Source organism: Salmo trutta, chromosome 21 (genome assembly GCF_901001165.1).
Source record: "Salmo trutta chromosome 21, fSalTru1.1, whole genome shotgun sequence".
Classification (NCBI taxonomy): Eukaryota; Metazoa; Chordata; class Actinopteri; order Salmoniformes; family Salmonidae; genus Salmo; species Salmo trutta.
In genome coordinates this window covers 37,511,400-37,583,488 of record NC_042977.1, presented here as the reverse complement: position 1 = coordinate 37,583,488, position 72,089 = coordinate 37,511,400, and the positions used below count along the sequence as shown (strand labels likewise).

General features: G+C 42.6%; 1 protein-coding gene across 1 annotated transcript; it reads right to left on the bottom strand.

The window, feature by feature from the left end:
- Positions 1-27,159: 27,159 nt before the first annotated feature.
- On the bottom strand, positions 27,160-47,466 carry LOC115157796 (carbonic anhydrase 4-like). The gene is made up of 8 exons (XM_029706222.1): positions 47,400-47,466; positions 47,282-47,308; positions 46,924-47,094; positions 43,589-43,737; positions 41,879-41,974; positions 41,688-41,766; positions 41,347-41,510; positions 27,160-27,498 (listed from the first exon to the last, which is right to left on the bottom strand). The coding sequence occupies exons 1-8, from the start codon at positions 47,464-47,466 to the stop codon at positions 27,292-27,294; spliced, it is 960 nt and encodes a 319-aa protein (XP_029562082.1). The 3' UTR covers positions 27,160-27,291.
- Between the last annotated feature and the right edge of the window lie 24,623 nt (positions 47,467-72,089).

The following is a 72,089-nucleotide window of genomic DNA, read 5'->3' as shown; positions in this document are numbered from 1 at the left end:
GCTGAAGCGCATAATGCCTAAAAATCGTCTGTCTTCAGTTGCAACACTCACTACAGAGTTCCAAACGGCCTCTGGAAGCAATGTCAGCACAATAGCAGTTCGTCGGGAGCTTCATGAAATGGGTTTCCAAGGCCGAGCAGCCGTTCAAAAGACTAAGATCACCACGTGCAATGCCAAGTGTCGGCTGGAGTGGTGTAAAGCTCGCCACCATTGGACTCTGGAGCAGTGGAAACGTGTTCTCTGGAGCGATGAATCACATTTCACCATCTGGCAGTCCCACTGATGAATCTGGGTTTGACACTACCTGCCCCAATGCATTGTGCCAACTGTAAAGTTTGGTGGAGGAGGAATAATGGTCTGAGACGGAGTAGGCCTCTTAGTTCTGGAGAAGGGAAATCTTAATGCTACAGAATACAATGACATTCTAGACAATTCTGTGCTTCCAACTTTGTGGCAACAGTTTGTTTCAGCATGACAATTAACCGCATGCACAAAGCAAGGTCCATACAGAAATGGTTTGTTGAGCTCAGTGTGGAAGAGCTTGATTGGCCTGCACAGAGCCCTGACTTCAACTCCATCCAACACCTTTGGGATGAATTGGAATGCTGACTGCGAGCCAGAACACATTGTAAATAAGAATTTGTTCTTAACTGGCTTGCCTAGTTAAATAAATAAAATAAAAAATGTATATACTGCTTACACAGACAAGTTATATTTGCATTATTTAGCTCATTCATTATTCATAATTAATTCATTAACGTTTGGTTAATGACTGACCAATACCTCACGAGGCTTCTTCTCTCCAAGCTGAGACCTTGAAACTGAGATATCCCTTTCCATTCTCCCAAAAACATTCTGGGGGTACTGCCAAATTGCAGATACTGATAGTGAGGATTCCTCTCAGGCACGTTCAGTCAGTCACTTGCATGACTAGAAAAGCAAACATAAAATGTTGCATCAAATGATCATGTGTTTGTATGTGGCTTCTATGAAAGCGAATTGTTTGCATTCGATCAGGAGTGTATTCATTCCGCCAATTCTGTTGAAAAACATTTCTTCAACGGAATACTTAGGCATTTGTGTTTATATGGATAATATGTTTAAAAAATATATAGATCAAATCTTAGCTTCTTAACCAACTTAAGTTGACTTTTTCTATAGAAACAGATCGTGGCTTTCTCTAAGCAGTAGGAAGCAGATTATTCAGTAAACCATTTATCAAATCAAATCAAATGTATTTATATAGCCCTTCGTACATCAGCTGATATCTCAAAGTGCTGTACAGAAACCCAGCCTAAAACCCCAAACAGCAAGCAATGCATGTGAAAGAAGCACAGTGGCTAGGAAAAACTCTCTAGGAAAAACTCCCTAGAAAGGCCAAAAACCTAGGAAGAAACCTAGAGAGGAACCAGGCTATGAGGGGTGCCCAGTCCTCTTCTGGCTGTGCCGGGTGGATATTATAACAGAACATGGTCAAGATGTTAAAATGTTCATAAATGACCAGCATGGTCAAATAATAATAATCATAGTAGTTGTCGAGGGTGCAACAAGTACGTCCGGTGAACAGGTCAGGGTTCCATAGCCGCAGGCAGAACAGTTGAAACTGGAGCAGCAGCACGACCAGGTGGACTGGGGACAGCAAGGAGTCATCATGCCAGGTAGTCCTGAGGCATGGTCCTAGGGCTCGGGTCCTCCGAGAGAAAGAAAGAAAGAGAGAAAGAGAGAATTAGAGAGAGCATATTTAAATTCACACAGGACACCGGATAAGACAAGAGAAATACTCCAGATGTAACAGACTGACCCTAGCCCCCCGACACATAAACTACTGCAGCATAAATACTGGAGGCTGAGACAGGAGGGATCAGAAGACATTGTGGCCCCATTCGATGATACCCCCGGACAGGGCCAAACAGGCAGGATATAACCCCACCCACTTTGCCAAAGCACAGCCCCCACACCACTAGAGGGATGTCTCCAACCACCAACTTACCGTCCTAAGACAAGGCCGAGTATAGCCCACAAAGATCTCCGCCACGGCACAACCCAAGGGGGGGGGGCAACCCAGACAGGAAGACCACATCGGTGACTCAACCCACTCAAGTGACGCACCCCTCCCATGGACGGCATGGAAGAACACCAGTAAGCCAGTGACTCAGCCCCTGTAATAGGGTTAGAGGCAGAGAATCCCAGTGGAGAGAGGGGAACCGGCAAGGCAGAGACAGCAAGGGCAGTTCGTTGCTCCAGCCTTTCCGTTCACCTTCACACTCCTAGGCCAGACTTTACTTAATCATAGGACCTACTGAAGAGATAAGTCTTCAGTAAAGACTTAAAGGTTGAGACTGAGTCTGCTTCTCTCACATGGGTAGGCAGACCATTCCATAAAAATGGAGCTCTATAGGAGAAAGCCCTACCTCCAGCCGTTTGCTTAGAAATTCTAGGAACAATTAGGAGGCCTGCGTCTTGTGACCGTAGCGTACGTGTAGGTATGTACGGCAGGGCCAAATCGCAAAGATAGGTAGGAGCAAGCCCATGTAACGCTTTGTAGGTTAGCAGTAAAACCTTGAAATCAGCCCTTGCCTTTACAGGAAGCCAGTGTAGGGAGGCTAGCACTGGAGTAATATGATCACATTTTTTGGTTCTAGTCAGGATTCTAGCAGCCGTATTTAGCACTAACTGAAGTTTGTTTAGTGCTTTATCCGGGTAGCCGGAAAGTAGAGCATTTCAGTAGTCCAGCCTAGAAGTAACAAAAGCATGGATTAATTTTTCTGCATCATTTTTGGACAGAAAGTTTCTGATTTTTGCAATGTTACGTAGATCGAAAAAAGCTGTCCTTGAAACAGTCTTGATATGTTCTTCAAAAGAGAGATCAGGGTCCAGAGTAACGCCGAGGTCCTTCACAGTTTTATTTGAGACGACTGTACAACCATCCAGATTAATTGTCAGATTCAACAGAAGATCTCTTTGTTTCTTGGGACCTAGAACAAGCATCTCTGTTTTGTCCGAGTTTAAAAGTAGAAAGTTTGCAGCCATCCACTTCTTTATGTCTGAAACACAGGCTTCTAGCGAGGGCAATTTTGGGGCTTCACCATGTTTCATTGAAATGTACAGCTGTGTGTCGTCCGCATAGCAGTGAAATTTAACATTATGTTTTCGAATGACATCCCCAAGAAGTAAAATATATAGTGAAAACAATAGTGGTCCTAAAACGGAACCTTGAGGAACACCGAAATTTACAATTGATTTGTCATTCACAGAGACAAACTGATATCTTTCCGACAGATAAGATCTAAACCAGGCCAGAACTTGTCCATGTAGACCAATTTGGGTTTCCAATCTCTCCAAAAGAATGTGGTGATCGATGGTATCAAAAGCAGCACTAAGATCTAGGAGCACGAGGACAGATGCAGAGCCTCGGTCTGACGTCATTAAAAGGTCATTTACCACCTTCACAAGTGCAGTCTCAGTGCTATGATGGGGTCTAAAACCAGACTGAAGTGTTTCGTATACATTGTTTGTCTTCAGGAAGGCAGTGAGTTGCTGCGCAACAGCTTTTTCTAAAATGTTTGAGAGGAATGGAAGATTCGATATAGGCCGATAGTTTTTTATAATTTCTGGGTCAAGATTCGGCTTTTTCAAGAGAGGCTTTATTACTGCCACTTTTAGTGAGCTTGGTACACATCCAGTGGATAGAGAGCCGTTTATTATGTTCAACATAGGAGGGCCAAGCACAGGAAGCAGCTCTTTCAGTAGTTTAGTTGGAATAGGGTCCAGTATGCAGCTTGAGGGTTTAGAGGCCATGATTATTTTCATCATTGTGTCAAGAGATATAGTACTAAAACACGTGAGTGTCTCCCTTGATCCTAGGTCCTGGCAGAGTTGTGCAGACTCAGGACAATGGAGCTTTGGAGGAATACCCAGATTTAAAGAGGAGTCCGTAATTTGCTTTCTAATGATCATGATCTTTTCCTCAAAGAAGTTCATAAATGTATTACTGCTGAAGTGAAAGCCATCCTCCATTTGCGAATGCTGCTTTTTAGTTAGCTTTGCGACAGTATCAAAAAGAAATTTCGGATTGTTCTTATTTTCCTCAATTAAGTTGGAAAAATAGGATGATCGAGCAGCAGTGAGGGCTCTTCGATACTGCACGGTACTGTCTTTCCAAGCTAGTCGGAAGACTTCCAGTTTGGTGTGGCGCCATTTCCGTTCCAATTTTCTCGAAGCTTGCTTCAGAGCTCGTGTATTTTCTGTATACCAGGGAGCTAGTTTCTTATGACAGATGTTTTTAGTTTTTAGGGGTGCAACGGCATCTAGGGTATTGCGTAAGATTAAATTGAGTTCCTCGGTTAGGTGGTTTACTGATTTTTGTCCTCTGACGTCCTTGGGTAGGCAGAGGGAGTCTGGAAGGGCATCAAGGAATCTTTGGGTTGTCTGAGAATTTATAGCACGACTTTTAATGCTCCTTGGTTGGGGTCTGAGCAGATTATTTCTTGCAATTGCAAACGCAATAAAATGGTGGTCCGATAATCCAGGATTATGAGGAAAAACATTAAGATCCACAACATTTATTCCATGGGACAAAACTAGGTCCAGAGTATAACTGTGGCAGTGAGTAGGTCCAGAGACATGTTGGACAAAACCCACTGAGTCGATGATGGCTCCGAAAGCCTTTTGGAGTGGGTCTGTGGTCTTTTCCATGTGAATGTTAAAGTCACCATAAATTTGAATATTATCTGCTATGACTACAAGATCCGATAGGAATTCAGGGAACTCAGTGAGGAACACTGCATATGGCCCAGGAGGCCTGTAAACAGTAGCTATAAAAAGTGATTGAGTCGGCTGCATAGATTTCATGACTAGAAGCTCAAAAGACGAAAACGTCAATTGTTTTTTTTTTTGTAAATTGAAATTTGCTATCATAAATGTTAGCAACACCTCCGCCTTTGCCGGATGCACGGGGGGTATGGTCACTAGTGTAACCAGGGGGTGAGGCCTCATTTAACACAATAAATTAATCAGGCTTAAGCCATGTTTCAGTCAGGCCAATCACATCAAGATTATGATCAGTGATTAGTTCATTGACTATAACTGCCTTGGAAGTGAGGGATCTAACATTAAGTAACCCAATTTTGAGATGTGAGGTATCACAATCTCTTTCAATAATGACAGGAATGGAGGAGGTCTTTATACTAGTGAGATTGCTAAAGCGAACACCAGCATCTTTAATTTTGCCCAACCTAGGTCGAGGCACAGACACGGTCTCAATGGGGAAAGCTGAGCTGACTACACTGACTGTGCTAGTGGCAGACTCCACTAAACTAGCAGGCTGGCTAACAGCCTGCTGCCTGGCCTGCACCCTATTTCATTGTGGAGCTAGAGGAGTTAGAGCCCTGTCTATGTTCGTAGATAAGATGAGAGCACCCCTCCAGCTAGGATGGAGTCCGTCACTCCTCAACAGGCCAGGCTTGGTCCTGTTTGTGGGTGAGTCCCAGAAAGAGGGCCAATTATCTACAAATTCTATCTTTTGGGAGGGGCAGAACACAGTTTTCAACCAGCGATTGAGTTGTGAGACTCTGCTGTAGAGCTCATCACTCCCCCTAACTGGGAGGGGTCCAGAGACAATTACTCGATGCCGACACATCTTTCTAGCTGATTTACACGCTGAAGCTATGTTGTGCTTGGTGACCTCTGACTGTTTCATCCTAACATCGTTGGTGCCGACGTGGATAACAATATCTCTGTACTCTCTACACTCGCCAGTTTTAGCTTTAGCCAGCCCCGTCTTTAATTTAGCCTTAACGTCGGTAGCCCTGCCCCCTGGTAAACAGTGTATGATCGCTGGATGATTCGTTTTAAGTCTAATACTGCGGGTAATGGAGTCGCCAATGACTAGGGTTTTCAATTTGTCAGAGCTAATGGCTGGAGCCTTCGGCGTCTCAGACCCCACAACGGGAGGAGTAGAGACCAGAGAAGTTTCGGCCTCCGACTCCGACTCGCTTAATGGGGAGAACCGGTTGAAAGTTTCTGTCGGCTGAATAAGCGACACTGGTTGAGCATTCCTACAGCATTTTCCTCCAGAAGCCATGAGAAAGTTGTCCGGCTGCGGGGACCGTGCGAGGGGGTTTATACTAACGTTACTATCTGTACTTACTGGTGGCACAGACGCTGTTTCATCCTTTCCTACACTGAAATTACCCTTGCCTAACGATTGCGTCTGAAGCTGGGCTTGCAGCACAGCTATCCTTGCCGTAAGGCGATCGTTCTCCTGTATGTTATAAGTACAACGACTGCAATTAGAAGGCATCATGTTAATGTTACTTAGCTTCGGCTGTTTGAAGTCCTGACGAACCATGTCCAGATAAAACCTCCGGGGTGAAAAAGTTAAATGAAAAAAGTTGAGTGAGGGAAAAACTAAAAATATACGGTAATGAAAAAGTAAAAACCGTGAGGTAGTCAGGTAGCAAAGTAAGATTGGCAACAAAACGCACAGCAGCACGTAAACATGTCTGTTCTTGATAATGGTGATATTATTTATCAAAGTGCAGCTGCTACTACTCTTAACACTTTGGATGCCATCTACCATAGTGACCTTCATTTTGTTACAGTTGACAGTTTTGATAATCACTGCATTCTGTATAAAAAGGTTATCTGGACTTCACTAAAGACCCATAGATATTTACATTACTCCCTTATTGTTTTCAATGCCCTACTTCATAAACTTCTGTCTTATCTAACTTTGCTGTTGAAGTATAGACACCTGAGTGGCCTAACCCTTTCACAGGATTGGTTAACTCTTGAGGTTCCTAGGGTCTCCACCAGCTAGGTAAGTCTGCTTTTAATTTTAATGCACCATATTAATGGAACTAAATTCTAAATTAATTTCATCTTGATGTTCGGGTGCCGCTCGGGCACTTTAAAGTATTGATTGGTAAATTATTTGTGGAAGAATGTGACTGTTTTCTTGGTGATTTGTGAGATTTTATTTGTTATTTATTTGTGCTTACCATGACTGTGTTTTGTATTAATATATATACACAGTATATACAAAAGTATGTGGACACCCCTTCAAATTAGGGCTATTTCAGCCACACCTGTTGCTGACAGGTGTATAAAATCAAGCACACAGCCGTGTAATCTCCATAGCCAAACACTGGCAGTAGAATGGCCTTACTGAAGAGCTCAGTGACTTTCAACGTGGCACTGTCATAAGATGCAACCTTTCCAACAAGTCAGTTCCTCAAATTTCTGCCCTGCTAGATCTGCCTCGGTCAAATGTAAGTGATTTTATTGCGAAGTGGAAACGTCTGAGAGCAACAACGGCTCAGCCGCAAAGTGGTAGGCCACACAAGCTCAGAGAATGGGACTGCCGACCGCTGAAGCGAGTAGCGCGTACAAATCGTCTGTCCTCGGTTGCAACACTCACTACTGTAGTCTACCTAAATACATATTCTTCCGGTTCTTCACGGCTGAGGCAATCTGACTGTGTTGCAGGATGCAACCCAGCATATTTTACGGCCTTCAGGTTTTCAATGGTGTTGATGCTTTGCCTCCAGTCATTGCTGACTTCTGCCAGGGAGTTCTGGATGTTCTTCACATCCCCCAGGGCATTGTGGAGCTGATGGAGGCCTAATGGACCCCATCTAACTCGGAGTGGATTGCTGCCTGGAGAGTGGGGACGGACAATTGTAAATGGTTTAGATAGGGCTTTAAATTAATCAAAGGGCAGTGCAGATTCATAGAATACAGCCAATGTCAAAGCTAAACAAATTATTTTCTACCTTCAGTCGTGCTTCCACTAAAACGCCATAGCTTGCTATTCTGTATGGATCCATACAGAATAAAGCAAGCTAGTTAGCTTAAAAATAGCTTGCAAAATAACTTGACTTGGCTAATCGATTTCGGTAGCTAGTATCTGACTATAATGTTAAAGTTATAAACACTTAATAACAATGACTTGGACAATAGCTTCCAATAACATATTACAAAGAAGAAAAAAGTTTGCTACCTAGCCATAAAATTAACACATTTAAACATACTAGCCATGACAGCTAACAGTTGGGGTTTGGTGGACATTGCACGTTCGGTCTCAGTGGTAACCTGGTAATGTTCATCGTGATTGACCAGTGGTTGTGCCAGACAACATGGACCGTGTGAGCTGTCACCAACCAACCAGTGCAGAGTATGCTGGTGTACTGAAAGCCTCATCTGATTGGTTAGAAAAAGAGGTCCCACCTTCCAGAGCTCCTGCTTACTCTCTCGCTCTCTTTGCTTGCAAATCGCTGTTTTCACATCTACAAATCTTTTTGTCATGGTAGGGTGTTAAAGTACAACCGAAGTCTTAGCACACAAAATTGACATGCGCAGGTGTACAGATGCAATTATTGCTCGGAAATGTTAAGTTACAAGTTTACGAATGCAATTATATCTACAAATTTGTTTTTTTCATGTTCACAGCTCACCAGTTACAGGTTTGAGAATGTGTTTACAACTAAATATATATTGTACATGCTCAAATCATTATTAACTTCATTATTCTCATATCAAATTCCATTTTTATATATACCAACTTTTGTGTAAAAACTGGCGCTTGCATGTTTTGGGGTATATTTCTTATGTACACAACGTTTAAAAATGAGTCTTCTGAATGCAGAACCTTTACCCTCACACCTTAGTGTAGGTTACAATGTAGGTGTTTTAGTCAATCATGTCCCTTAGTTTTATGCTACATATCATTTTATCTATACAACATCTCACACAACTAGCTACATTTATTTGTACTACTTTGAACATTTATTTTGGGATTCCACCCCTGTAAACATAATTTGCATGATGACGTGGAAGTTCAAGCGCATTTGTTTCCACATTTCCTCTCCTCCCCACCTCAATTACCTTTAACCTTTTTCAAAAGAATGCAAGGAGAGGATGGAGGAGAGGACTAGAGGAGTCAAGCAAAACCAATTGAGAATCTGCCAAGGAAATACAAGTGAGATTCACCCACAGAGAATGTTAAAGGACTCTAGCGCCAAAAAGCCCATTTAGGCATGGGCAGCACCATTGAGGACTTTCATCATTTTAATGTAGTCAACTGGGTGGGACTTCGAATCAGTTAAGGGAGAATCACATAATTCCCTCCAGGTCATCAGGAGGGTTCAGCCAATTAATTATACTAGTGAGTAAACATTCCTTAACTACAGGTGGCAGTAAATCTCCAACCTTGGCTTTTACCTGTTTAAACAACACACTACAGGTGGCAGTTTGCACTCTTTCAGGTTGTTTAGCAACTCATAGAAGTAGTAGATGAAAAAATGTACTACTTCAAAATGGAGATGGTCTCAACTGCGCTTCCAATGTGCTCACAGACACACAGGGAGACCTACAGGACAGCTACAAAGATGAGTCCTCTATTATTCTCTATGGATTCACCCTTTGTCTTTCCCGCAGGGAGGGAGGAGAGCAAGCCTACAGTGCACCCTGGTGGCGGTGGTGCAATTCCCAATTACCCTCTCCTGCCCAGTCCTCCACCTCCAAGGCCAACAAACAGTGAATGGAGCAAGAGAGAGTTAGGGCAGCTTTGACGCTGTGGCAAATATTAAAGGAGCGGTCCTCTTTCTTTAAGGGTAAGACAAATACAACGCTAGTGACATTAGCATTGAGAATGTGTTTACACAATTACACAAACATACATGCTTAGTTGAGTGACTTATTTTGTCTGCAGAATTACCTTCTTAAAAAACAAAATCTGTATTGTATTGACAATGAAGAGGTTATATGGAAGTATTGCCTCTGGGTGTGCTCATTAGCTAAAAGGGGTTGCCTACATGGGCAGACATATTGCCCAGAAATTAACTCATTGGACAGAAAGGGGCACACCTACCCATGACTATTAGCAAAATCATATTGTTGGCCTAATAACTAAGGATTTTGCAGTTTCATGATTTGAAACATAGATTTTTGTTATATTATATATGAAACACACAGGCAACACTCAAGCCCAATTGACGTAAACAATTAGCCGTTAAAATTTCCACACAGCTTCTTTAATTATTGTGTTGCTTGTTTCAGGTCCATATCCCTGGAGGATCCAGAAGACTAGTTATCTGTCCTCCCTCAACCCAGCCCTGATTAGACATTTCTGGATGGGGCTCCCACTGGAACCAAAAAGATCGATGCCTTTTACGAGATGAAGAGCAACAGCTGGTAGTCCCTCCCTGTTTCAGTCTGTTCTCTTCCATTTGGTGCCTAATGAACATGTCTCTAGTTAGAGTTATAAAACATCAGAACTAATCCATACTACAGTGGATAATATCCTTATGAATGTGGTTGTTCTTGTGTTGTAAATCATAGGTTTTTCCTCCTCCTTTCTATGCCTGTGGAGGCGCTCAGTACTGGGTGTTCAAAGACGCTGTGGCCCTCCTGGGCTACCCCAGGCCTCTGGCAGAGTAGGGGATGAGGTTCAACGATGGCAGGGTGGTGGAGAGAGTGGAGGCTGTCTTCGTGTGGGCCCACAACAGGAAGACCTACCTGTTGAGCATGGGTGAGTTCTGGAGGTTCCAGGAGAGCCGCAAGGAGGAGAGGAGGAAGCCGGAGAGGGGCTACACCAGAGCTGCTGGCTTCTGGAGATGAGTGCCCATGGACCCTGATGACAGCATCAGCTGGAGAAAGACTTGAGACTTGGTGAGATGGTGGGCTCAAGTGTTAATATTGAGAAAGTGACACCCCCACACGTGCCCACACCCCACCTTCTAGCAAATCATCATCTATGTGGAAGAGACTACAGCTGTGCCTTGAGCAGAGCATCTGCAAGGCCCATTTGCATTTGGCTGATCTGATATTGATACAGTATCTCTCACCTTAGTATTCACCCACTGGATTTGTTTTAAAGGTGGAACAAGCAGAAATTGCTGCGGCATTTCGCTTCTTGCTAAAATAGTTAATAATAATAGTTTTCCTAATTTCAGTTTATGTGACAAAACAAGCAATGTATAGTGTAGAGAATCACTGTACCATCTGAACTGCTGTGAAATATATTTTCTCTAACCAAAAATATTGTATTTTCAGCTGTTTGAACCTGGTGTATAAAACTGAAAGTAAAAGACACAAAAATGAAACTCAAGAATGTGAACCATAGAAATAGTGCACACAGAACATATCTTCTTAGACTTACTTTCAATGAGAATGACAAATCTATAACTCACATTTCTATGTGAATTTGGTCGGGTCATCCCAAAAAGTTACATATTGCAGCTTTAAATTAAAGAGTTGGTAGTGTAACACAGTCATGTCTGCTCCTTTGGGAAATGTTGAATGATCATTTCAAATTGATGTTTTCAATAAAGAGGGATTCTCTCTCTCTCTTCTGTAGTCCTGCCCTTATACCACTGGAGGGTAACATTGTCCTTCAAGGTAAAACATAGGCAAATGTGCAAATGTTGATAATAATGATTTTTGAACGTATCCTGTCCTGGGGTGGGTTTCCCAAATGTATAAAAATCATCTTTAGCACTATTCATCTTAAGAGATCTTTTAAAGTTCCAAAAAACATCTGAAACCTATGTTAACCCTATTTCATTTAGAAAAAAAACATTCACGCTTCATGCCACATCATGCTTATATGGTTTCACTCTCCTACTGTGAAGGACAAGTATTTTATTATATTGTGTGTAAAAGGCAATGTTTTGAAACAAGACAGAAACACTTGTCACGACTTCCGCCGAAGTTGGTCCCTCTCCTTGTTCGGGCGGCGTTCGGCGGTCGACGTCACCGGCCTTCTAGCCATCGCCGATCCAGTTTTCATTTTCCATTTGTTTTGTCTTTGTCTTATACACCTGGTTTCAAACCCCCAATTACTTGTTCATTATTTAACCCTCTGTTCCCCATGTCTGTTTGTGAGTAATTGTTCATTGTAAATTGGTCCGTTATTGTGACTCTCTACACCAGCTACACACAGGACCTTTACAGAATTACTCACCTGAAATGGAGTCAGCAGGAGGAGACAGCCCACCTTTCTCACTCGAAATGTGCGTCCAGCAGCACACGACCGAGTTACAACGTCTGGGCACCGCCATGGATCGTTTGCTGCAGACGATGGATAGATGGGAGAGAGAAGGAGGTTTTCCAACGTCTCCATCAGCCCCACAACAGCAGGCTCCACGGTCCACCCTTCCTTCACACGGTCCCAGCGGGATCCGGCTCGCACTTCCGAGGGTGGATGATGGGACGGCTGCCAGATGCCAGGGGTTCGTACTCAAGCTGGAGCTCTACTTGGCGACCGTCCACCCGGCTCCCTCGGGACATGAGAGTGTTTCCTGCTTCTCAGGCAAAGCCCTGGAGTGGGCCAACGCCGTATGGAGTTTGGGATACATGGACTATTACGCAGAGTTCACCTGCCGCTTTCGGGCAGTGTTCGACCACCCACCTGAGGGTCGAGCGGCGGGTGAACGTCTGTTCCACCTGAGGCAGGGGACGAGGAGCGCGCAGGATTTCCCTTTGGACTTCCGGACCCTGGCCGCCAGCGCGGGATGGAACGACAGGGCCCTGATCGATCACTACCGGTGCAGTCTGCGCGAGGACGTCCGTCGGGAGTTGGCCTGCCGAGACACCACCCTCACGTTGGACCAGCTGGTGGACCTGTCCATCTGGCTGGACAACCTGCTGGCTACACGCGGACGTCCGGATCGGGGCCTGTCAGTTCCATCCCCCAGCACCTCCGCTCCGACACCCATGGAGCTGGGAGGTGCTGCGCTTAAGGCGACTGGAGGAGGGGCACCATCTGTGGCCGCAGAGGGCACACTGCTGGTCGGTGCTGGGGGGGTTCCTCAGGGAGTCGAGGCAGCAGGCAGGGCACTATTGTGTCACCCCAGGTGAGTCGGCACCAGGCTCACGCAGAGCCCTCTGTTGCTCACATGTTTTTGTTTATACAGATTCCTGAGTTTTCCACCCATTCCCAACATAAGGCGCTCGTAGATTCAGGCACAGCTGGGAATTTTATTGACCGTTCATTTGCCCATAGTTTAGGGATCCCCCTGTTCCTGTGGATATGCCCTTCCCTGTGCACGCCCTAGATAGTTGACCATTAGGGTCAGGGCTGATTAGGGAGGCCACCGCGCCACTAGACTTGGTTACAGAGGAGGGTCATAAGGAGAGAATCAGCCTCTTCCTTACTGATTCTCCTGCATTTCCCGTGGTGATGGGCCTACCTTGGTTGGCCTGTCATGACCCCACTATTTCGTGGCAACAGAGGGCTCTTAAGGGGTGGTCATGAGAGTGCTCTGGGAGGTGTGTAGGAGTTTCCATCGGTGCGACTACGGTGGAAAGTCCAGACCAGGTCTTCACCGTGCGCATTACCTCAGAATATGCCGATTTGGCTCTCACCTTCTGTAAGAAGAAGGCGACTCAATTACCACCCCATTGACGGGGGGATTGTGCGATAAATCTCCTGGTAGACGCAGCACTACCCAGGAGTCACGTGTATCCTCTGTCACAGGAAGAGACGGCGGCTATGGAAACATATGTCTCTGAATCCCTGGGGCAGGGATACATTTGGCCCTCCACTTCACCTGCCTCCTCAAGTTTCCTTTTTGTGAAGAAGAAGGATGGAGGTCTGCGCCCGTGTATTGACTATCGGGGTATCAATCAGATCACAGTGAGGTACAGCTACCCGCTGCCTCTAATCGCAGTGCGATCGAGTCAATGCACGGGGTGCGCTTCTTCACAAAATTAGATCTCAGGATCGTTTACAACCTGGTGCATATCCGGGAGGGGGACGAGTGGAAGACGGCATTTAGTACCACCTCAGGGCACTATTAGTACCTCGTCATGCCGTACGGGTTAATGAATGCTCCATCAGTCTTCCAGGCCTTTGTTGACAATATTTTCCGGGACCTGCACGGGCAGGGTGTAGTGGTGTATATCGACGACATTCTGATATACTCCGCTACACGCGCCGAGCATGTGTCCCTGGTGCGCAGGGTGCTTGGTTGACTGTTGGAGCATGACCTGTACGTCAAGGCTGAGAAATGTCTGTGCTTCCAACAGTCTGTCTCCTTCCTAGGGTACCGCATTTCCATGTCAAGGGTGGAGATGGAGAGTGACCGCATTTCAGCCGTGCGTAATTGGCCGACTCCCACCACGGTAAAGGAAGTGCAGCGGTTTCTAGGGTTTGCCAAGTACTACTGGAGGTTTATCCGGGGTTTTGGTCAGGTAGCGGCTCCCATTACCTCACTGCTGAAGGGGGGACCGGTGCGACTGCAGTGGTCAGCTGAGGTGGACAGGGCTTTTGGTCACCTGAAGGCTCTGTTAACCTCGGCTCCGATGCTGGCTCATCCGGATCCCTCTTTGGCGTTCATAGTGGAGGTGGACGCGTCCAAGGCTGGGATAGGAGCTCTGCTCTCTCAGCGCTCGGGCACACCACCAAAGCTCCACCCCTGTGCTTTCTTTTTTGAAGAAGCTCAGCCCGGCGGAGCGAAAGTATGATGTGGGGGACCGGGAGCTGTTGGCTGTTGTCAAGGTTCTGAAGGTGTGGAGACATTGGCTTGAGGGGGTTAAAACCCTTTCCTCATCTGGACTGACCACCGCAATCTAGAGTAAATCCGGGCGGTGAGGAGACTGAACCCTCGCCAGGCAAGGTGGGCCATGTTCTTTACCAATTTTGTTTTCACTCTGTCCTACAGACCAGGTTCCCAGAACGCTAAGGCAGACGCACTGTCCCGGATGTATGACACAGAGGAGCGGTCCATGGATCACACTCCCATACTTCTGTCCGCTTGCCTGGTGGCACTGGTGGTGTGGGAGTTGGACGCGGACATCGAGCGGGCGTTATGCACAGAGCCCACTCCCCCCCAGTGTCCAGCTGGCTGCCTGAACGTTCCGTCTGCTGTCCGCGACACGCTGATCTATTGGGCCCACACGTCTCCCTCCTCTGGTCATCCTGGCATTGGTCGGACGGTGCGTTGCCTTAGTGGGAAGTACTGGTGGTCCACCTTGGCCAAGGACGTGAGGGTTTATGCTTCCTCCTGCTCGGTGTGCGCCCAGTGCAAGGCTCCCAGGCACCTGCCCAGAGGGAAGTTACAACCCCTACCCGTTCCACAGGTCGCACCTGTCGGTGGACTTCCTGACGGATCTTCCTCCCTCACAGGGCAACACCACGATCCTGGTTGTTGTGGATCAGTTTTCTAAGTCCTGCTGTCTCCTCCCTTTGCCCGGTCTCCCTACGGTCCTACAGACTGCGGAGGCCCTGTTCACTCACGTCTTCCGGCACTACGGGGTGCCTGAGGACATAGTCTCTAATCGGGGTCCCCAGTTCACGTCCAGGGTCTGGAGAGCATTCATGGAACCTCTGGGGTATCGGTCAGCCTCACCTCAGGTTTTCACCCCGAGAGTAACGGGCAGGTGGAGAGAGTAAACCAGGATGTTGGTAGGTTTCTGCGGTCATATTGCCAGGACCAGCCAGGGGAGTGGGCGGCGTTCATCCCCTGGGCAGAGATGGCCCAAAACTCACTCAGCCACTCCTCCACTAACCTCTTTCCCTTCCAGTGCGTACTTGGGTATCAGCCAGTTCTGGCACCTTGGCATCAGAGCCAGATCAAAGCTCTAGGGGTACGTTCCGGAGGAGAGATGCTGGGTGCCGGTGGAGGACGTCTTGGACCCTTCGTTGCTGCGGGAGTTCCACCGTCTCCACCCAGATTGCCCTGCGCCTCATCCCCCGGGTCGTCCCCGAGGTCGGTGTTGGTGCGCTGCTGGAGCCGCGCGTGAAGGGGGGGGTACTGTCACGACTTCCATCCAAACAATTGTTTGTTGTAAATCGGTCCGTTATTGTGGGCTCGCTATATTGCTTTGTATTTGTGTATTTTGAGTAAAATACGTTGATTACTCATTTCTGCTGACCTGCGCCTGACTCTCTACACCAGCTACACACAGGACCTTTACAACACTGCACTCTCACAACTCCTTAACAACAGTATGGCCTGATGTTTGGGGCCTGATATAGCCATGTAGGACAGGTCTCACACCCTTTTCACACTATTGTGCAAACCTGAACCAAACTGTGCTGGCTAAGGTTCATCCAGCAACCATTTATTTATTTTTGTTATTTGACCCAGTTTGCTGTCCCAGTCTCTCTCCTAATCTCTATTTTATTTATTTTATTTAACCTTTCTTAGTCAGTTAAGAACAAATTCCTATTTACAATGACGACTTACCAAAAGGCAAAAGGCCTCCTGCGGGGACACGGTGTCACGTCCTGGCCAGTAAAAGGGGTTACTTGTCATTGTAGTTGGTCAGGGGGTGTTTGTTTTGTGTGGTTGGGTATTGTGGGTTTAGGTTCTAGTTTTCTTATTTCTATGTTTATCCTGTTAGGGCTAGGGGGCAGTATTTACACGGCCGGATAAAAAACGTACCCGAATTAATCTGGTTATTACTACTGCCCAGAAAATATGCATATAATTATTGGCTTTGGATAGAAAACACCCTAAAAAGTTTCTAAAACTGTTTGAATGGTGTCTGTGAGTAAAACAGAACTCATATGGCAGGCAAAAACCTGAGAAGATTCCTTACAGGAAGTGGCCTGTCTGACAATTTCTTGGGCTTCTTGACTCTCTTTATTGAAAACTGAGGATCTTTGCTGTAACGTAACACTTCCTACGGCTCCCATAGGCTCTCAGAACCCGGGAAAAAGCTGAATGATATCTTTGCAGCCCCAGGCTGAAAAACATTAGCGCATTTGGATGGTGGTCGATCAGAGTACAATGAGACTGAGGCACGTGCACGAGGCGACCCCATGTTTTTATCTTCTCTGTATTTGAGCGAAAACAACGACTCCCGGTCGGAATATTATCGTTTTTTTACGAGAAAAATGGCATAAAAATTGATTTTAAACAGCGGTTGACATGCTTCGAAGTACGGTAATGGAATATTTAGACATTTTTGTCACGAAACGCATCGGGCGCGTCACCCTTATTTACCCTTCGGATAGTGTCTTGAACACACAAACAAAACAGAGGATATTTGAACATAACTATGGATTATTTTGAACCAAACCAACATTTGTTGAACCAAACATTATTTTGAACCAAACCAACATTTGTTGAAGTAGAAGTTCTGGGAGTGCATTCTGACGAAGAACAGCAAAGGTAATAACATTTTTCTTATAGTAAATCTGACTTTGGTGAGGGCTAAACTTGGTGGGTGTCTAAATAGCTAGCCTGTGATGGCCGGGCTATCTACTCAGAATATTGCAAAATGTGCTTTCACCGAAAGCTATTTTAAAATCTGACACCGCGATTGCATAAAGGAGTTCTGTATCTATAATTCTTAAAATAATTGTTATGTTTTTTGTGAACGTTTATCGTGAGTAATTTAGTAAATTCACCAGAAGTTTGCGGTGGGTATGCTAGTTCTGAACGTCACATGCTAATGTAAAAAGCTGGTTTTTGATATAAATATGAACTTGATTGAACAAAACATGCATGTATTGTATAACATAATGTCCTAGGATTGTCATCTGATGAAGATCATCAAAGGTTAGTGCTGCATTTAGCTGTGGTTTTGGTTTTTGTGACATTATATGCTAGCTTGAAAAATGGGTGTCTGATTATTTCTGGCTGGGTACTCTGCTGACATAATCTAAATGTTTTGCTTTCGTTGTAAAGCCTTTTTGAAATCGGACAGTGTGGTTAGATTAACGAGAGTCTTGTCTTTAAAATGGTGTAAAATAGTAATATGTTTGAGAAATTGAAGTAATAGCATTTCTAAGGTATTTGAATATCGCGCCACGGGATTACACTGGCTGTTGCGTAGGTGGGACGATTTCGTCCCACCTACCCTAGAGAGGTTAAACAACGTTTGACATGTTTGAACAAACTTTAAAAAATGTTTTTTCCATTTTGGTAAGAGAGGAGTCCCGCGGACTGTAGCACAGGAACCGTTGTTGACGGTGGCCACCCTCCCTTCCCTCCCTTTAGGTTTGGGGTTGTTTTTGTGGGGTTTTTTGTTTTGGAGGTGCAGTTGGGTCTGCACCTTCGGGGGGGGGGGAGGGGGGAGTGGTTGCTTTCTGTATAGTCTGTGTACTTTGCAGAACTGTTGATTGTCGGTTTGTTGTTTTCGTTTAAGTGTTCACTTTATTAATAATAAAAGAAGATCAGCACTATACCCGCTGCGTTTTGGTCACCTTTCATCAACGCCACTGACAAATCAACATTGTTTCCACATAATTTAAATCAAATTAAGTTGAACCAACATAGAATAGGTGTTGAATTGACGTCTGTGCCCAGTGGGATACTTGTTGAGCATAGCTATAGCCGTCAATATTGTGTGTTTTCATGATCATCATTCACTCACTGATAAGTTTGTCAAGGTCCCAACATCAGTGTATATCGTATCTGCTCTGGGGCTTTTGCTGTGAACATGCCACTCCAACGTGACATTTGCTTGTAAACAAAAAAGGGTTCTATAGGGTATACGGTACCATTTGGGACAAAGCAAGATAGAGTATACTCTAAGTGGATAAACCAGTTTGTAACAGGTGAGATGTCCATTGTTTCGGTCGAACTCAGTCTATGGCAAATTACAGTTTAAAGTGACCACAGTTAAAGAAGAGCAAGTCGTTGCCTATTGCCTTGAATAGCAATTTAACTTTGAGCTCCCAATTATTTTGTCAGGATGTTAGATGTGCTGAAATTCGTAAATTTATTTCAATGGTGAATGATATTGAATGGTGTCGAAACCATTTAATTTAGCTGAACATCATTGTTCTTGCTGACTTTTCCTGTTAGAAATGTTCGATATAAAATTAGCTATAGTATAAAACATACATGCAATAATGTAACAGGGGCTCCCGAGTGGCACAACGGTCTAAGGCACTACGTCTTAGTGCTCGATGAGTCACTACAAACCCTGTTTTGATCCTGGGATGTATCACAACCGGCTGTGATTGGGAGTCCCATAGGGCGGCGCACAATTGGCCAAGCGCGGTCTGGGTTAATGGGAAGGTTTGGCCGGGGTAGGCCGTCATTATAAAATAAGAATTTGTTGTTAACTGATTTGCCAAGTTAAATAAAGGTTAAATAAAAAATAAAGAAACAGCAACATGAATTTACAGTGACTGTCTCCACTTGACAATAAACCCTTTCTCTATTTCTCCCTCTTGTTTACTATTCCTGGAGATCTATGTTTCCATTTTTTTGTCCAGACAAACTCTCCATTGTATTACACATATCAGTGTTGTATAATAGTTGTTGCCTGCATCCTCCTCAAATGTCAAAGATAACAAAAAAGGAAATTCACATTCTTAACATTGTTCTACAGTGCTGATCAAAGGAGGGTAGAATATCCGGCCTCCCTCGTTGCGTCTAAAAATGTTCTCAACAACTGATCATTTTGTAACTTTCAGTTTTGCGATTAAAAAAATGTACTTGATAGTTCACCCAAATTATATACTGACGTTTTGTTCATTCATGTCCATTTTCATTTCAAGAGTTTAATTTCAAATGCCAAACCACATTTTCTCATGAATAAATAAAAAAATTGCACAATGTGGAATGATTTCTAATCCTAAAACAATATATTGTATTGCCAAGCACGAAGCCCAGCTCTGCTCTTTGAGGAGCAAGACTTAATAAATGTTCTTAACATGTAATCCATTCTTATTAATTACATCAAAGGGATCAAGTGCATGAAAAACAATCCCTTTCCAAGCAAACAAAAACAACAAGGACAAATGAACCACCCACTATTGTCAATATAACAGTAGACAGGAATTTGTTTTCGTGGTTTGAAATTGAACACCCTTTTCTTCACAATATATACCTGGTTGTCATGGGAGCTTTTGTTGAGGCAGTGTTTCATGAACATTTAAAATCCCTTCTTTGAAAAGCTTATAGCAAGTATCTGGGTCATCCTGACCTGATGCTGATACTGGCTTGAATAGATTAAATAATACATTCACATTAACAATGCCATTCAGATTAACAATGCCATCTATTGAAGTTGGGGATCTAACCAGATAGAACCAGAGGGGAATTTCTTCACCACAATGGTATTTTATGATGAGCAGCCATGTTAGAAAACAGGGTTAAGAGCCCTAGTCTTGGTATAAGTGTCATGGGATGTAGAAAGACCAGAGACAGGAACTCAGTTTAATGTCAAATGAGGACTCTCTTTGCAGGGCAGTGTTCCCTGTCAGATAACATTTAGATCAGAGGGATGAGTGCCCCCTACTAGCCCCCCAACACTACTTTCAGAAGCATTTGGGTCGTATTCACTACTACTGTAGGCACCAAACGGAATACAAGTTGAATGAAACAAGGAGGGTCAAACATAAACTTGTCTAAAAGGACCACTTTCATTTAGTACCTGGGACAAATGACTCGAGACAAGAATCAACAATCAATTACATAATTATTCAAAAATATTTAATCATTTTTACTTGTTTGTCCACCATAGTAATTGTATACACAATAAAAAAAAATAAACAAGTAGTGCTGGTACGGTAAGAAAGATAAAAACAATAAACATCAGCACCAACCTGTCTCTGGCAGGCTCACAGGCATTGCCACCTGACCAGCCCACTGGGCACAGATGTCAATTCAATGTCTACTCCACATTGGTTCAACACAATTTCATTGCATTGACGTGGAAACAATTTTGATTCAACCAGTGTGTGCCCAGTGGGAGGTGACTTAAATGACCCCTCTGAACAACCTGGTTGATCAGTGATTCACATATAAGGGAGTAGAGTCTGAAGGAAAGGATAATAGTAACTCCCTAATGCTGTGTTCATAACCAAGGGGGAAGTAGGAATATCCAACATAGAACTGGGAAAAATCACTTGAACGGCCCTCCAACTGGTAATTACGAGCGTGAAAATCATCTATCATCCCTGGGCTCCGACTTCTCCCACGTGCTGACATCACCTAATATATAAATGTATACCATTTAGCAGACATTTTTATCCAAAGCAATTTACAGTCATGTGTGCATACATTATACATACGGGTGGTCCCAGGAATTGAACCCACTATCCTGCCATTATAAGCACCATGCTCTACCAACTGAGCTACTGGTAGGAAATTACCTCAATACCAGTTTTAGCAGTTAATTGTTACAAAACATTCTTTATAAAAAGCAATCTATGAATGTTTTTTTACTATATAATTTGTTTACAAGCATGATAGATGTTATTTTAGTTTATGGTTGACACAGCTTGTTGGCAATTAGCCAATCGGCATTTCTGAACGAGTTCAAAGCACGTGAATGCATCCAACTGGTATTTACGACTTCACAACTGGTAAATTCCCAGCTCCTACTTGGCTACCAATGCAGCATTACTAAATATACATAATTCTTGGAGGTAATTGTGCAAACTTGGCAAATTAATTTAGGCACATTGAGGTATAAAACTGAAGTCTACAGCCACCTTAAGGCTTCTTCACTGCTGCTGCATAAGATGACCGTTCATGACAACTGGCAAAACTGCAATGACTAAAGGAATGGCTAAAACCATTTTTGCCCATTCCACTTCACGAGAAATGGCAGTTTTCAAATGTTCATCAATTGGCTTGTCGTTCTATGGCAGACATCATTTAAACATCCCTTTAATCCTCAAGCTACCGATTGGGGTCATTTTGACCCAAGAAGCGTATTTATTTTTGATCATAGCCCAAAGGTGGTTTTTTAAATTCTTAAAATTTTTCATGACTTTGTCAATCAACTTGTTCTTAACAAATCTATATAATTGTATAGTGTTTCCGTATCAAAATTGACTTTTTTTAAATTACAGTGCTTTGGGGTCATTTGCACCAGATGGTGAAGGGGGACATGTATCAGTAAGACTGCGCAGATATACAGTGCATTCGGGAAATATTCAGACCCCTTGATTTTTTCCACAATGTTACGTCACAGCCTTTCAAAAAAATGGATCAAATAACTTCCTCAATCTACACACAATACCCCATAATGACAAAGTGAAAACTGTTTTTTTATACATTTGTGCCAAGAAAAGATAAAAAAACAGAAATACCTTATTTACATAAGTATTCAGACCCTTTGCTATGAGACTCAAAATTGAGCTCAGATAAATCCTGTTTCCATTGATCATCCTTCAGATGTTTCTACAACTTGATTGGAGTCCACCTGTGGTAAATTAAATTCATTGGAAATGATTTGGAAAGGAACACACCTGTCTATATAAAGGTCAAACAGTTGACAGTGCATTTTTGAGCAAAAACCAAGCCATGAGGTCGAAGGAATTGTCCGTAGAGCTCAAAGACAGAATTGTGTCAAGTTACAGATCTGGGGAAGGGTACCAAAAAATGACTGCAGCATTGAAGGTTCCCAAGAACACAGTGGCCTCCATCATTCTTAAATGGAAGAAGTATGGAACCACCAAGACTCTTCCAAGAGCTGGCCGCCCAGCCAAACTGCGCAATCGGGGGAGAAGGGTCTTGGTCAGGGAGGTGACCAAGAACCCAATTTTCATTCTGACAGAGCTCCAGAGTTCCTCTGTGGAGATGGGAGAACCTTCCAGAAGGACAACCAACTCTGCAGCACTCCACCAATCAAGCCTTTATGGTAGAGTGGACTGACAGATGCTACTCCTCTGAAAAAGGCAATTGAAAGCCCACTTGGAGTTTGGCAAAAGGCACCTAAAGACTATCAGACCAAGATAAACAAGATTCTCGGGTCTGATGTAAACAAGATTGAACTCTTTGGCCTGAATGCCAAGCATCACATCTGGAGAAAACCTGTACCATCCCCACAGTGAAGCATGATGGTGGCAGCATAATGCAGTTGGGATGATTTTCAGCAGCAGGGACCGGGAGACAGTCAGGGTCGAGGGAAAGATGAACGGAGAAAAGCATAGAGAGATCTTTGATGAAAACCTGCTCCATAGCGCTCAGGACCTCAGACTGGGGCGAAGGTTAATCTTCCAAAAGGACAACGACCCTAAGCACACAGCCAAGACAACGCAGGAGTGGCTTTGGGACATTCTCTGAATGCCTTTGAGTGGCCCAGCCAGAGTCTGGACTTGAATCCGATCAAACATGTCTGGAGAGACCTGAAAATACACTCCCTTTCAAAAGTTTGGGGTCACTGAGAAACGTCCTTGATTTTGAAAGAAAAGCACATTTCTTTTGTGCATCAAAATAACATCAAATTGATCAGAAATACAGTGTAGACTTGTTAATGTTGTAAATGACTATGGTAGCTTCAAACCGCAGATTTTTATGGAATATCTACACAGGCGTACAGAGGCCCAATATCAGCAACCATCACTCCTGTGTTCCAATTGCACGTTGTGTTAGCTAATCCAAGTTTATCATTTTAAAATGCTAATTGATCATTAGAAAACCCTTTTGCAATTATGTTAGCACAGCTGAAAACTGTTCTGATTAAATAAGCAATTAAACTGGCCTTCTTTAGACTAGTTGAGTGTCTGGAGCATCAGCATTTGTGGGTTCGATTACAGGCTCAAAATGGCAAGAAACAAAGAACTTTCTTCTGAAACTCATCAGTCTATTATAAATGAAGGCTATTCCATGTGAGAAATTTTTAAGAAACTGAAGATCTCGTACAACGCTGTGTACTACTGCCTTCACAGAACAGCGCAAACTGGCTCTAACCAGAATATAAAGAGGAGTGGGAGGTCCCAGTGCTTGTGCACAACTGAGCAAGAGGACAAGTTCATTAGAGTTTGAGAAACAGATGTCTCACAAGTCCTCAACTGGCAGCTTCATTAAATAGTTCCCCCAAAACACCAGTGTCAACATCAACAGTCAACAGTGACTGGGATGCTGGCATTCTAGGCAGAGTTGCAAGGAAAAGCCATATCTCAGACTGGACAATAAAAAGAAAAGATTAAGATGGGCAAAATAACAGACACTGGATAGAGGAACTCTGCCTAGAAGGCCATCATCACGGGGTCGCCTCATCACTTAGGTTGGAGTCATCAAAACTCGTTTTTCAACCACTCCACAAATATCTTGTTAACAAACTATAGTTTTGGCAAGTTGGTTAGGACATCTACTTTGTGCATGACACAAGTCATTTTTCCAACAATTGTTTACAGACAAATTATTTCACTGTATCACAATTCCAGTGGGTCTGAAGTTTACATACGTTAAGTTGACTGTGCCTTTAAACAGCTTGGAAAATTCCAGAAAATGACGTCTCAGCTTTAGAAGCTCCTGATAGGCTAATTGACATAATTTTAGTTAATTGGAGGTGTACCTGTGGATGTATTTCAAGGCCTACCTTCAAAGTCAGTGCCTCTTTGCTTGACATCATGGAAAAATCTAATGAAATCAGCCAAGACCTCAGAAAAAAATTGAGACCTCCACAAGTCTGGTTCATCCTTGGGAGCAATTTCCAAACGGCTGAAGGTACCACGTTCATCTGTACAAACAATAGTACGCAAGTATAAACACCATGGGACCACGCAGCCGCCATGCCACTCAGGAAGGATACGTGTTCTGTCTCTTAGAGATGAACGTACTTTGGTGCGAAAAGTGCAAATCAATCCCTGAACAGCAGCAAAGGACCTTGTGAAGATGCTGGAGGAAACAGGTTCAAAAGTATCTATATCCACAGGAAAATGAGTCCTATATCGACATAACCTGAAAGGCCGCTCAGCAATGAAGAAGCCACTGCTCCAAAACCTCCATAAAAAAGCCAGACTACTGTTTGCAACTGCAAATGGGGAAATATCCTCTAGTCTGATGAAACAAAAATAGAACTGTTTGGCCATAATGACCAGCGTTATGTTTGGAGGAAAAAGGGGGAGGCTTGCAAGCCAAAGAACACCATCCCAACCGTGAAGCACGGGGGTGGCAGCATCATGTTGTGGGGCATAATGAGGTAGGAAAATTACGTGGATATATTGAAGCAAAATCTCAAGACATCAGTCAGGATGTTAAAGCTTGGTCGCAAATGGGTCTTCCAAATGGACAATGACCCCAAGCATACTGGCAAAGTTGTGGCAAAATGAATTAAGGACAACAAAGTCAAGGTATTGGACTGACCATCACAAAAGCCCTGACCTCAATCCTATAGAAAATTTGTGGGCAGAACTGAAAAAGCTTGTGTGAGTAAGGAGGCCTACAAACCTGACTCAGTTACACTAGCTCTGTCAGGGGGAATGGGCCAAAATTCACCTAGCTTATTGTGGGAATCTTGTGGAAGGCTAGCCGAAACGTTTGACCCAAGTTAAACAATTTAAAGGCAATGCTACCAAATACTAATTGAGTGTGTGTGAACTTCTAGCCCACTGGGAATGTGATGAAAGAAATAAAAGCTGAAATAAATCATTCTCTCTTCTATTATTCTGACATTTCACATTCTTACTATGAAGTGGTGATCCTAACTGACCTAAGACAGTGCATTTTAACTAGGATTAAATGTCAGGAATTGTGAAAAACTGAGTTTAAATGTATTTGGCTAAGGTGTATGTAAACTTCCGACTTCAACTGTAGATATTCCATTCAATATCAGCCGTTTCCAGCTACAATAATCATTTACAACATTAACAATGTCTACACTGTATTTCTGATCAATTTTTAAATGGACCAAAAAAAATGTGCTTTTATTTCAAAAGCAAGGACATTTCTAAGTGGCCCCAAACTTTTGAAATATTGTGCAGGTAGTGCAGAGATGCGCCCCATCCAACCTGACAGAACTTGAGAGGATCTGCAGAGAAGAATGGAAAAATCTCCCCAAATACAGTTTTGCCAAGATTGTTGTGTCATACCCAAGAAATCCCAAGGCTTTAATTACTGCCGAAGGTGTTTCAACAAATTACTGAGTAAAGGGTCTGAATACTTATGCAAATTTTAGATTTCAGTTTTGTATTTTTATCAATTTGCTAAAATATCTACAAACCTGTTTTTGCTTTGTCATTATGGGGTATTGTGTGTAGATTGATGATAAACAATTTAATCAGTTTTAGAATAAGGCTGTAACATAACAAAATGTGTAAAAACCGAATGGGTCTGAATTCTTTCTGAATGCACTGTAGCTCCCCATGTAATCACCTAAGAGTGTACTTTTATATACCAAACATCGTAAGACTGTACAAAACCTACGTTATCTTATTTTGTGTGTATAAAAATCTTCCAGTGGTATACAACATCTGCCAATGATAACAATTTGATAGAAACACAATACAGAACTCAGATATGCTCTGAATCTACAAAGAGAGCTGTATTAGTGTGTATACTCCGAAAAGTAGCTATTCTAGGGGACATACGTCTTTATTTGAATCCAAGTTTCTCTGGATACATAACATTAAGTTATACAGATCATCAGATGGAGGTGGAACTGTTTCAGTGATTTTGACCAGATAAACAGATCAACTGCAGAGAAGGAGCACCTTATGTACTGACCTATGGTTAGAACTAGGTAAGACCGTGTACAAAATCAAAACAACCTTAGATATATGCTTAGTTGCAGTCAAACCAGCTCATAAATGTCTGTCAGTGTTATGAACACTTAGTAGAACTGTAATACAAAAACCAGCTACCCTCTGAATGGATACATAGTTTGTATTCTCAGAAAAAGTACTTTTCTACTGAAAAGGTTATATAAATACCAGAATTTCTATAATATCCTCCAATATTGTATATGTGCAACATATTTTGACATTGTGGATGCTATGCTATTTGGTTTGAAGTGACTTAGAGGATTTGAGGGTGCTTTCTGAAAAATGCTGCCATAGCACCCACCACTCCCATTGTTTCACCAACAGTGATGCTGGTGCTGGCTGTGGGGTAAGTAAATAAAGAAAACTAAGCAATGTTTTAAGTTAATGTCTCTCAGGATCACTTTTTGAAGTGAATTGAATGACTTTGTGTCAATAAAATTAAGTATATTTAGAATTTGTGTACTAATTTTTTAAAAGGCAGTTGTTTTTACCAGATAAATATGAAAACATTAATATTTACTTACATTCTGAAAACGAAATGATACTTTTATCAAATTATGGTAAATTAGCCTTGTACTACCATGGAAATAATGTGGATTGTACTTTGGAAAAAAACTGCACTTTATATAAAGGAACATTTTATATTTTCTTTTAGGAAATTTAGCTAAAATAAGTATTATTTATTTCAGATAAGTAATTCATGTCATCTAAATAATGATGTTTTAATAAGTTTTTATTTTTCTATGATTGTTGCTTTTTCCAATAGTTTCTCCTCTGGGTAAATTTGACCCTAGTTGGTAATTGGCGTATGTAAAATACGTTGGTAGCTTGAGGGTTAATGGAGACATGGCAGTGCACTTCAGGTAAGGCGTTACTCATAGACACTAAACCATCAGCAGCATCCAGGCCAGGGCCATGAGGCCCAGAGAGGAGCACTTTGTGGAGGCTCCCGACAGTGGCTGGGCTGTGGATGAGCTGCCCTGGGTCGTCACCATCCGGCCATTGACAGGCTGGATGTTCCTGAAGACGTTGGTCATCAAGGCAGAGGTGGAGTTGTGGTCAATGTGCAATGTTGTGCTGAAGAGATCAATCTGAGTGGAGAAGGTTAATTAATTACTAGATCATAGACATAAGTGTGACATCAGGCTGGCCCAATGGTTTTACCCACTGTCAGTTCAACCTCTAGTTTTAGTTGATCTGAGAAGTAACGTGAAATCAACTAAACTTTGAGGCAAATTGCTCTCCAAATAAATAGATCACAAAAACAACAACTTCAATGCATGTCATTGCATTGGATCAAAACAAGACACATTTCTGAAATGTGTGTACAGAGGCCATATCTTCATTTGATCATCCTGTTGTTGCAGGAACTTTCCTGCAGAGTAAAACATGCAAACTTGTATTTTAAAAGGCTTACAAAGTTTAATTTCCACTTAAACATGTTGGAGTTGATTTTCCTTAAAGAAAATGTACCAACCTCTATAGAAAATGTCCATGTATAATCCATATAGCAATTCATATTTCCTGTTGATGCAGGACTATTTTCCTGCTGTGCGAAACTGGCTCAAATTAAGATACAGGATCTGTATGTTCATGACTTATTGGAGAGCCAATTAATAGAGTATATCACATAGACCAGGTTTCCATCCAACCTAAAGTACATGTCAGATATAAAGTTTCACGGCAGAAAAATTTGTCAGTAAACTTTCCAAATGTCAACAAAACATGAATATGTTTGCCTCTTAAGGATCTTCAATTTTCACCTAAAATGAATTTAACTGCCTCTAGCTCAGGACCTGAAGCAAGGATATGCATATTCTTGATACCATTTCAAAGGAAACACTTTGAAATTTGTGGAAATGTGAAATGAATGTAGGAGAATAACACAATATATCTGGTAAAAGATAATAGAAAAACCTTTAGTATTTTTTTTGTACCATCATCTTTAAAATGCAAGAGAAAGGCCGTAACGTATTATTCCACCCCAGCGCAATTCAGATTTTGGCCACTAGATGGCAGCAGTGTATGTGCAAAGGTTTTGACTGTTCCAATGAACCATTGCATTTCTGTTCTTCTTTTTTTTAAAATCAAGACTGCCCAAATGTGCCATTCAACAGTTTGGGCTCACTTAGAAATGTCCTTGTTTCCCATGAAAACATACATGAAATGAGTTGCAAAATGAATAGGAAATATAGTCAAGACATTGACAAGGTTATAAATAATGATTTAATTGAAATAATTGTCCTTCAAACCTTGCTTTCGTCAAATAATCCTCCATTTGCAACAATTACAGCCAAGTAGACCTTTGACATTCTAGTTGTCAATTTGTTGAGGTAATCTGAAGAGATTTCACCTCATGCTTCCTGAAGCACCTCCCACAAGTTGGATTGGCTTGATGGGCACTTCTTACGTACCATACAGTCAAGCTGCTCCCACAACAGCTCAATACAGTTGAGATCCGGTGACTGTGCTGGCCACACCATTATAGACAGAATACCAGCTAACTGCTTCTTCCCAAAATAGTTATTGCATAGTTTGGAGCTGTGCTTTGGTTCATTGTCCTGTTGTATGAGGAAATTAGCTCCAATTAAGCGCCATCCATAGGGTATGGCATGGCATTGCAAAATGGAGTGATAGCCTTCCTTCTTCAAGATCCCTTTTACCCTGTACAAATCTCACATTTTACCACCACCAAAGCACCCCCAGACCATCACATTGCCTCCACCATGCTTGACAGATGGCGTCAAACATTCCTCCAGCATCTTTTCATTTTTTCTGCGTCTCCCGATTGTTCTTCGTGATCCGAACACCTCAAACTTCATCTGTACATAACACTTTTTTCCAGTCTTCCTCTGTCCAGTGTCTGTGTTCTTTTGCCCATCTTAATCTTTTATTTTTATTGGCCAGTCTGAGATATGGCTTTTTCTTTGCAACTCTGATTGGAAGGCCAGCATCCCGGTGTCGCCTCTTCACTGTTGACATAGAGAGTGGTGTTTTGCAGGTACTATTTAATGAAGCTGCCAGTTGATGACTTGTGAGACATCTATTTCTCAAACTAGACACTCTAATGTACTTGTCCTCTTGCTCAGTTGTGCACTAGGCCTCCCACTCATCTTTCTATTCTGGTTAGAACCAGTTTGCACTGTTCTGTGAAAGGAGTAGTACACAGCGTTACACGAGATCTTCAGTTTCTTGACAATTTCTCGCATGGAATAGCCAGAACAAGAATAGACCGATGAGTTTCAGAAGAAAGTTTTCTTTCTGGCCATTTTGAGCCTGTAATCGAACCCACAAATGCTGATGCTCCAGACACTCAACTAGTCTACAGAAGGCCAGTTTTATTGCTTCGTTAATCAGGACAGTTTTCAGCTGTGCTAACATAATTGCAAAAGTGTTTTCTAATGATCAATTAGCATTTTAATTAGCTAACACCATGTGCCATTGGAACACAGGAGTGATGGTTGCTGATAATGGGCCTCTGTACGCCTATGTAGATATTCCATTCAAAATCAGCCGTTTCCAGCTACAATAGTCATTTACAACATTAACAATGTCTACACTGTATTTCTGATCAATTTGATGTTATTTTAAATGGACAAAAAAAAGTGATTTTCTTTCAAAAACATGGACATTTCTCAGTAACCCCAAACTTTTGAAAAGTAAATAAAATATTGTTATAAAATGTTGTTATAAAATAAATACATGGGCTCCAACATACATATATACACACACACACACACACACACACACACACACACACACACATACATGACCAAACATATGTGGACACCTGCTCATCAAATATCTCATTCCAAAAGTCATGGACATTAATATGGAGTTGGTCCCGCCCTTTGCTGCTATAACAGCCTCCACTCTTCTGGGAAGGTTTTCCAGTAGATGTTGGAACATTGCTGAGGGGAGATGATTCCTTTCAGCCACAAGAGCATTTGTGAGGTTGGGCACTGATGTTGGCTGGGATTGGGATTGCAGACGGTGTTCCAATTTGTCCCAAAGGTCTTCGATGGGGTTGAGGTCAGGGCTCTGTGCAGGCCAGTCAAGTTCTTCCACACCGATCTTGGCAAACCATCCCTTTGTGCATGGGGGCATTGTCATGATGAAACAGGAAAGGGCCTTCCCTACATAAGGGACGCAAACGGCATTTGCTGTATGATTGATGAGGATCTCCATATTGCAAATGTATAGTCCCTTACTAGACGTCCGCGAATGTTTTTACAATTTGGGCTGTGCCTCAGGGCCGGATCTTCCGGGAAGTCATCAAATAAAGTCTCTCGTACATTTGGTTTCCGTTTTATAAAATTTGACATTTTTCCTCTGTCCCAGTAAATTCCACCAGATGGCGAATGGTTTCTTATTGCAAATGTACAAAACCTCAGTGATCATGACATGGCCATTTCTCCTAAACGGAAAAGACTTCGAAGACGAAACTTGGTGAGCATAGGTTTGGCCTAATGGGCTGTAAGCCCAGAAACATGATGGCGTCGAGGCCTCAACGCTTAGAGTTAAACCCAGAAATATGGCCTTAAAGGTCAAAAACGAAAATAGAGTGCTAATTTGATCGCGTCACATAAAAGTACATGAACCTGCGGTGTCAGGAAAAAAAGAACCAGACATTTATCTATTGTAATTTACGATAAATCGTACAATGGGTGATGGTCAAAGAAATGTGTTTTTTAACCAACAAATTTACAGATCCAGTTGCAGTGTGTTCAGACGAATCCGTTAAGGTGGGTTTTGGAGCTCTATGAGATTTCTGTGATTTTCTGAAATCACACACTCATTCAACCCTCTGTAAATCAGTCAGTTCTTAACATAAATACTTACAATTCAACATTCTGTAAGAGCATACCCGAAGGGGGATATGTGTTCACTTTCAGCCTCCTGTGTCAACCGGAAGTGCCTTAAATTGGGATCATAGTGGCTGTTTTGAAGGGTTAAAAAGGTCAGATCGTTCCAAAACTTCATGTGTGATTAGGCAACCCTCATGAACTGCAAATCAGTCATTTCTCCCAACATATGTCCAAGAAAAACACACACACACACACACACACACACACACACACACAAACACACAGGATGGAGTGACACAGTGCGGGGTTTAACTTGTTATGGATAGGGGGCAGTATTTTCACGGCCGGATAAAAAAACGTACCCGATTTAATCTGGTTATTACTCCTGCCCAGAAACTAGAATATGCATATAATTAGTAGCTTTGGATAGAAAACACTCCAACGTTTCTAAAACTGTTTGAATGGTGTCTGTGAGTATAACAGAACTCAAATGGCAGGCCAAAACCTGAGAAGATTCTGTACAGGAAGTACCCTGTCTGACCATTTCTTGGCCTTCTTTGTCATCTCTATACAAAACAGAGGATCTCTGCTGTAACGTGACACTTTATAAGACTCCCATAGGCTCTCAGAAGGCGCCAGAACGTTGAATGATGACTCTGCAGTCTCTGGCAGAAAAACAGTAGCGCATTTGGATAGTGGTCGATCTGAGAACAATGAGACGGGTGCGCGTGCACTTGAAGAGGCCATTTTACATTTTCAGTCTTTGAACGAAAAATACGACTCCCGGTCGGAATATTATCGCTATTTTATGAGAAAAATCGCATAAAAATTGATTTTAAACAGCGTTTGACATGCTTCGAAGTACGGTAATGGAATATTTTGAATTTTTTTTGTCACGAAACGCGCCGGCGCGTCACCCTTCGTTACCCTTCGGATAGTGTCTTGAACGCACGAACAAAACGCCGCGATTTGGATATAACTATGGATTATTTGGAACCAAACCAACATTTGTTGTTGAAGGAGAAGTCCTGGGTGTGCATTCTGACGAAGAACAGCAAAGGTAATCCAATTTTTCTTATAGTAAATCTGAGTTTGGTGAGCACCAAACTTGGTGGGTGTCAAAATAGCTAGCCTGTGATGGCCGGGCTATCTACTCAGAATATTGAAAAATGTGCTTTCACCAAAAAGCTATTTTAAAATCTGACACCGCGATTGCATAAAGGAGTTCTGTATCTATAATTCTTAAAATAATTGTTATGTTTTTTGTGAACGTTTATCGTGAGTAATTTAGTAAAGTGTCATCTCTCGGTCGCGCACAGAAAACAGCTCTGGGGACATCCCACTATCCACTCACTCAAAGTTGTCATTATCCTTCATTTTTCAGAATAAAAGCCTGAAACAATGTCTAAAGACTGATCACAACTAGTGGAAGCTATAGGGAACGGAATCTTAGTCCTATCCCTTTAAATGGTGGATAGGCTTTCATTGGAAAAACAGCCATTTCAAAATAATGGCACTTCCTGGATGGATTTTCCTCAGGTTTTCACCTGCCATTTCAGTTCTGTTAAACTCAGACATTATTTTAACAGTTTTGGAAACTTTGGATTGTTTTCTATCTACATGCATATCATAGCTTCTGGGCCTGAGTAGCAGGCAGTTTATTTTGGGCACACTTTTCATCCGGAGATGAAAATAGTGCCCCCTACCCTAGTGAGGTTAACCACTTCCGGTTCCTCCAGGAAGCTTAGAATCAACACAGGTAGACCTCATAGTGGTCTGATGGATTGTCATCGAAGACAGTTTGATATGGCATTCATAACCCACATAGGCTTCTGGTTGAATTTAGGGGAGCAGGCAAATTATTCCTATGGGGAGAGAAGTCATTGCAAACTGTTTGATATAAACACCCTGTTTTCACTGTTAAGGATTAATACCACACAGTCAAGGTTAGGCTTGCACAGATCGGGAGGACCTTAGGAACGTTCCTGAGGTTGAATTGTGCTTCTAACCCTAACGGTTCTGCCGCTGTCACACAAAAGCACCTGAAATTTAGGCCAGGCTTCATTTTGGACCTACATTTTGCACTGTCGCTGCGGTCAGACCGAGTGAGCTACCGTCAAGCTGGGCATCTCGTTGAACTCGACACGGCCTAGAGATTATGGTCATGCAATTGCAGGCTCTGTGTGTCTTTAAAGTCTACCCCAATGAGGATATGCATTTGCTTTCAGCTTCCTGTGTCAACCAGAAGTGCCTTAAAAATTGGGGTCATAGGGGCTGTTTCAAAAGATTAAAATGGTCAGATCTTTCCAAAACTTCATATGTGTGATTAGGCAACCCTCATGAACTGTAAATCAGTCATTTCTCCCATCAGATTTCCAAGAAAAACACACACACAGCAAGGATGGAGTGACACAGTGTGGGGCTTACAGACACACAGAGCCTGCAATAGTTATCTTCGTTCGAACTATCAAAGCACCGTCAGATCTAAAGCTCTAAAACTTTAGAAACCTGTTCTAGAGCTCAAGTCGATAGTGCACGGTGAGTTATGTGGCTCTAGAAGGTTCTCAAATTGAGAAACAGCCTCGTACATTTGCAATAACTTTCATTCTTTTTGACCATCGTGAAAACAACAACATTTAGAAAAGTCCCAGAGTCGCAAGACTAGGTGCATTGAAACCGCCTCGGCCCATAGAGACGTACCCTAACGTTTCTGTCCGATAGCTCATTCAAGGACCCCATAGCAAAGCCCGGAAAAAGTGGATTTTCAACAACAATTAAGGTCGCTGCTCGGGCTCCAAATGACCTATCGAGCCGAAACTCGGGGTCGCCTCAGCTAGGCCTACACATAATGTCAGAACTGGATTCACAGCTACAACGTAACTACGTGTTTTATGTTTTTATTATGGTTTAAACAGAAGGCGCTGTGAATTTTGGGCTTGCCCTGAAATATGTGATAGTTGGCTTCTAACCGGGTTGGACAAAGTGGGTTTGGTGTCAGTTTGGTGTCAGAATGATATCTAATTGACTGATGGATGGTGAGTGCTGGCTGACTTTTGTCCATTTGCAATATGTTTAAACAGTGATAGACCATCACCAAATTGACATTCTGAAATAAACACCAACGAGTGATGGAGAGGAACCAGAATCACTGCCCAGCCATCATGAGTTCATCGGGCCAGTCAATTTTGCATTTCTGTAGTATTTTTGAGCATGTCAAATTTGTGATGGCAAATGCCCATTGAAACATATTGCAAATGGACAGCCGTGCACCTGGTGAATGGAACGGGTTACCAGGAGCAAATTTTTGAAATGGTTTTGAATGCCTTTAGGAGGGTGCAAGGGGTCCACGGCTGGGTAGGGAGCACCCCCCACCCGTGCCCATCCAAAAAAAGTTTTTAAAAAAATGACAGAGTCCCACTTCTCCCTCATCATACATGACATAGACCTTCTAGGTTGATTCATGTCTTAACATAGTGCTTTATATCATTTGGGCAGTATAAATGCCATTTGGACATGGTTCACTGACTTTTGGGTTTGGAAACCGACTTCCTATGATCATATATTGCAAATGGACATAACATCCTGACTTGGCACTTTCATATTGCATTTGGACATATGTTATGGCATTTGGCAATGGTTCACTGACTTTTGACTTCGACTTCCTATGATATCATATTGAAAATGGACAAAACATATGCCTTATGACAAGTAAAAAAAATATGACAATAAGATATGACAAAGGTATGTTCATACAGTTCTTATATATGTATAATTGGCCAAAAAATGCAGGGGGTATTCCCTTACACAAGCTGTTATCACAAAGTTGGAAGCAGAGAATTGTCTAGAATGTCATTGTAATATACTGTATAATGTTATATGCCATTTAGCAGATGCTTTAATCCAAAGTGACTTACAGTGGCTTGCGAAAGTATTTTGTTGCCTTACAACCTGGAATTAAAATGGATGGGGGTTTGTATCATTTGATTTACACAAAATGCCTACCACTTTGAAGATGCAAAATATATTTTATTGTGAAACAAACAAGAAATAAGACAAAAAAAGAAACTTGAGCGTGCATAACTATTCACCCCCCCCCCCCCCCCAAAGTCAATACTTTGTAGAGCCACCTTTTGCAGCAATTACAGCTGCAAGTATCTTGCGGTATGTCTCTAAGCTTGGCACATCTAGCCACTGGGATTTTTGCCCATTCTTCAAGGCAAAACTGCTCCAGCTTCTTCTAGTTGGATGGGTTCTGCAGGTATACAGCAATCTTTAAATCATACCACAAATTCTCAATTGGATTGAGGTCTGGGATTTGACTAGGCCCTTCCAAGACTTTTAAATGTTTCCCCTTAAACCACTTGAGTGTTGCTTTAGCAGTATGCTTAGGGTCATTGTCCTGCTGGAAGGTGAACCTCCATTCTAGTCTCACAATTCTCAAAGACTGAAACAGGTTTCTCTCAAGAATTTCCCTGTATTTAGCACCATCCATCATTCCTTCAATTCTGACCAGTTTCCCAGTCCCTGCCAATGAAAAACATCCCCACAGCATGATTCTGCCGCCACCATGCTTCACTGTGGGATTGGTGTTCTTGGGGTGATGAGAGGTGTTGGGTTTGCACCAGACATAGCACTTTCCTTGACGGCCAAAATGCTCAGTTTTAGTCTCATCTGACCAGAGTTCCTTCTTTCATATGTTTGGGGAGTCTCCCACATGCCTTTTGGTGAACACCAAACGTGTTTGCTTATTTTTTTCTTGAAGCAATGGCTTTTTTTCTGGCCACTCTTCTGTAAATCCCAGCTCTGTGGAGTGTACGGCTTAAAATGGTCCAATGGACAGATACTCCAGTATCCGCTGTGGAGCTTTGCAGCTCCTTCAGGGTTATCTTTGGTCTCTTTGTTGCCTCTCTGATTAATAATGCCCTCCTTGCCTGGTCTGTGAGTTTTGGTGGGCAGCCCTCTCTTGGCAGGTTTGTTGTGGTGCTCTATTCTTTCCATTCTTTAATAATGGATTTAATGGTGCTCCGTGGGATGTTCAAAGTTTCTGATATTTTTTTAAAGCCCAAGTACTTCTCCTGTGGTGGTTCATTTCTTTACTATCAAATGAGGAGAGACAAACTTATCACACAAGTCAGTTACACTTAAACTAAATATTTAATAGTGAGAGCTTTGCAATAGCAATGGCTTGTCGATGAATCACCGTCTCTTTGATTATTCATTGAGAGCGGCGAGACAAAAGTACAAAAGTCTTTCATAGCCAAGATCCACCCCCTAGTCGACATAACAAACCACACATGTTTTTAACGGGTCACAAGGTAAGACTTTTAAATGAGAATTGAGTATCCCATAGCCAGATAGCATTCGCCATAAATTATCATTCAGTTTGGCCCCTAAGACGAGGTTCCAATCTCATTCCTGGTACTTCATAGCACAGAACACCAACTCATCCAATGGCATAAATCAATTGTCAACTCCAGATACTCCCATCTCAAGTAAAACCCCTTCTTGACCCCACTCCTGGACAAGCTCACTGAGGGTAGTGAGCCTCTAGGTCATACACTATCCCAGGATAAGTGCAACATCAGAGATGACATACGATGCTTTCAGACACTACCACACACATCCCCAATGCCATAGGAGAGAGTGACTGGCGCACAGACATTTTGGAGACAAGTAATTGGTTCCCCATTAATCATGCATCTCTTCACATGGTTTAAGAATAGGTAGACACATTCACATATGAAGACAATGTTCCCTCCTGTCCTCTTCCCTTTCTGATATTCTGCATAGCACCAGGGACATGTGAAAGACAAGCCTGACCTCTCCCCTCTCTGGGCCCCAGGTGACTGAGCCCCAGCTGAGGGAAGAAGTGCAACTGTCAACACCAGAGTCCGAATGGATACATTCTAATAACAAGTATATCACATAAGCATATTATGCAGAGAAGACATCTTAATTATCTATGTTACACAACTAATTCCGATTCTTCCGCCACACTCCACAACTTTGTACCTGACCATTTTGGAGAGCTCCTTGGTCTTCATAGTGCCGCTTGGTTGGTGGTGCCTCTTGCTTAGTTGTGTTGCAGACTCTGGAGCCTTTCAGAACAGGTGTATATATACTGAGATCATGTGACAGATCATGTGATACTTAGAGTGCACACAGGTGGACTTTATTGAACTAATTATGTGACTTCTGAAGGTAATTGGTTGCACCAGAACTTATTTAGGGGCTTCTTAGCAAAGGGGCCCTAAACATATGCACGCACCACTTTTCCGATTTTTTTGGGGTACATTTTTTAAACAGGTCATTTTTTTCATTTCACTTCACCAATTTGGACTATTTTGTGTATGTCCAATACATGAAATCAAAATCAAAATCAATTTAAATTACAGGCTGTAATGCAACAAAATAGGAAAAACGCCAAGGGGGTGAACACTTTTGCAAGGCACTGTACAGTCATGAATGCATAAATGTAACATATGGGTGGTCCAGGGACATGAACCCACTACCCTGATATTACAAGCACCATGTTCTACCAACTGAGCTACAGTATAAAGGACCAGTAGCGTTAAAATTTCCCTTCACTGGAACTAAGGGGCCTAGCCCTAACCATGAAAACAGCCCCAGACTACTATTCCTCCTTCACCAAACTTTACATTTAGTACAATGCATTGGGGAAAGTAGCCTTCTCCTGGCATCGCCAAACCTAGATTAGTCCATCGGAATGCCAGATGGTGAAGCATGATTCATGACTCCAGAGAACACGTTTCCACTGCTCAAGAGTCCAATGGCAGAAAGCTTTACACCACTCCAGCCGACGCTTGGCATTGCGCATGGTGACCTTAGGTTTGTGTGCGGCTGCTCGAATGGAAACCCATTTTATGAAGCTCCAGATGAAAAGTTATTGTGCTGACATTGCTTTCAGAGACAGTTTGGAACTCGGTAGTGAGTGTTACAACCAAGGACAGATGATTTTTACGTGCTACTCGCTGCAGCACTCGGCAGTCCTGTTCTGTGACCTTGAGTGGCCTACCCCTTCACGGCTGAGCCATTGTTGCTCCTAGACATTTCCACTTCACAATAATTGCACTTACAGCAGCTCTAGCATGGCAGAAAATTGATGAACTGACTTGTTGGAAAGGTGGCATCCTATGACGGTGCCACTTTAAAAGTCATTGAGCTGTTCAGTAAGGCCCTTCTACTGCCAATGTTTGTTTTTGGAGATTGCATGGCTGAGTCCTCGATTTTATACACCTATCAGCAATGGGTGTGGCTGAAATAGCCGAAGGGGTGTCCAAATACTTTTGAATATTTAGTGTCTATATACAGTATATGTATACACAGTTCCTTCAGAAAGTATTCAGACCCCTTGACTTTTTCCACATTTTGTTACATTACAGCCTTAAAAACATCATCCGCGAGATGTTCCTACAACTTGACTGGAGTCCACCTGTGGTAAATTTAAGGTGAAACATAGTGGTGGCAGCATCATGGTGTGCGGATGTTTTTCAGTGGCAGGGACTGAGTTATAGTCAGGTGTGAGACAAAGATGAATCAACCAATGTACAGAGAGATCCTTGATGAATACCGGCTCCAGCGCGCTCAGGACCTCAGACTGGGGCAAAGGTTCACCCTCCAAAAGGACAACAGCCCTAAGCACACAGCCAAGACAATGCAGGTGTCACGACTTCCGCCGAAGTTGGCCCCTTTCCTTGTTCGGGCGGCGTTCGGCGGTCGATGTCACCGGCCTTCTAGCCATCGCCGATCCACTTTTCATTTTCCATTTGTTTTGTCCTTGTCTTACACACCTGGTTTCATTCCCCCAATTACTTGTTCATTATTTAACCCTCTGTTCCCCCATGTTTGTTTGTGAGTGATTGTTTGTATGTAGTACGGTCTGTTATTGTGGGCTAGATTATAGCGTTGTATTATTGATTCTTTGAGTAAATTACGTTTATTACTCATATCTGCTGTGCTGTGCCTGATTCCTCTACACCAGCTACACACATGCATATTACAGCAGGAATGACTTTGGGACAAGTCTCTGAATGTCCTTGAGTGGCCCAGCCAGAGCCTGGACACGAACCCGATCGAACATCTCTGGAGAGACATGAAAATAGCTGTGCAGCAACGATCCCCATACAACCTGAAAGAGCTTGAGAGGATCTGCAGAGAAGAATGGGAGAAACTCCCCAAATACAGATGTGACGATCTTGTAGCGTCATGCCTAAGACTCAATGCTGTAATCGCTGCCAATGGTGCTTTAACAAAGTACTGAGTAAATGTGATATTCCCCCCCCCAAAAAAATTACCTTATTTTAGTATTGTGTGTAGATTGATAAGGGGAAAAAACAATTTCAAAATGTAAGCCTGTAACTTAACAAAAAGAATACTTTCCGAGGGCAGCGTGTATATATATACACTGCTCAAAAAAATAAAGGGAACACTAAAATAACACATCCTAGATCTGAATGAATGAAATAATCTTATTAAATACTTTTTTCTTTACATAGTTGAATGTGCTGACAACAAAATCACACAAAAATAATCAATGGAAATCCAATTTATCAACCCATGGAGGTCTGGATTTGGAGTCACACTCAAAATTAAAGTGGAAAACCACACTACAGGCTGATCCAACTTTGATGTAATGTCCTTAAAACAAGTCAAAATGAGGCTCAGTAGTGTCTGTGGCCTCCATGTGCCTGTATGACCTCCCTACAACGCCTGGGCATGCTCCTGATGAGGTGGTGGATCTGATGAGGTGGTGGATCCTGAGGGATCTCCTCCCAGACCTGGACTAAAGCATCCGCCAACTCCTGGACAGTCTGTGGTGCAATGTGGCGTTGGTGGATGGAGCGAGACATGATGTCCCAGATGTGCTCAATTGGATTCAGGTCTGGGGAACGGGCGGGCCAGTCCATAGCATCAATGCCTTCCTCTTGCAGGAACTGCTGACACACTCCAGCCACATGAGGTCTAGCATTGTCTTGCATTAGGAGGAACCCAGGGCCAACCGCACCAGCATATGGTCTCACAAGGGGTCTGAGGATCTCATCTCGGTACCTAATGACAGTCAGGCTACCTCTGGCGAGCACATGGAGGGCTGTGCGGCCCCCCAAAGAAATGCCACACCATGACTGACCCACCGCCAAACCGGTCATACTGGAGGATGTTGCAGGCAGCAGAACGTTCTCCGCGGCATATCCAGACTCTGTCATGTCTGTCACGTGCTCAGTGTGAACCTACTTTTATCTGTGAAGAGCACAGGGCGCCAGTGGCAAATTTGCCTTATCTTGGTGTTCTCTGGCAAATGCCAAACGTCCTGCACGGTGTTGGGCTGTAAGCACAACCCCCACCTGTGGACGTCGGGCTCTCATACCACCCTCATGGAGTCTGTTTCTGACCGTTTGAGCAGACACATGCACATTTGTGGCCTGCTGGAGGTAATTTTGCAGGGCTCTGGCAGTGCTTCTCCTGCTCCTCCTTGCACAAAGGCGGAGGTAGCGGTCCTGCTGCTGGGTTGTTGCCCTCCTACGGCCTCCTCCACATCTTCTGATGTACTGGCCTGTCTCCTGGTAGCGCCTCCATGCTCTGGACACTACGCTAACAGATACAGCAAACCTTCTTGCCACAGCTCGCATTGATGTGCCATCCTGGATGAGCTGCACTACCTGAGCCACTTGTGTGGGTTGTAGACTCTGTCTCATGCTACCACTAGAGTGAAAGCACCGCCAGCATTAAAAAATGACCAAAACATCAGCCAGGAAGCATAGGAACTGAGAAGTGGTCTGTGGTCCCCACCTGCAGAACCACTCCTTTATTGGGGGTGTCTTGCTAATTGCCTATAATTTCCACCTGTTGTCTATTCCATTTGCACAACAACATGTGAAATTTATTGTCAATCAGTGTTGCTTCCTAAGTGGACAGTTTGATTTCACAGAAGTGTGATTGACTTGGAGTTACATTGTGTTGTTTAAGTGTTCCCTTTATTTTTTTGAGCAGTGTATATATGCCTGGTCTTTGCACAACGGTAACACGACCACGTGTTATATATATATATATTTAAACAATTCTAGGAGGTAGAAATGTTGTTCAGTTTATTGTGAAATTGTTGCACTAACTCACCAAATCCTGGCTGACTTTGATAGGGTCCTTGAACACGGTCCAAACCACAGTCTCATTGCAGTTTGGAGTGGTCAGGGAGCCAAGGTAACGGTAGTATTTGGTACGGTCCACCCCTTCCAGGAGTTCATCCAATGAAATAGCATGAGTAATGTTTGCAATATCATCTTAATAAAGGAAGAAAGAAAAAACATATACTGAAATCATATGCTACTATTGAACAATAAAATCACTCATTTTGAATTCAAAGAGAAATACAAATCCCTCTTCCAAACTTTATTTTGACGAAGTAGTTCTTGATCAAATCATGATCAAATCATAACCAGTCAAATCTCTCCTCTCACCTTTTAGTGTGATGTTGGCCAAGTAGGATGTCAGAGTATTCCAGGCTGCTGGTGAACCAGTCACATTGCCCGGTATGGCCTGTTGCAAAAAATGTACTTTAATAACAAAAAACAGCAATAAAACATTGAAATGCCCAATCTAAAATGGAAAAATGGATGCCATTTCTAGGAAGGTTAAAGCATCCTCTCACCTCTATGAAGAAACCAAGAGCAGCGAGTCCCATGCTGTCTGTAACGGCTGTGGTCGTGTTACCGTTGTGCGAAGACTTGGCATTTACTATGTGCAACTGAAAGGTGAAGCATAACAGTTGATGTAAAAAGTTATCTGAATCCATTGGAAAATTCAAACATTGTAATGATACATTTAAAAAAGGTAGACTACAATCTGCCATATTTACAGCTTTTAAAAGGTAATTTAAATTAATGATATATATGCCCCTGATTCTTGAGGAATATAACTTATAAATGCCTCATAAGTTCAGTACAACCGTCAGACTATTGCACTATCTATGAAAAATCTGAGAGTGGTTACATTTACCCATTCGTCAGTTTTCTAGTAAACCAAGTTGCATGGCTGCAGTTTGGCTGGGGGGGGGGGAATAGTACTAAGCCTAAACGAATAACTTGACATTGATCCATGGCAGTATGGTATATGTACATCAGTGGAGGCTCCTCCGAGATGGAAGGGGAAGACCATCCTCCTCAGTGAATTTCATGAAAATAAAATGAGTGAAAGATTAAAAAAGTTATCCTTTTTAGATAAAACTATACTCAATACAGTATATTCACATCACCAAATAACACACAGTTTTTCAATGCAGGTCTACATTAGCCTCAACAGCACTCTTTATGGTAGTACCATGGTGTAGCCAAAGGACAGCTGGTTCTCACCTCCTTCTATAGACTTACACAGTAATTATGACAACTTCTGGAGGATGTCCTCCAACCTATCAGAGCTCTCGCACTGACATGTTGTCCACCCAATCAAAGGATCAGAGAATGAATCTCGTACTGAAGGTTTTTCTTGGAAAGGTTTTTTCGCCTGGTTACAGACAGCTGATGTGTTGTCCACTGAAGTTCACAAGCGAATAGAAACGGTGAGAGGAGGCGAGTACGTAGATGTGAGAAGGAATTATATAATGAGCAAATGAGTCATGCTGTTTATGTGGCTGCTTTGAAAGTGAACTGTGTTTATGTGTGATCAGGGGTGTATTTATACTGCCGATTCTGTTGAAAATAATGCTTCTTAAACGGAAGCAAACGGAGTGAAACAGGAATAAACATACCTGAATTTGTCCAATAGAAACTCTCGTTTGCAACTGTTGGACTAAGGATTACACCCTAGATCAGCTATATGCAGGCAAGAGTATGCAAGGCGGTATTGAATGTGTCACTGTCTGTCACATCTCAACATTTTCTCTCAACCTGTGCACCTACTGTACGTTGTAAATACTTTATTCATAGGCTAGATTGTAGCAACCGCATGATGTGTATAGGGAACAATTGAGTATCATGTAGTAGCCTAAACCTATCTATGTTACAATGAGCTGGGTGAATGGAATATGAATGACAGTCATCCAATATGCTGTAAAAGAAATAAGGCCATGCTCATAATTTTTTTTAAAGGTCCTCCCTCATCTTAAACGGCACCAACCGCCACTGATGTGCATCAGTATGAGAAGTGTCACCCCATGTGACATGGGCTACATTCAAATTCTCTACCCTTCTCCGTAACTGTACTCATACACTTCCTTTCATGAATTTCAAAGGAATGGACTAGTGTTTGCAATATAGTGGAAACTCCCTCCAGCCATGCTTGCATCAATCCATGAAAGAGTGAGGGGGGGGGGGGGGGGTGAATGAGGGGACACTTCTGGAGAAAGGTAGAGAATCAGAATTACCTCCATGGGGTAATGGGTTCCATCCACTGTGTGCTCCGACCCAGGGACAGAGGTACCGTTGCCCCAGTGCAGGTGAAACTGCAGGCTGTCATAGGCATTAGACAGGGCCCCGCCTGCAATCTGGACTCCACTCGTCAGCTTGACTTTGACTGAAAGAAAGAAAACACCAACAAAACGAGAGGAATTGGTTCAATTTCTAACAAATTCCATGTTTGGTACATACAGTGCATTTGGAAAGTTTTCAGATCCCTTTACTTTTTCCACATTTTGTTAGTTACAGCCTTATTCTAAAAGATAATAAATAAAAAAAGTTGTGATCAATCTACTTACAATACCCATAATGACAAAGTGAAAACCGTTTTTTTGAATTTTGCAAATGTATTATAAATAAAAAACTGAAATACCTTATTTACATAAGTATTCAGGCCCTTTGCTATCAGACTCGAAATTGAGCTCAGGTGCATCCTGTTTCCATTGATCATCCTTGAGATGTTTCTACAGCTTGATTGGAGTCCACCTGTGGTAATTTCAATTGATTGGACATGATGTGGAAAGGCACACACCTGTCTATATAAGGTCCCACAGTTGACAGTGCATGTCAGAGCAAAAACCAAGCCATGAGGTCGAAGGAAATGTCCATAGAGCTCCGGGACAGGATTGTGTCGAGGCACAGATCTGGGGAAGGGTACCAAAAAATGTCTGTGGCCTCCATCGTTCTTAAAAGGAAGAAGTTTGGAACCACCAAGATTCTTCCTAGAGCTGGTTGCCCAGCCAAACTGAGCAATCAGGGGAAAAGGGCCTAGGTCAGGGAGGTGACCAAGAATCTGATGGTCACTCTGACAGAGCTCAAGAGTTATTTTGTGGAGATGGGAGAAACTTACAGATGGACAACCATCTCTGATGCACTCCACCAATCAGGCCTTTATGTTGGAGTGGCCAGACGGAAGCCACTCCTCAGTAAGAGGCACATGGCAGCCAAAAGGCACCTAAAGACTGTCAGACAATGATAAAAAAGAGTATCTGGTCTAAAGATACCAAGATTGAACTCTTTGGCCTGAATGCCAAGCGTCACAACTGGAGGAAACCTGACACCATCCCTATGGTAAAGCATGGTGGTGGCAGCATCATGCTTTGGGATGCGGTAGGGACTGGGAGAATAGTCAGGATTGTGGGAAAGATTAACGGAGCAAAGTACAGAGAGATCCATGATGAAAACCTGTGAGAGAGTTATCAGGATCTCAGACTGGGGGCTATGGTTCACCTTCCAACAGGACAATGACCCTAAGCACACAGTCAAGACAACGCAGGAGTAGATTTGGGACAAGTCTCTGAATGTCCTTGAGTGGCCCAGCCAGAGCTTGGTACACATCCGGTGGATAGAGAGCCGTTTTTATGTTCAACATAGGAGGGCCAAGCACAGGAAGCAGCTCTTTCAGTAGTTTAGTTGGAATAGGGTCCAGTATGCAGCTTGAGGGTTTGGAGGCCATTATTATTTTCATCATTGTGTCAAGAGATATAGTACTAAAACACGTGAGTGTCTCCCTTGATCCTAGGTCCTGGCAGAGTTGTGCAGACTCAGGACAATGGAGCTTTGGAGGAATACCCAGATTTAAAGAGGAGTCCGTAATTTGCTTTCTAATGATCATGATCTTTTCCTCAAAGAAGTTCATAAATTTATTACTGCTGAAGTGAAAGCCATCCTCCATTTGCGAATGCTGCTTTTTAGTTAGCTTTGCGACAGTATCAAAAAGAAATTTCGGATTGTTCTTATTTTCCTCAATTAAGTTGGAAAAATAGGATGATCGAGCAGCAGTCAGGGCTCTTCGATACTGCACGGTACTGTCTTTCCAAGCTAGTCGGAAGACTTCCAGTTTGGTGTGGCGCCATTTCTGTTCCAATTTTCTGGAAGCTTGCTTCAGAGCTCGTGTATTTTCTGTATACCAGGGAGCTAGTTTCTTATGACAGATGTTTTTAATTTTTAGGGGTGCAACTGCATCTAGGGTATTGCGCAAGGTTAAATTGAGTTCCTAGGTTAGGTGGTTAACTGATTTTTGTCCTCTGACGTCCTTGGGTAGGCAGAGGGAGTCTGGAAGGGCATCAAGGAATCTTTGGGTTGTCTGAGAATTTATAGCACGACTTTTAATGCTCCTTGGGTGGGGTCTGAGCAGATTATTTGTTGCAATTGTAAACGCAATAAAATGGTGGTCCGATAATCCAGGATTATGAGGAAAAACATTAAGATCCACAACATTTATTCCATGGGACAAAACTAGGTCCAGAGTATGACTGTGGCAGTGAGTAGGTCCAGAGACATGTTGGACAAAACCCACTGAGTCGATGATGGCTCCGAAAGCCTTTTGGAGTGGGTCTGTGGACTTTTCCATGTGAATGTTAAAGTCACCAAAAATTAGAATATTATCTGCTATGACTACAAGATCCGATAGGAATTCAGGGAACTCAGTGAGGAACACTGCATATGGCCCAGGAGGCCTGTAAACAGTAGCTATAAAAAGTGAGTGAGTAGGCTGCATATATTTCATGACTAGAAGCTCAAAAGACGAAAACGTCATTGTTTTTTTTTTGTAAATTGAAATTTGCTATCGTAGATGTTAGCAACACCTCCGCCTTTGCCGGATGCACGGGGGGTATGGTCACTAGTGTAACCAGGGGGTAAGGCCTCATTTAACACAGTAAATTCATCAGGCTTAAGCCATGTTTCAGTCAGGCCAATCACATCAAGATTATGATCAGTGATTAGTTCATTGACTATAACTGCCTTGGAAGTGAGGGATCTAACATTACGTAACCCAATTTTGAGATGTGAAGTATCACAATCTCTTTCAATAATGTCAGGAATGGAGGAGGTCTTTATACTAGTGAGATTACTAAAGCGAACACCGCCATTTTTAGACTTGACCCGATCTAACATCTCTGGAAAGACCTGAAAATAGCTGTGCAGTGACTCCCCCCATCCAACCTGACAGAGCTTGAGAGTAACTGCAGAGAAGAATGGGAGAAACTCCACAAATACAGGTGTGCCAAGCTTGTAGCGTCATACCCAAGAAGACTCGAGGCTGAGTAAAGCGTCTGAATACTTATGTAAATGTAATATTTCCGTATCGTTTTTATTATACATTTGCAAAAATGTCTGTTTATTATGGGATATTGTGTATATTGATAAAGGGAAAAAACTATTTAACGTAAGAAAATATATAAAAAGTCAAAGGGTCTGAATATTTTCCAAATGCACTGTATGTACCAAACCAGGAATTTTCCTCAAGTGGGGACTTTGAGTGTATGGATTGAGAGGCAAGGCATCCATCCATTCTCCTCACCAGTTTTGCCAGTGTTCTTGATATTCTTCATTGTATAATTGTCTCCGTATTTGGTGAAGGTGAAGGTTGTCAGGGTTGCATCAACCACTGCCGATGCGGAGACAATATTGATGGGAGACTGTCGCGATCCATTGCAATGTTCTGAGGCAATGGTGGGCCAAGTGGTGTCACCTTAACATATTATCAATCATACCATGGTGTCAATGTACCTTATGTTTATAGGGGTCACATTATATGCTAACACATTAATTCTATAGTCTGTTATCCACCACCATCACAATCAATTCAAAGCAAATGCTTCATGTACAATTTGTGAATAAAAATAACACTGTAACCAATGGGTAAAACCAATACTTACCACAACTAGGATCATGGTAACACCACGCTGATAAGAAGGGAAAAAGTTATGCAAAGTGTCACAAAAATAATAGTAGAAGACAGTCACAGTGCAACAAAATAATATAATAATCACTTACAACAGCCTGCAGCACTGATTGCAGTGAGGACAAATAGAGCCGCATTGATAACCACAAGTCGATTCATCTGAAAGCAAGGAAAAGGCAATTATAAATGAAGCCGGACATCCATTTGACTTTTATTTCAATATCCACAGACATACAGTTTTGATCCGGTATGGACCAGCCTTGATTTCAATGTCCACAATCTCCACAACGTCCAAAAACATAGACGTCTGTGATTGGTTCAGATTTGGTCCCGTCCGGACCAGCATTGATTTTACGCAAACATAGATGTCTATGTTTGTGGACGTTGCGGATGTTATGGACGCTAAAATCAAGGCCATCTGTGGATGTTGAAATCAAGGAAAGGGCGGACTGACCCAATTTCAACCACCTTTTAACATCCTTGGCAAGTTTGGACTCTACTCAACTATGCTCTACTGTACTGCCCTGTACTGTACTGTCCAAACTCAGACCGTTTATGATTGGTTCAGATTTGGTCAACCAAATTTAGTCTTGTTCGGGGGTGGAGCTCATTAGTACAATAGGCAGTGTACTTTGCAAGTGTTTATTTTTACATTTACATTTTGGGCATTTAGCAGACTCTCTTAACGAGAGTGACTTACAGTCAGTGCATTCAATGGTAATGCTTCATTTAAGAGGTCCTTATTACAGTGCAATTACATGTGTAATTACCCATTAACAAGCATCTTAGGTAATTGTAATAACTCCTAGATACACTGTTATAACAACATGTAACTGGTGTAAATTGCAGTCTGTAATTAGAGGCGTAAAAACAAATGCTTGTTACCATGCTTGTTATAACATTCACAAATTTAGTGCTTAGTTTCTTCTCATCTGCATCCGATTCAGTAATAACTGTCACAAGGTTGTAATTGCTTGTGGACAAATGTGATAGATGTCTGATATTGCAAAGGTTGGAGGCTCAATAGGCTCTAATTACCTACCCGTGAATACTCACTCTTAAAATCTCCACTCAATGTTGTTGCTAGCACTTGCCCCCGTATAAAAAAGTATAAATCAAATCAAATACCATGAAATGCTTACATACAAGCCCTTAAACAACAATGCAGTTCAAGAAATAAAGTTAAGAAAATATTTACAAACTAAACTAAAGTAAAAAATCGATCCACGATCATCTCCTTTGTCTTGATCATGTTGAGGGAGAGGTTGTTGTCCTGTACTGCCAGGTCTTTGACCTCCTCCCTATAGGCTGTCTGATCACTATCGGTGATCAGGCCTACCACTGATGTGTCGTCAGCAAACTTAATGACGGTGTTGGAGTCGCGCTATGCCACGCAGTTGTGGGTGAATAGGGAGTACAGGAGGGGACTAAGCACGCACCCCTGAGGGGCCACAGTGTTGAGGATCAGCATGGCAGATGTGTTGTTGCCTACCCTTACCACCTGGGGGTGGCCCTTCAGGAAGTCCAGGATCCTGTTGCAGAGGGAGATATTTAGTCCCAGGGTCCTTAGTTTAGTGATTAGCTTCGTGGGCACAATGGTGTTGAACGCAGAGCTGTAGTCAATGAATAGCATTCTCACAACGGGGTTCCTTGTGTCTAGTTGGGAAAGGGCAGAGTGGAGTGCGATTGAGGATCTGTTGGGGCGGTATGCTAATTGGACTGCGTCTAGAGTTTCTGACACTTCATGGCTACTGACGTGAGTGCTACGGGACAGTAGTCATTTGAGCAGGTTAACTTTGCTTTCTTGGGCACAGGGACTATGGTGGCCTGCTTGAAACATTTAGGTATTACAGACTTGGTCAGGGAGAGGTTGAAAATGTCAATGAAGACACTTGCCAGTTGGTCTGCACATGCTCTGTGTACACGTCCTGGTAATCTGTTTGGCCCCGCAGCCTTGTGAATGTTGACCTGTTTAAAGGTCTTGCTCACATCGGCTACGGAGAGCGTGATCACACAGTCGTCCGGAACAGCTGGTGCTCTCATGCATGCTTCAGTGTTCCTTGCCTCGAAGCGAGCATAAAAGGCATTTAGCTCGTTTGGTAGGCTCGCGTCACTGGGCAGCTCGCGGCTGAGTTTCCCTTTGTAGTTCGTAATAGTTTGCAAGCACTGCCATATCCGACGAGCGTCAGAGCCGGTGTAGTAGGATTCAGTCTTAGTCCTGTATTGATGCTTTTCCTGTTTGTTGGTTCATCTACAGTTGAAGTTGGAAGTTTACATACACTTAGGTTGGAGTCATTAAAACTCATTTTTCAACCACTCCACAAATATCTTGTTAACAAACTATAGTTTTGGCAAGTCGGTTAGGACATCTACATGTGCATGACACAAGTAATATTTCCAACAACTATTTACAGACAGATTTTTTCACTTATAATTCACTGTATCATAATTCCAGTGGGTCAGAAGTTTACATACACTAAGTTGACTGTGCCTTTAAACAGCTTGGGAAATTCCAGATAATGATGTCATGGCTTTAGAAGCTTCTGATAGGCTAATTGACATAATTTGAGTCAATTGGAGGTGCACCTGTGGATGTATTTCAAGGCCTACCTTCAAACTCAGTGTCTCTTTGCTTGACATCATGGGAAAATCCTAAGAAATCAGCCAAGACCTCAGAAAAAAAATTGTAGACCTCCACAAGTCTGGTTCATCCTTGGGAGCAATTTCCAAACTCCTGAAGGTACCACATTCATCTGTACAAACTATAGTATGCAAGTATAAACACCATGGGACCATGCAGCAGTCATACTGCTCAGGAAGGAGACGCGTTCTGTCTCCTAGAGATGAACGTACTTTGGTGCGAAAAGTGCAAATCAACCCCAGAACAACAGCAAACGACCTTGTGAAGACGCTGGAGGAAACAGGTACAAAAGTATCTATATCCACAGTAAAATGAGTCCTATATCGGCATAACCTGAAAGGCCGCTCAGCAAGGAAGAAGCCACTGCTCCAAAACTGGCATAAAAAAGCCAGACCACGGTTTGACACTGCACATGGGGATAAAGATCGTACTTTTTGGAGAAATGTCCTCTGGTCTGATGACGCAAAAATACAACTGTTTGGCCATAATGACCAGCGTTATGTTTGGAGTAAAAAGGGGGAGGGTTGCAAGCCGAAGAACACCATCCCAACCGTGAAGCAAGGGGGTGGCAGCATCATGTTGTGGGCGTGCTTTACTGCACATCATGTAGATGGAAAAGGATGTGGATATATTGAAGCAACATCTCAAGTCATCAGTCAGGAAGTTAAAGCGGTCTTCCAAATGGACAATGACCCCAAAGTTGTGGCAAAATGGCTTAAGGACAACAAAGTCAAGGTATTGGAGTGGCCATCACAAAGCCCTGACCTCAATCCTATAGAAAATGTGTGGGCAGAACTGATAAAGCGTGTGCAAGCAAGGAGGCCTACAAACCTGACTCAGTTACACCAGCTCTGTCAGGAGGAATGGGCCAAAATTCACCCAACTTATTGTGGGAATCTTGTGGAAGGCTAGCCGAAACGTTTGACCCAAGTTAAACAATTTAAAGGCAATGCTACCAAATACTAATTGAGTGTATGTACACTTCTGACCCACTGGGAATGTGATAAAAGAAATTAAAGCTGAAATAAATCATTCTCTCTGCTATTATTTTGACATTTCACATTCTTAAAATGAAGTGGTGATCCTAACTGACCTAAAACAGGGTATTTTAACTAGGATTAAATGTCAGGAATTGTGAAAAACTGAGCTTAAATGTATTTGGCTAAGGTGTATGTAAACTTTCGACTTCAACTCTAAGGGCATAGCAGGATTTCTTATAAGCGTCTGAATTGGTGTCCCGCTCCTTGAAAGCGGCAGCTCTTGTCTTTCGCTCAGTGCGGTTGTTACCTGTAGTCCATGCCTTCTGGTTGGAATATGTATGTACTGTCACTGTTTGGATAACTTTGTCGATGCACTTCTTGATGAAGCCGATGACTGAGGTGGTATACTCCTCAAAGCCATTGGATGAATCCCAGAACATATTCCAATCTGTGCTAGCAAAACAGTCCTGTAGCGTAGCATCCTTGTCTTCTAACCACTTCCGTATTGAGCGAGTCACTGGTATTTCCTGCTTTAGTTTTTGCTTGTTAGCAGCAATCAGGAGGATACAATAATGGTCAGATTTGCCAAATGGTGGGTGAGGGAGAGCTTTGTATGCATCTCTGTGTGTGGAGGAAAGGTGGTCTAGAGTTTTTTTTTTCCACTGGTAGCACATGTGACATGCTGGAAGAAATTAGGTAAAACGGATTTGAGTTTGCCTGCATTAATGTTCCCTGCCACTAGGAGCACCGCTTCTGGATGGACATTTTCTTGTTTGCTTATGGCCTTATACAGTGGTCTTAGTGCCAGCATCGGTTTGTGGTGTTAAATAGACGTCTACGAAAAATATAGATGAAAAGTCTCTTGGTAGATAGTGTGGTCTACAGTTTATCATGAGGTACTATTGTTCAGGCGAGCAATACCTCGAGACCTCTTCAATATTAGACATCGCGCACCAGCTGTTATTGACAAATAGACACACACCACCACCCCTCGTCTTACCAGACATAGCTGTTCTGCAGATGCACGGAAAACTTAGCCAAGTGTATATTATCCGTGCCGTCGTCCAGCCACGACTCAGTGAAACATAAGATATTACAGTTTTTAATGTCCCGTTGGTAGGATTGTCTCGAACGGAGATCATCCAGTTTATTTTCCAGCGATTGGAAGTTGGCCAATAGAATGGACTGTAGAGGCGGGTTACCCACTCGCCGACCAATTCTCACAAGGCACCCCGATCTCTGCCCCCTGTATTTCCGTCTTTTCTTCACGCGAATGACAGGGATTTGGGCCTGGTCTCGGAGAAGCAGTATATCCTTCACGTCGGACTCATTAAAGAAAAAATGTCCAGTTCGCGGTGAGTAATCTCTGTTCTGATATCCAGAAGTTATTTTTGGTCATAAGAGACGGTCGATGTGAAACAATGTGAAAAAAGCACACAAAATAGCACAGTTGGTTAGGAGCCCGTAAAACGGCAGGCATCCCCTCCGTTGCCATACCATCTGGGTTAACTTGATTGAGTTTACAAAAACAGATCAGATATTGTCCACACGGGTGTCATCACGTATCATAATAAAATGTTTTGCTCATAATGAATGTGTACGTTACCGATTATGACAACCTGGCCCTCTGTGTGTCACGAGTCCTACCGACGGTGGCGCCCCCTCCTGCTCGGGTGGCGCTCGGCGGTCACCTCAGGTGAGTCAGCACCAGACTCGCCCAGAACCCCCTGTTGGTCATGTGTTTTTGCCTGTTTCATTTTCTAACTTTTTTCCCTCTTCCCAGCATAGGGCGCTAGTCGATTCGGGCGCAGCTGGGAACTTTATGGACCGTGGACTTGCCATTAAGCTGGGCATTCCACGGGTGCCGATAGATTCCCCCTTCCCCGTGCACTCCTTAGATAGCCGACCATTAGGGTCAGGGCTAGTCAGGGAGTCTACGGTGCCGCTGGACATGGTAACGCTGGGGAGTCATAAGGAAAGCATTAACTTTTTCCTTATTGATTCACCTGCGTTTCCGGTGGTGCTGGGGGTCCCCTGGCTGGCTGGTCACAATCCCCTCATTTCATGGAAACAGGGGGTTCTCCAGGGGTGGTCGGAGGAGTGTTCAGGGAGGTGTCTAGGAGTTTCCATAGGTGCCACGTCGGTGGAGAGTCCAGACCAGGTGTCCACCGTGCGCATTCCCCCTGAATACGCCGATTTGGCGATCGCTTTTTGTAAAAAGAGAGCGACTAAATTACCACCTCATCGACAAGGGGATTGTGCGATAGATCTCCAGGTTAACGCTGCGCTTCCCAGGAGTCACGTGTACCCCTTGTCACAAGAGGAGACGGTGGCTATGGAAACATACGTCACGGAATCCTTGGGACAGGGGTACATTCGGCCCTCCATCTCACCCGCTTCCTCGAGTTTCTTTTTTGTGAAGAAATAGGAGGGAGGTCTGCGTCCGTGCATTGATTATAGAGGTCTAAACGCGATCACGGTGGGGTTTAGTTACCCACTACCTCTTATCGCTACGGCGGTGGAATCATTTCCCGGAGCACAGCTCTTCACAAAATTGGATCTCAGGAGCGCGTATAACCTGGTGCGTATCAAGAAGGGAGATGAGTGGAAAACCGCCTTTAGTACCACATCAGGCCATTATGAGTACCTCGTCATGCCGTATGGGTTGAAAAATGCTCCAGCCGTCTTTCAATCCTTTGTTGACGAGATTCTCAGGGACCTGCACGGGCAGGGCGTGATTGTTTATATCGATGACATGATATATTCCGCCACCCGCTCCGCGCATGTGTCCCTGGTGCGCAAGGTGCTTGGTAGACTGCTGGAGCATGACCTATACGTTAAGGCTGAGAAGTGTGAGTTTTTCAAACGAGCCGTCTCCTTTCTGGGTTATCGCATTTCCACCACGGGGGTGGTGATGGAGTGTGACCGCGTTAAGGCCGTGCGTAATTGGCCGACTCCAACCACGGTGAAGGAAGTGCAGCGGTTCTTGGGCTTTGCAAACTACTACCGGAGGTTTATCCGGGGTTTTGGCCAGGTAGCGGCTCCCATTACCTCACTGCTGAAGGGGGGGCCGGCGCGTTTGAGATGGTCGACGGAGGCGGACAGAGCCTTCAAGAAGTTGAAGACACTGTTCACCGACGCGCCCGTGTTGGCGCACCCGGACCCGTCTTTAGCGTTCGTAGTAGAGGTGGACGCATCCGAGGCTGGGGTGGGTGCCGTGCTATCACAGCGCTCGGGTGCGCCACCGAAACTTCGCCCCTGTGCTTTCTTCTCAGGGAAGCTCAGTTCGGCGGAGCGTAATTACGATGTGGGGGACAGGGAGTTGCTAGCGGTAGTCAAAGCCTTGAGGGTGTGGCGACACTGGCTTGAGGGGGCTAAGCACCCCTTTCTCATCTGGACCGACCACCGAAACCTGGAGTACATCCGGGCAGTGAAGAGACTGAATCCACGTCAGGCAAGGTGGGCCATGTTCTTCGCCCGGTTTAGGTTTACCATCTCATATAGACCGGGTTCCCTTAATACTAAAGCCGACGCGCTGTCCCGTCTGTATGACACGGATGACCGACCCATCGATCCAACTCCCATCATTCCAGCGTCAAGGCTGGTGGCACCAGTGGTGTGGGAGGTGGACGCGGACATCGAGCGGGCACTGGTGTTGGAACCTGCGCCGACGCAGGTGCCCGAGGGGCGCATGTATGTGCCGCTCGATGTTCGCGATCGGTTGATTCGGTGGGCGCACACGCTACCTGCGGCGGGTCATCCTGGTGTAGAGAGGACAGTGCGGAGTCTAAGGGGGAAGTATTGGTGGCCCACCTTGGCTAAGGACGTGAGGTCATATGTCTCTTCCTGTTCGGTGTGTGCCCAGAGTAAGGCTCCTAGGCATTTACCGAGAGGGAAGTTACAGCCCCTCCCCATTCCGCAACGACCATGGTCGCACCTGTCTATCGACTTCCTGACAGATCTTCCCTCCTCTCAGGGGAACACTGCGATCCTGGTGGTTGTGGATCGGTTTTCTAAGTCCTGCCGTCTCCTCCCCTTGCCCGGTCTCCCTACGGCCCTGCAGACTGCGGAGGCCCTATTTACCCACGTCTTCCGGCACTACGGGCTGCCGGAGGATATTGTCTCTGATCGGGGTTCCCAGTTCACATCCAGGGTCTGGAAGGCGTTTATGGAGCGGCTGGGGGTCTCGGTCAGTTTAACCTCCGGTTATCCCCCCGAGAGCAATGGGCAGGCGGAGAGGGTGAACCAGGAGGTGGGCAGGTTCCTGAGGTCGTATTGCCGGGACCGGCCAGGGGAGTGGGCGAGGTATATTCCCTGGGCAGATTTAGCCCAGAACTCACTTCGCCACTCCTCTACTAACATGTCACCCTTCCAGTGTGTGTTAGGGTACCAGCCGGTCCTGGCCCCATGGCACCAGAGCCAGACCGAGGCTCCTGCGGTGGAGGACTGGGTTCAGCACTCCAAGGAGACCTGGAGAGCAGTACAGGACTCACTGAAGGAGGCCAGTGCCAGGCAGAAAAGGAGTGCTGACCGCCACCGCAGTGAGGCACCGGTGTTCGCACCGGGTGACAGGGTCTGGCTCTCGACCCGGAACCTGTCCCTCCGCGTGCCCTGCCGGAAGCTGGGGCCGCAGTGTGTGGGGCCCTTCAAAGTCCTGAGGAGGATAAACGAGGTGTGTTATCGGTTGCAACTCCCTTCCTATTACCGTATTAACCCCTCGTTTCATGTCTCTCCTCAGGCCGGTGGTAGCTGGTCCCCTACAAGAAGATGAGGTGCCGGAGGTCCCTCCACCCCCCCTGGACATCGGGGGGTCCCCGGCGTACAGCGTAAGGGCCATTCTGGACTCGAGACGCCGGGCGGGGGGCCTGCAGTACCTCGTGGACTGGGAGGGGTACGGTCCCTGGGAGGAGAGGTGCTGGGTGCCGACGGAGGACGTCTTGGACCCATCCATGTTGAAGGAGTTCCACCGCCTCCGTCCGGATCGCCCTGTGCCTCGTCCTCCGGGTCGGCCTCGAGGCCGGTGTCGGCGCGCTGCAGGAGCCGCGCGTCGGGGGGGTACTGTCACGAGTCCTACCGACGGTGGCGCCCCCTCCTGCTCGGGTGGCGCTCGGCGGTCGTCGTCACCGGCCTATTAGCTGCCACCGATTCCCTTTTTGTTTTTCCCTTTTTTTATGTTTTCTCACCTGCCCTGAGTTAGTCATTAGGAGGGCTATTTAGTTCAGCTGGCCCGCTTCCTATTGTGCGGGATTGTCTTTCTGTGTGTCGACTGCAGTTGGTTCGACTGTGCTTGTTTGTTGTATTTTTCCCTGTTGTTGGGAGCCCTTTAATTTTGTACGTTGTGGTTGATTAAAATTACCACACCGTGTTCGCTGCTTCCTGCGCTTCTTTCCGCCACACCACAGACAAGCCGTTACACTGTGCTATCCAAGTGAGAGGATAAACCCACAAGTACACCACAGGGCACATGCAATATAATTACTAGGTGTTATAATTCATTTTATTAACTAGCTAAATCCTGTGTATCTTGAGGGGTACTTTTAATTAATGTGTACTTATATAATACTTTACCCATCCTGACAACCCTGACCAAATTTTAAAGCTTCTGGAAGCACCATCCAAGTGAGAATGTCCCATCATGTAACCTTGCAAGGTTACATGATGGAATAAGAGTTTGTCTTATGACCATTTTAAGTGCATTTATAAGCCATTATTCAACCAAGCTTAATAATAGGCTTACATTTTGGCAATCATAAATGACTAACTTACCATTTAAACCATAACCGTTTATTAATATGTCTACAAATGTATAATTGATGGTTAAAGTAATTGTCCCATTGTCAAATGCACCGTTAAATGATTCAACAAAGATTACATTTTTTTATGTAAATGGTTTGTGAACCCATTTTTGCCATTGGGCATGGGTATCAGACTGCAGAGCCTTTTATTGCGGAGTTGTGTCAATGAGGTGGTCGGTTTTCAATTGGCTAACACTGTGGTTTGTGCAGACTGAAATAAAGTGGTTTGTGCAGACTGAAATAAGGTGCGTTGGGATGCTATCGAAAACTTTAACATTTGTAACAAGCACGGTAACAAGCATTCATTGTTACACCTCTGTAATTACAGACTGCAATTACCACCAGTTACATGTTGTTATTACAGTGCAACTATTAATTACAATTAATTATAATACTTCTTACAGTATAATTACATATGTAATTACACTGTAATAAGTACCCCTTAAAATGAAGTGTTACCCATTCAATTAAGGTAGATAAACAACCAATTATCACAGTCATAGCGAGTAGAGGTGTTAGTCCAGGTGTCCTGGCTACAGATGTAGGATTGTAATTTGACCTAGTTTGCTGCAGCAGGAAAATAATCCTGCAGCAACAGGAAATGTGAATTATTATGTGGATTATAATTACTAGACATTTTTGTAGGGGTTAATACTTTTTTGTAAGGGAAAATCTCATCTGACATTTCAAAGTGGAAATTACAAACTTCTGAAGCCTTTTTAAACCTCAAATAAACTACAAGGTTTACATTTCCTGCATTACATTTTAAGGAACTGACAGTATCTGTGTTTCTGTTTTCTTCCTACCTCCACTGCACTCGTCCCTGAGCTGTCTCTGCTAAGCCTAGCGTCCTTTCTCATGGTCCTGGTACCAGAAGACCAGGGGACCACACTGCCAGCACTGAGCCCAGCAACATCGTAGATGAGAATGAGTACACACATTTATTAGATAAAGAATAAAAAAATATTGAATAAATGCCGAATAGGTTACCATTGGCTCATAATATCTTGTAAAAGCCTAACTACTTATCTTGCAAATTAGTGCCTGGCTGTCATCAAATTAAAGTGTATTGGTCACATGCCCAGAATACAGGATAAAAGCCTTGCAGCAAAATGCTTACTCACAAGAACTACTCAACAGTGCAATACACACACACACACACACACGATGATTCCATATGTGTTATTTCATAGTTTTGATGTCTTCACTATTATTCTACAATGTAGAAAATAGTAAAAGTAAAGAAAAACCCTGAGTATGTGTTGTAAAACTTTTGACCGGTAGTGTATATAAAAAAACAAATAATAGAAGAAAACATGTTTTCAGAGTTAGGAAGGGTAATAGGAATATGCAGAATATATTATGAATACTACAGAATATGCTGGGGTGTGCAATAAAGTAAATAGTAGCAGCAGTATTGACTGTGTGTGTGAGCCAGGTGTGACTCTCGCTCTGTGGTGTCTTCCTACCTCCACTGCACTTCACTCTGCTGCAGCAGCTGAGCTGTCTGTGCTACGGCTAGCATCACTGGGACCAGAAGATGAGGGGACCACACTGCCCGTAATTGGTCCAACAATATCCTAATTGTGAATGAATAAACACATACTGTACATATTAGACAGATACATATTAGATAAAATCACTGACTAAATCCTTTACACTGTTGATTAGTGGTTCTCAAAGTGGGGGTCACAAGGTTTTGGGGGGGGTCGCGAAAGCCTACCATTTGTATTTTATAGTTATACCTTTGCCTTTTCAATCTGGTCGCTATCATAGGCCTACGGCATTGCACCAAAATCTTGTCCCAAAAATATCTAATCTGTACTTCAAAACCCAAAGATTAAAAAAAAAAAAAAAGTTTTTTTTCTTCACAATTTCAAACAGTCCATTTTGATTTTCCAACGGGGCTATACATTTGGGTAAGGTTTTTTTCTCGCCTCAGTAGCCTCGTTTCACTGCCAAAAACACAATTAAACCATCTAGTGTTCAGCGAAATAACAACATAATTTCAAATCCTGTACAGGTAGCCTAGTCAAATAATTAACATCCAATCACATTAACCCTTACTCTCTCGCGGGAATCCCACTAACAGTCCGTATGTAGCCAAACGTAGCTGCTGCTCATTCCATTTGCTCAAAAATTTATACATTTTTTAAAAAGTACCCCCCGTGTCCATAGAGACACATACCAGCTCAACTGGTAGTACTGCTACTACCAGCAGTATTACACCTGCACCTGTCGACGACACAAGTTGTTCTGCTTCCACGAGCAAGTCTAATGCTAGCATCAGTAATTCTACATTTGTTGTTAGCCCAGCTAGCATGGACACTGACAGTTGTGAATCTGATGCAGCCTAAGAGCTACTGCCCCCTTACCGAGCACCGAACAACAGACAGGGACGTTGGACCATCGAAAAGGTGCAAATATGATGATAACGACATTGATTTGGGGTTCACATATATTGGGAGTAGTGCCTTTCCTCAGCCACAGTGTGTTATATGTGCAAAAGTACTATCTCACAACTCGATGAAACCTTCACTCTTGCGCAGACATTTAGAAACAAAACATGCCAATTTGAAAAATAAGCCAAAGGAGTTTTTTGAGCGAGAATTAAGATGACTTTTGAGAAGTAAGACATGCATAAAAAGCAACAGATACCATTAATAAGAAGGGGCTAGAAGCATCGTATATAGTGAGCTGCCGAGTGGCTAGGACAGGCAAGCACCATACTATTGTGGAGGACATAATTATTCCTGCTGCTGCAGATATGGCTGGGACAATGCTGGAGGAAAAGGCAAAAAAAAATATACAGACAATGCCTTCATGAAACAACACCGTTTCACGACGCAACAGTGACATGGCAGGAGATGTTTTGAAACAATTACTGCTTCCCATACAAGCCAGTGAATTCTATGCGTTACAGCTGGATGAGTCAACAGATGCGTGGGGCCTGGCACAGCTCCTGGTATATGTCCGTTACGTTTATGGGTGGTCAATTAAGAAAGACATCCTCTTCTGCAAACCACTGGAAACCAGGACAACAGGAAAGGATATTTTTAAAGTACTGGACAGCTTTGTGACATCAAATGGACTTCGTTGGTCAAGATGTGTTGGTATCTGTACTGATGGCGCAAAAGCCATGACAGGGAGACATAGTGGAGTGGTAACGCGCGTTCAAGCAGTTGCTCCCGACACCACTGGGCTACACTGCAGCATCCACCGAGAGGCTCTTGCTGCCAAGGGAATGCCTGACAGCTTGAAAGACGTTTTGGACACTACAGTGAAAATGGTTAACTTTGTTAAAGCAAGGCCCCTGAAATCTTGTGTATTTTTGGCACTATGCAATGATATGGACAGCGATCATGTAACACTTTTACAACATACAGAAGTGCGCTGGTTATCAAGGGGCAAAGTACTGACACATTTTTTTTAAATTGAGAGATGAGCTTAAAGTTTTCTTTACTGACCATTTTCACCTGTCTGACCGCTTGCATGATGATGAGTTTCTCACATGACTGGCCTATCTGGGTGATGTTTTTTCTCGCCTGAATGATCTGAATCTAGGATTACAGGGACTCTCCACAACTATATTCAATGTGCGGAACAAAATTGAGGCTATGATTAAGAAGTTGGAGCTCTTCTCTGTCTGCATTAACAAGGACAACACACAGGTCTTTCCATTATTGTATGATTTTTTGTGTGCAAATTAACTCAAGCTTACGGACAATTTCAAATGTGATATAGCGAAGCACCTGAGTGAGTTGGGTGCGCAATTACATTACGCAGGTACTTTCCCGAAATGGATGACACAAACAATTGGATATATTATCCCTTTCAAGCCCTGCCTCCAGTCCACTTACCGATAACTGAACCAGAGAGCCTCATCGAAATTGCAGTGGTTCTGTGAAAATTGAATTTAAATCAGAAATATTATTATTTTATAATTTTTTTGGTAATTTAACCTTTATTGAACAAGGCAAGTCAGTTAAGAACAAATTCTTATTTACAATGACGACCTAACGAGGAACAGTGGGTTAACTGCCTTGTTCAGGGGCAGAACAACAGATGTTTACATTGTCAGCTCAGGGATTCAATCCAGCAACCTTTCGGTTACTGGCCCAACGCTCTAACCACTAAAAGCCACTGCCAGATTTCTGTATTGGGCTGCGCTCAGAGTATCCTGCCTTGGCAATTGCGCTGTTAAGACACTGATGCCATTTGCAACCACATACCTATGTGAGAGTGGATTCTCAGCCCTCACTTGCATGAAAACTAAATAAAGGCACAGACTGTGTGTGGGAAATGATTCAAGACTGAGACTCTCTCCAATACAACCCAACATTGCAGAGTTATTTGCATCCTTTCAAGCACACCCTTCTCATTAACCTGTGGTGCGTTTTTCACAATTTTCCATGAGTAAATTAAGTTTTATATGTAAGATGGCTAAATAAATAGCAAAATGATTGATTATTATATTATTTGTGTCCTGGTCCTATAAGAGCTCTTTGTCACTCCCCATGCGCCAGGTTGTGACAAAAACTCACACTCATTCTTATGTTTATAAATTTATCATATAGTGTGTGTGTGTGGCAGGCTTACAATGATGGCAAAAAACAACATTTGAGAGAGTGCTGACCCTCGTGCTGACCCTCGTACGCAGCTGGAGGTTGAATGTTTGAAGGGGTACGGGAACATAAAAAGTTTGGGAACCACTGTGTTATATGGACATGTCGATTGACCGCTCTAACAATGGAACTACGTGTCCTCAAAGATGGAAGGCGAGGAGGAGGAGAGATCAGGTGTGACAATTCTAACCAATGAGAGGGCAGATACACAACTCTTCCTCTCCGCTACAGTTCAAAACCCCTAGTTGCCTCGCTGAGTGAAGAAACACTAAGATTTAGAAGCGAAGCAAATAGCCTTAACATTGATTAAACAATTAAAATACACAGACAACCCCCAATTTCTAATTTAACAGATTAACTAGGATTATTAAGCATTTAGGAATTCTTTTAATGTTTTATTGTAATACATGATGACTTCTGTTTAATAAAAAGCATTGTATAAATGTCATGTAGATGGCTATACCTAAGTGTTATAACAGCCAATCTAATGACATATTAGGCTATATTCAGGGGCGGACTGGGACAAGTCCAGCTCTGGCATTTCAGCCTAGTATCCCCCTTCCTAACTGTTTTACATTCCAAAGACCAACCTGAAATGTTTCCTTAGCCAAATATTCCAAGATTTTCATAAAACAGCCTCACGTGGTCTTTTGTTTCTGCATGACCAAATTTTGCATAAGGTTAAACAGTAGGCTACATGCGCTTCAATTAGTTGGTTTGGTGCAGTGGGCGTAGGGGTGTAGTGCTGGAGCTCATAGACACTCAGCCACTTCTCACAATGGTGCTCTTTTAGTAAAGTTAGATCAATGCTGAATCAAATGTCTTAGAAGATCAGATAAAGATGAATTAGTGTTCTATATAACATAACCCAATATAATTGCATAGTAGCATAGTATAATGTTACTGTTACATCAAAAACGCCACATTAGTAACTTCTTATGAAATTTTATGATGGTTAGCTGTGTACCGTAATTTCCGGACTATTAAGCGCACCTGAATATAAGCCGCACCCACTGAATTAAATGTTTTTTTTTTTTTTTTACATAAATAAGCCGCACATGTCTATAAGCCGCAGGTGCCTACCGGTACATTGGCTTTAACGAAACACGGCTTGTAACAAAAATAAATAAGCTTTAACGAAACACGGCTTGTAACAAAAAAAATTGCTGTAAGCTTTAGTTGTCTTTTTGCACTGAGTCAATTCCTCACGCTGCTGTTTCCAACGTCTTATCATTGACTCATTAAGACCAAGCTCCCGTGCAGCAGCTCTATTTCCTTTTCCAACAGCCAGATCAATCGCCTTCAACTTGAAAGCTGCATCATATGCATTTCTCCGTGTCTTTGCCATGATGAGGGTGACGAAATGACTACCGTAATCAGAATGATGGGAAGTTTGAGAGCGCTCGATTTAATCTAAACAGTAAACAAAAAAGTTGTTTGACCGTAACCCGTTCGTCAATTTCATTGGTCTAATGAAAGCTTCATGCCGCCAAAAAACTGAGCACGTCACAGAATGTGTTTTTTGGGGGAAAAAAAAATTGAAAGCGGGAAAAATCCATATATTAGCCGCGTCATTGTTTAAGCTGCGAGGTTCAAAGCCTGGGAAAAAAGTTGCAGCTTATAGTCTGGAATTTACGGTAGTCCCCCAAAAAAGTATTATGTGGCCAAAACTCAACAGCACACGCCACTAGGCAGATTTAGCTTGGATTGAAACAGAATACAGGAAGGATATAGTTTGTTAACACCATCTGCTCTAATTAATCATCACAAAAAAGTAATTGAAGGCCCGCTGTTACTTACACACACGAAGTAATGCTAATGACACATAACATTAACAACTATAGTACTGTGTTTATCAAATTTTACTCTACCAGTGACCGGTGAAACATAGTCCTCTTTTCAACCTTCTCATGTTTAAGACAAATACAACATGTAAAAGCACCACTGGAGATACATTTACATTTTAGTCATTTAGCAGACGCTCTTATCCAGAGCGACTTACAGTATTGAATGCATACATTATTGCATACATTTTTTGTCTTTTTTTGTCTTTTTTTTCGTACAACTCACCACTATAACTGTCTGTCTGTCTGTCTGTCCTAAGTGTTGCTGTTACGTAATAGAGCCAACATATTGGTAAGGGAAATTAATTTCAGTAAAGTGACAGATAAAATATTTTGAATAAGAATGGCCACTCCACCACTTCTACACTGTCTGTCAGCTCTGAACACATTATAACCCTCAATATTAATATGATTCCAGAATGTCCCCTGATATCCAAGTTTCAGTCAATAGCAGAATGTGCGGTTTTATCTGCATAGCCCAGATCTTGATGTATTCCAGTTTAGGAAGTAAGCTCCTAATGTTCAGATGCATCAACCCAAATTATTTACGAAGTTACATGTTGTCTCCAACTCAAACGACAACACCCCTGTCAGTATAGACAACAGTACGACGATAACACTTAGAAAGGATGGGAGGTATTACCTGAGCGGGGCTTGGTCTGTATCTGAGTCAATATCTTAATGTGGCATTAAAATGTGTAGAGAGGGTCCATGATCATTTGATTTATGCATTATGACATTTTATTGATTGTTTGTTCTTGGATTTTCATTCCAGCACATGCTGTTTAAATTTAAACTCACCAAGGGTGAGACTAAGGAATAGCCAATTCTCAGTGTCCTTCCTTCTGCCAAACCATCTTACCGTGGTTCACCTGTTCACCAATTTTCTCCTCCTGGCCTAACCAGTCACCCAAGTGCCCACACTCATTTTCAAAAACGTTTCTGTAACCATTACTGAGAATGTTGTTGTAGTTAAATTGTTCTGTTTTTTTGTGTCAGAAAAATGTGAACATGACCACTGCCAGTTTGATGCTATTTGAAAAAGGCAAGTGGCAGATAGGAGCAATCATAAATATTCCAAAAAGGTCTACTGCAATTTTGTTTGTAATTCCATTCTGTAATAATATTTTAATTGGAAAAAAAACTTTTGAATGTGACATAAGTTTTTTAAGGTGAAAGTAGTGAAAGTGAAATTATGTACAGCTAAAAATAGGCCATAGAAACAATTAATCCCCCAAAAATACATATTTTTAACATCAGGAAAAGTATTTTAAATGTCCAAAAACAATGTATTTTCTACATCCGGAATAGACGTCTTTTAAACTTTCATTCAGAACTGAACATGTATGTGATTTTATGTCTAGAAAATTGATATTTTCAACATCATATGGCTCACTGGAAGATGATGAATATGCAAAGCAACGTAATTGTCTATATAGGCAAAAATAATTCCATACCCCATCATTTATCAAGGGTATATACGACTGCATGAGTAGCTACAACAAGGGGTGGGAAATGCCCAGTGGTGGAAAAAGTACCTAACTGTCATACTTGAGTTAAAGTATAGATACCTTAATAGAAAATGACTCAAGTAAACGTGAAAGTCACCCTGTAAAGTACTACTTGAGTAAAAGTCTAAAAGTATTTGGTTTCAAATATACTTAAGTATCAAAAGTAAATGTAATTTCTAAAATATACTTAAGTATAAAAAGTAAAAGTATACATCATTTCAAATTCCTTATATTAAGCAAATCAGATTGCGCCATTTCATTTTTAATTGACAGATAGCCAGGGGCAGACTCCAACGCTCAGACATAATTTACAAACGAAGCATGTGTTTAGTGAGTCCGCCAGATCAGAGGCAGTAGGGATGATCAGGGATGTTCTCTTGATAAGTGTGTGAATTAGACCATTTTCCTGTCCTGCTAAGCAGCTAAGTAATGAGTAATTTTGGGTGTCAGGGAAAATGTGTGGAGTAATAAGTACATAATTTTCTTTGGGAATGTAGTGAAGTAAAAGTAAAAGTTGTCAATGATATAAATAGTAAAGTAAAGTACAGATATCCCCCAAAAATTACTTAAGTAGTACTTTAAAGTATTTTTACTTAAGAACTTTACACCACTGGAAATGCCATTCCTAATGTGACCATAAAGCAATGAATGAAGGTGTGAAAAAGGTATGCTAACCCTTATTCATGACTCCAATTGCATTGCATTACTTTGACCCATTGGATGTTCCCTTTAGCCTTGTAAGGAAAACGCTTTGACACTCAGACTCTGCCCAAATGCTGTCTAAATGCAAATACGTCTCCCACACTATACAGTATTGAAAACATTTGGAACTTAACTTTCATATAAACGAGAAATAATTTTCCTAATACAAAAGATACACTTACTATACTCAGTTTAGGAAAGTTGCACCCGGCCATATTCTCAAGAACACCACCTCCAACTGAAACTTTACTTCATCCCCTCCAATTTCTGCTTCAAAAGTCTCCAATGGAGTATAACTGGATAGGAAGTGTTGTACCTCGGCTGTGGGGAGTGTTTTTCTTTCTCCTGCGGGTGCAACCAGGATACAACTTGCTAAACTGCATACAGTAAGTGTATCTCGTTTCTAAACGTTAAAACAGAGCGTTGGGATTGTAGTTTACATTTAGCCAGCTTTCCTCCATACCATCAGCTGAGAACCCAAGACCAGGACAGGATGTAAGCCCCCTTGGGTTCTCTAGAGCAGGGTTTCCCAAACTCGTCCCTGGGGCTTCACCTGGGAGCATGTTTTGTTTTTTTGTCCTAGCACTAAATTGTGCACCCAGGGGGGGCCCCAGGACCGAGTTTGGGAAACCCTGCTCCAGAGCTAAGTTAGGCTAATTCCTTAGACTCGAGACCCCAACCTCACACTCTCTGCAAAACATGCCTTGGTAAAATACTAGGCAGCATGAAAACAAACAAATAAATCAAGCCACTGGCTTCCCATCACATGATTTGGCATAAATGCAGTGAAACAGCTGTAACTTCTTAGCCTAGCCTAGTCAATGAGATGTGTGCAACTTCAAACATGCCATATCTTAAAAACAGGGCATATTGTTCCATAAATGTCAGTTTGCGTCAATGCCAGAATCATCTTACCTTGAAGTCGCACCTGTCTTCACTTCTCCGTCCTGTACGCTCAGCCTCTGATGCTCACTCTATTTATTTAGTGTCACACCTCAACTAGGTAAGCTAAACACGCCTCCTTTTTTCACCTGGATGGAGGGTTTCAAGTTGTAGGTTCAAAGTTGTGTAGTACTGTAACAAGAACGCCCATTTGACAAGGCAGAAAGTTACGTGACTTTTGCCAGGAAAGTTTTTCAGTTCCTGTGGCAATAACAGTATTTCAAGACTAAATGGGACCTTAAGAAAAGTGAAACAGTGCAGCTTTAGCAAACTCCAAAATCTTGGCTTCAGAGAAGTCCTCATAGTGACCCAGTCAACCTAAATAAAGTGACATGATTTGACAGTAGGCTATTTGGGCTGAAGTTCATCATAGTATTTTAAACAATACAGCTGCTCCAGACAAAATACATCCAAACTAAATAGATGAATACAGATTAAGGGAATATCTTCACACTCCTTGACTCCCTACTGGATAAAAGCATGTTTGCTCCCTACAGAAGAAAAACTGTTGTTAATTCTTCTTTCACATTCTATGGTAAACGATGACCTGTGTCTTGTCTGTGTCTTGCTTTCTATTGTTGCATGCAATCAATAGAAATCATGCAACTTCGATTTTCTTTCCTTCCCAGCTAGCACATTTGATTCCTTGGAAGTTGTGCGATCGTATGTTTTTGGATTTCACATTGGTTGTGGGAATGAAGTTAGTAAAAGTGGGAAGTTTTTTATAAACGTTCTGAGAACAGAAGTGAATATTTCACCTGTTCTGGGAACATTTATTTTTAGTTTGCAGGGAGAACATTTTATTCTGGTTCTTTGAAAGTTTTCCTGGGAGGTTTTATTAACACCCAGAATGGAAATTATAGGTTATTTTCAGGTTTTTGAATAACTTCCTTAAAACCTTCACTGAATGTTTCAATAAGACTTAAAAACACTGTTAGCTTATTTTGGATTCAACTTTTTTGAACTCCAAGCACAGATAGGACACATGGAAGTAATTTGATTGGCATTAGTCATTCAAACACATGTATTTTTTATTGTGACACGGCATCTGTGAGATTCTGTATAATCTTCTGTTCTCTATCCATGAAAATTAGTCAGGATGGAGCTATTATGCTATGTTTTTCTACTCATACAAAGCATTTCATGTTAGTCTATTCAAACAGACCCCATTTCAAAGGTAACAAGCACTCATTATGATCAGCGGTGTAAAGTACTTAAGGAAAAATACTTGAAAGTACTACTTAAGTAGTTTTTTGGGGTATCTGTACTTTACTATTGATATTTTTGACAAATTTTACTTTAACTTCACTACACAAAGAATACTATGTACGTTTTACTCCATACATTTACCCTGACACCCAAAAGTGCTAGTTACATGTTGAATGCTTAGCAGGATAGGAAAATGGTCTAATTCACACACTTATCAAGAGAACATCCCTGGTCATCCCTACTGCCTCTGATCTTGCAGACTCACTAAGCACATGCTTCGTTTGTAAATGATGTCTGAGTGTTGGAGCGTGCCTCTATCTATCCGTAAATTTAAAAAACAAGAAAATGGTGCCGTCTGGTTTGCTTAATATAAGGAATTTGAAATGATTTATACTTTTACTTTTGATATTATACTATATTTAAAACCAAATACTTTTTACTGGGTGACTTTCACTTTTACTTGAGTCATTTTCTATTAAGGTATCTTTACTTTTACTCAAGTATGACAATTGGGTACTTTTCCCAGCAATGATTATGATTAGGTGTGGCCAATTAGGGGGTGCGGTGAATACACCTGAACAAACAAAAGAATATAGAGCAGGGGCATCAAACACATTTCATGGAGGGCCTAATGTGTTACACCCTGATCTGTTTCACCTGTCATTGTGCTTGTCTCCACCCCCATCCAGGTGTCGCCCATCTTCCCCATTATCCCCAATGTATTTATAGCTGTGTTCTCTGTTTGTCTGTTGCCAGTTTGTCTTGTCAAGCTTATCAGTGTGTTTTTCCATGCTCCTGTTTGCCTAGTCTCTGTTTTCTAGCCCTCCTGGTTCCGACCTGTTCTGCCTGCCCTGACACTGAGCCCGCCTGCCTGACCATTCAGCCTGCCCCGACCTTGAGCCTGCCTGCCCCCCTGTACCTTTCAGACTCAGATCTGGTTAATGAACTTCTGCCTGTCCTCGACTTGCCTATTGCCTGCCCCTTGTATTTTAATAAATATCAGAGACTCAAACCATCTGCCTCCGGTGTCTGCATCTGGGTCTCGCCCTGTGTCGTTATATAATGTCTACTGGTTTTTGTTTTTTCCTTTCAATTAATCCCTAGACAACCAGGTGAGGGGAGTTCCTTACTAATGAGTGGCCTTAATTCATCAATCAAGTACAATCAAGCGACAAACAGCAGACACTCGGCCCTCTGTGGAATGAGTTTTCCACTACTTAGACGTTGCATGCATCAACCAATAGTTGTGTGCCACGTCATCGACTGTGTCATCGACTGACAGATTGCTACAACATGATGTGGTTGGCTGATAGGTAAAATACCTATCCAGGCGTTGTACGATCTGGTAACGTCTAAGCAGTGGAGCGCGACCAGAGTTAGAGCTGATGCTGAGAACGGAATGTATATGTTTTTAAAATAACATTCATAGAACATTCTCTGAACGTTACAAGAGTATTGTGTTTTTAATGGAAATTTTGCTTCACGTTCTGAGAATGGATTGTACGTTTTTCAAAAATATTCTTAGAATGTTACTAGTGTTACTAGTTTTCTTGTGGTTTTATGGAATGTTTTCTTAACGTTCTCTGAACTATATGAGAACATTCCCAATGCCAAACCAGTTGGAGAACATTCCTAGATGTCACGCTTGTCGTCGGTGAAGGAGGACCAAAACGCAGCAGGTATGTGCAGGCTCATCTTGATTTTTAATAAATACAAAATGAACACCAAAATAACAAAGCATGAACGATCGACAAAAAAAAACAGTCTGGTAAGGCTAAGGCTCAACACAGAACAATCTCCCACAAAAGACAAACAAACACACCCACATATATGGGACTCTCAATCAAAGGCAAATAGACAACACCTGCCTTCAATTGAGAGTCCCAACCCCAATGAATCCAAACATAGAAACAGACACACTAGACTCAACATAGAATTCAAGAAACTCACCCAGTGCCCAAAACCCCGGAATACTAAATCAAATGCCCTCCTAACTCATACAACACCCAGAACCACATAAAACAAATACCCTCTGCCACGTCCTGACCAAACTACAATACTAATTAACCCTTATACTGGCCAGGACGTGACACTAGAACATTACAACAATTGAAACAAATGTAACTGTGTTTCAACTTCTAGGAAACCTTCTGTTAAAGTAATGAAATACCACGAAAAAAAATGTACGCTGAGAATTTTCCAAACCCAAGCAACTATTCTGCACTATTCCCAGAATGTTGTGGGAAGGTTCTATGCAAAATAACCACGGGACAACCGCACTCTCACTAAGTTGCAAGAAACATATTGTTCTCAGAACGTTATGTCCTAGCTGGGCTGTCTCTCCACCTTTTCCATTACAACCTACACCACTCACTGATATGAACTGTGGGGAGAATTGAAATAACATATTGAAATAGAAAGAAGGCAACCTAGGCAGACACCATTATATGCCAAGTGAATCAATCATCCCTGAGGTTTTTTAGAGAAAAAAATGGTTCTCGGCTGAAATTTGTAGATCCTAATGAAGATGCATGTCATTTACATTTACATTTACATTTTAGTCATTTAGCAGACGCTCTTATCCAGAGCGACTTACAGTCGGGGACCCACCAGTACATGAACATGTCATAAGCAATGGCAAAATGTGTAGAATTGCAGGAATTTAGCTTTAACGGTTGACTTTAGGCACAAAAAACGGTCCAACTTCTCCTCTTTCTCAATTTTCACACAGAAATGGGGTGTCTTTGGTGGTAATCGATGTGTCATTCTGATCATGCACACCCCGTCCGACGTAGATAGTTCGTTATCTAAGCTAGCCACTTGTAGCTAGACAGTAACTCCTCCAGAATGTGTTGACAACGTCATTTCACAGGATTTGTTTTTGTATGTAAGCTGTAGAGATCAGTAAGAAATGGCACTTCTGTAGCCCAAAATTATATTTATCTCATATAAATTGTATTTATTTATATATATATATTGCATTACATTTTATACAGTTTAAAGCTGTTATTTTTGCGTTTTTGCCTAATGTCGACATTTAAAGTTACTGTCCAGTGTTTCCAGATTTCTATTAAATTGGACCTACAATTAATAATAATATGAATGAAATAGTTTTCCTTCCAAAAAAGCTAATTAAGTATGCTAAAAAACAGCTTTTCTGTGTTTGCGTGGTGTGGGAGTATACCAGTCATTAAAAAAATGTATGCCAGAAGTACCCCAACAACAGAGTGGTGTGGGTGTGATATCATCCTCTATGAGGAAATAGCAAGTTTGAGGTCGGGTTTTTTTAAGTGTTTTTTTCTTTACAATATTTGCTTTGGTCACAAATCCAAGTATAGGATGAGTCAACAATATTATTTGGGAATTAATTAACAGAATATGAACTTTAAAAGTGAGATTTTCACCGGACAGTTACTTTGAAACTGCAACATTTTCTCTCAGCCTCATGGCAAAATGTGTAGAGTAATAAGAAATGTGCTTTAAAACCACAGAACTTTCTCTCATCCTCATCACAACATGTAAAGAATAGCATAAGATGAGCTATAAAACAGCAATTTTTTATTTATAGAATTGCAGGAAATTTGCTTTAAAACCTCTCTGGCATCATTGGGACGCTAGCGTCCCACCTCAACATTAATTTCTCTGTGCCCCACGGCAAAATGTAATAGAATTGCAGGAAATGCATTATAAATTGGGAAAAAAAACTAATCTGCGGATGACTCCCCGGACCACTATCTTCTGTTCCTCCACCCCAATATCTACTCCACAATTCCACCTTTGGTGCAACTTCCTCCTGCAGACCACGTCCCTCTAGTTATCAGGACTGGAAATATAAATCCAATGGATGATGATAATGATTATTATTATACCATACAAAATAATTACATAATCCACCATTGTATAATTTATTTCAGCTAAAATATACAGATTGCAGTCTGCCCTTTAAAAATAAATAATAATTTGAAAATAAATCTGGGGATGACAAAGGACAATAAAAACAACAATTAGATTTGATTTCAAAATTCCATGTATTGGCTGTTTTAGTTTTTGAAAGTCATATTTTTTCTTGGCTTATTGTATTGGAGGTGATTGGATCATTTAAACAACACCGCAAATACATGATGCTACAAATACATTTCATACATTTCCAATGTTCATAACCCCTCCATCTTTCAATAGCCTACATGCACACACACATCCACTATTTGTTTGCTGTTGTATTTGTGCTGTTGCCAGTGTCTTCTGTCTGTGTTGTCAGTTTTGCCTTAAATAGTTTTTTTATTCCAGCCCCCGTCCCCAGAGGAGACCTTTTGTCTCTTGCCAGGCTGCCATTGCAAATAAAACTTTATTCTTAATTGACTAGCCTGGCTAAATAAAGGTTAAATAAATAATAAAACATCCAAATGCAGTTCTCTTGCTCTCTCTGTGTTCACCCATCCATTTCTTCCCCCTCACTTTCTTTAATACCGTCATAGGTCACAGGGGTAGATACTGTACATTGTTTGTTCAAATAGGTTTCACACTATTTCATAC

Bases quoted from the DNA above. Each gene is read 5' to 3' on its own strand.
- LOC115157796 (XM_029706222.1), bottom strand. From the start codon at position 47,466: ATGAATCGACTTGTGGTTATCAATGCGGCTCTATTTGTCCTCACTGCA. The intron at 43,738-46,923 runs GTGAGGAGAATG...TCTTTCTTTCAG, and splicing joins CAAGAACACTGGCAAAACTG to TCAAAGTCAAGCTGACGAGT. The intron at 41,511-41,687 runs GTGAGAGGAGAG...TCCTTTATTAAG, and splicing joins GGCCAACATCACACTAAAAG to ATGATATTGCAAACATTACT.